This window comes from Peromyscus californicus, unplaced genomic scaffold (assembly GCF_007827085.1).
Source record: "Peromyscus californicus insignis strain IS unplaced genomic scaffold, ASM782708v3 Scaffold_8__1_contigs__length_139910024, whole genome shotgun sequence".
Taxonomy (NCBI): domain Eukaryota; kingdom Metazoa; phylum Chordata; class Mammalia; order Rodentia; family Cricetidae; genus Peromyscus; species Peromyscus californicus.
This window is the reverse complement of record NW_026294606.1, coordinates 80,249,572-80,321,660: the sequence shown is the minus strand read 5'-3', so window position 1 is coordinate 80,321,660 and position 72,089 is coordinate 80,249,572. Positions and strand designations below refer to the sequence as shown.

General features: G+C 43.2%; 1 pseudogene; it reads left to right on the top strand.

Annotated features, from left to right (window-relative positions):
• The first annotated feature begins 58,444 nt into the window (after positions 1-58,444).
• On the top strand, positions 58,445-64,749 carry LOC128104546 (vesicle-trafficking protein SEC22b-like; annotated as a pseudogene).
• Positions 64,750-72,089: the final 7,340 nt, after the last annotated feature.

Below are 72,089 nucleotides of genomic sequence, written 5' to 3'. Positions count from 1 at the left end.
ATGAAAAGATCTCCCATGCTCATGGATAGGCAGGATTAACGCAGTAAAAATGGCAATCTTACCAAAAGCAATCTACAGATTCAATGCAATCCCCATCAAAATACCAACACAATTCTTCACAGACCTGGAAAGAACAATACTTAACTTTACATGAAAAAAACAAAAACAAAAACAAAAACAGGATATCCAAAAGAATCCTGTACAATAAAACAACCTCTGGAGGCATCATGATTCCTGACTTCAAGCTCTACTATAGAGCTACAGTAATAAAAACAGCTTGGTACTGGCATAAAAACTGACATGTGGACCAATGGAATTGAATTGAAGACCCTGACATTAATCCGCACACCTATGAACATATAATTTTTGACAAAAAAGCCAAAACTGTACAATGGAAAAAAGAAAGCATCTTCAACAAATGCTGCTGGCATAACTGGATGTCAACATGTAGAAGACTACAAATAGATCCATATCTGTCACTGTGCACAAAACTTAAGTCCAAGTGGATCAAAGACCTCAACATAAATCCAGCTACTCTGAACCTGACAGAAGAGAAAGTAGGAAGTAGTCTTGAACACATTGGCACCGGAGATCACTTCCTAAATATAACACCAGTAGCACAGACACTGAGAGAAACAATTAACCAATGAGACCTCTTGAAACTGAGAAGCTTTTGTAGAGCAAAGGACATGGTCAACAAGACAAAGTGATAGCCTACAGAATGGGAAAAGATCTTCACCAACCCCACATCTGACAAAGGGCTGATATCCAGAATATATAAAGAACTCAAAAAATTAGACATCAAAATGCCCAACAGTCCAGTTAAGAAATGGGCTATAGAGCTAAATAGAGAATTCTCAATAGAGGAAGCTCAAATGGCTGAAAGACATTTAAGGAATTGCTCAACATCCCCAATCATCAGGGAAATGCAAATCAAAATGACTCTGAGATACCACCTTACACCCGTCAGAATGGCTAAAATAAAAAACACTGAAGACAGCTTATGCTGGAGAGGATGTGGAGCAAGGGGAACTCTCCTCCACTGTTGGTGGAAATGCAAGCTTGTACAGCCACTTTGAAAATCAATATGGCACTTTCTCAGAAAATTGGGAATCAATCTCCCCCAAGACCCAGCTATACCACTCTTGGGCATATTCCCAAGGAATGCTCAATCATACCACAAGGGCACATGCTCAGCTATATTCATATCAGCATTATTTGTAATAGCCAGAACCTGGAAACAACCTAGATGCCCTTCAACTGAAGAATGGATAAATAAAATGTGGTACATATACACAATGGAGTACTACTCAGCAGAGAAAAACAATGACATCATGAGGTTTGCAGGCAAATGGATGGATCTGGAAAAAAAAATCATCCTGAGTGAGGTAACCCAGACTCAGAAAGACAAACATGGTATGTACTCATTCATAGGTGGATACTAGATGTAAAACAAAGGATGACTAGACTGCTACTCACAACTCTAGAGAGGCTACCTAGTAAAGAGGACCCTAAGAAAGACACAGGGGTTGCCCAACGACAGAGAAATGATGAGATCTACATGAGCAAACTGGACGTGAGGGGGGGGTAATGAAGGGCAAGGGTCGGGGGAAAGAGAGTTTAGGGGAGCGGGAGATCCCAGCTGGATCAAGAACAGAGAGGGAGAACAAGGAAAGAGAGACCATGATAAATGAAGACCCCATGGGAATAGGAAGAAGCCAAGTGCTAGAGAGGCCCCCAGAAATCCACAAAGATACCTCCACAATAGACTACTGGCAATGGTCGAGAGAAAGCCCAAACTGACTTACTCTGGTGATTGGATGGCCAAACACCCTAGCTTTTGTGGTAGAACTCTCATCCAATGACTGATGGAAGCAGATGCAGAGATCCACGGCCAGTCCCCAGGTGGAGCTCCGGAAATCCAATCGGCGAGAAAGAGGAGGAATTGTATGAGCAAGAGATGTTGAGACCATGATTGGAAAAAGCACAGGGACAAATAGCCAAACTAGTGGAAACCCATGAACTATGAACCAATAGCTGAGGAGCCCCCAACTGGATCAGGCCCTCTGGATAAGTGAGACAGACGATTAGCTTGAACTGTTTAGGAGGCCGCCAGGCAGTGGGACCAGGACCTGTCCTTAGTGCATGAGCTGGCTTTTTGGAGCCTGGGGCCTATGCTGGGACACTTTGCTCAGTCTAGGTGAAGGGAGGAGGGGACTGGACCTGCCTTGACTGAATCTACCAGGCTGAGCTAAATCCCCAGGGGAGTCCTTGCCCTGGAGGAGATGGGAATGGGAGGTGGATTGGGAGGAGGGAGGGGTGGGGCGGGAGGAGGGAGAACAGAGGAATCCGTGGCTAATATGTAAGATTAAATTAAATTATAAAATTAAATAATAATAATAATAAAAGATTTCCCCCATAAGCAAAAGCTAAAATAATCCATTACCATTATCCAATGTACAGGAGTGTGAAATAGAGCATGTCCCCACTTCAAATTGTAGGGAGTGAGGCAGAGCCACTGGAAAGGTAAGGCTCTCCATCAACACACACCATGATATTGACAGGTGACTGCTGACTTGACTTGCTCAGTACAGAAGGCCATCCTCTGTGTCCTACACTGACACACAGATTTGTGTTAGGAGACACTAAGAACTATGGGAACTCACAAGGAACCCTCATTAGATCTCACATTTACAAAGACTGATGGGAAGCTGTGACCCAGGAACAACACTCTGCCAAAGCCTCATGACAGTCATGATTGTGACTTCATTCAGTGGATGAAACAAGGAAGTCCAGGGTATTTAGAAAACGTTGTTCAACTCTGCAAGTCATTTCAGACACTGTAAGGACTCTGCTGTAAGGTCAGCAGAGTTCTGAATTCTCTTTTTAAAGGTTATTTTATTACATCATTCATTTATGCACTCTGTGTGTGTGTGTGTGCGTTGTGTGTGTGTGTGTTGTGTGTATGTGTGTGTGTAATATGTGGGGAGGGTTGCAAGCTAAAGCATGTGTGTCAAGGTCAGAGACAATGTGAAAGCGGTTCTCTCCTTGCACCTTTACATACCTGGATTCAGGGGGTGGGGTTGAGTTCATGTTGCCAGCCTTCTGTGACAAGCGCTTTCACCCGATGATCCACCTGATCAACCCCTCTAAATCCTTCCCAACTCACTGTGCTGTCCTCATGGAAATCTTTGTATTATAATAAGTTAATCCAGAGAGTATAATCTATGGAATCCTTCCAGGGCTCCCATGTGGTTAAAACCATCCTCAAAAAGACATGAACATTTCATTTGTTCTTCACGGTTTTGACACTTAAAAAAAAATAATGCAAAACAATACAAATGGACGTGAGACCCTTCTGGCACCTAAGTATAAATTAGGGCATCAGGGCCAACTAGTGCTAGTTCTCACTGTACTGTCATGTCTACATATCCATAGGGTTCAGGGTAGGGGATAAGGAGTGACGTTTCACTTGAGAATGTCCTTCATGACTTCATGACCCAGGAAAAAATTATATTTTATAAAATCTCTACTATTCCCTGTGTGATTTATAATACCCAAGTAGAACTTGGTCATAGAGCTCATGAGATACACACAGCAAAATGGCCTGCAAAGAGCATTTGAATCACTGAATTGTTAGCTCATCTATGGATTTCTTTTAAGAAATGTGTGTAGGGCAGAGATTGAGATGTAGCTCACTTGTTACAGTGCTTATCTAGCAGCCCTGGATTCTGTGCCCAGCACTGTATCAATCTGGTGGTGGTGCAAGCCTGCAATTCCTAGCACTTAGGAGCTGTAGGTAGGGAGATCAGAAGTCCAAGTTCATTCTCAGCTAGATAGAGTTTGAAGTTACCTTGGGCTTAGAGACCCTGTCAAAAGGTTTGGAGCAATACCATTTTACTTTAAAGACTAGTAGGGAGACTGGTCTTTATTTCTGTCCGAGTATTTGGTGGACTTTGAGAGGACAGTATAAAAGGATTGAGCCTTTACTGGAAGAAAAACAACCAAGGATGTTTGAAAAAGCCATATGGAATCATGTTGTATTTTATTTACCTAAATTTATATATGAGTGTATTTATAATTTACAAATATTTACAGATGTGGTTTAAAAGAAGTTGTTGGGCTGAAAGAAACCTCAGTACCAGGCATGAGAATCCCCTTTTCAAGTTGTTGGCTAGTGGAGTCCAAGAAACTCCCCAAGCCATGCTGTTGTTCTTGGTTGCCTCCTAGAGGTTGCTGATGACACTGTGTACTTGGGACATAGGACCTGGAGGACCCCAGCTGGATGTGACTTGGAAATCTCTTTCCTGGGGACTAGTTTTTGTAGTTCCGACAGGTGCTATACAAACTGCCAAGGGAAGAGAAGCAACCAATAGTCCTACCCAGCTGTGCTGCTTAGGAACCACAAGTGACCAGAAAGTGAAAACATCCCTAAGTATGCAGCAGTGGCACTCGTATCTTGGTGATAACCAACAGTTGTCTAACTCGACTTGAAGCCCCCTCAATAGGAGAGAAATCATGCCTGGCACTGGAAACCTAGCCTATGACCCAGGGCTAGTAAAATCACAGATATTAGAGGATTAAATTACTAGCACGACCACAATTTTAGTAGACCGGCATAATTCCTAACTGTGCTCTAAACACTTACCCTTATACCCACAGGTAAAGGTAGTTCTTACTCCTCATCAGAGAAGCTTCTCTTTACAATAGACAGACCATTACAGAAAAGCCATAGCTGGCCAAAATGTAACTCAAAGTGTACATATACAGTACAACCCTGGCATCTAAGGCTCAGTGGACACCATGGAAGAAAGCAGCAGAAAGATGATTAGAGCCAGAGGACCAGGAAATCTGCTGTGAGACCATCTCCTAGAAATGACAGCGAAGCTGCACCCACAAAACCCCAACAGGATGGCTGCCTACGCAGACCTGACTAATCAAGTACACCAACAACAGACACACTGACAAAGGGGGAAAGCCTCAGCAAAGCTGGACAAAGAGCTGCAGGCGCCTGAAAGCAGGGGAATTAGTCTGCCCCAAGGATGAGCTCCCTAACTGGTTCATCTAATACCAAGTGGTCACCCTGAGATCTTATGCACACAGGCAACACTAAACAGGCCCAGCAGGCTGTATTTATATATTTATGTGCTTATAAATATGTAGCAATAACAGATAAAATGAGGCTATGAATTTGAGAGGGAGCTGGGGGATAGGAAGAGGCTGGAGGGAAGAAAGGGAAGAGGGTAAATAATGTAATTATATGTTAATAAAAGAGTATTTTTCACAGCTTTTAAAAAGAAAAGAAAAACAACATCATTTATACCAATAATAAACAGTGCTTCCAACTGAAGTTAGAACTTTGGAAAATTTGTATTCGTGACTATGAACAAGAACTTCCCAATACTTCAAATTATTCAGTGAAGTCAGCTGCAGTACTAGCAGCTACAATTTTAAATATTAGATGATGAAATATGTCAACATTTGGAAGAGCTATACAACTTAGCAACCCAGTATTTTTCCAAATTACAAAAGCATGATGTTTCAAAGTAATTACTATGAATTAAAAGACACCTTCAAAGTATAAAACACACTACTGACTTTGAACATAAGGGGGGGGGGGGACTAACTTCCACACCTACCTTGAAGACAGCAGTTTAAAAGCTACCATTTGTTAAGCTTTGGAGCTGTCTCGAAGGATTCCCCATAGATATTTCTGATAGGTATTGAAGTGACTCATGCTTTATCAGTCATATATGTTTAAAGACGGGTCTTCTTCATAGCTTTACAAAGAAACAACATGATAGAGCATTGAATTCAGAAGCAAATAAATTATTATGTGTATTCTGTTACACCAGGCATTAAGAAATTTGAAAGATAACAAACAATATCATTCCTCTTACTGGCTTTGTTTTGAAAAAGGTTTCTTAACAGAGTATGTTACCAACATTTGTAGAATATGCGCAATTACTATTTTAAATGCATCACTATAAATTTTCCTCTTTTTGATTTATAAAATATAAATATTGCTTAATACAATCCACAAAAACACAAGATTGTTTAGTTCTTAATTATCTTTAGAAATGTTACAGGAGACTGGGATCAAAATCTGAACCTTGCTGTTGTAACTCTATTATAAATGTGGATACCTCTCAGAGCAAACCCTTACCTAACTGGAGGCCCTAACTGAGGGGTACCCATGAACTGGACCATGTTTCCTTGATCAAGTCATGACATAAATGTCAGTGCAGGTTGCTGGCATAAATGTACATCTTTATCTTTGATATAAAACAAGATAATAAAACTCACTCTTCCAACTTACAAGTTTATAAGAATAATGATACAGAGAAAAGGAGAGATTGGATATATTTTCTATTTAAAATCTGATGAAAATTTGAGTTGCTTTTATGCATTGAGAGGCAGTCCACAAACATGAATCATCAGGAAGATTCAATTCCTTGACATGACATACACCCACCATAAACTAGACCATGCACATGTGTGCTAACCTCTGTTAGTGTAAAAATGGTCAAGACTTTGCTTCTGCATCATATCTTCATTAAAGTATTATATTTTTCCAACCATAGTTGAAACAACAAGCAAAGTGTTTTCTGTTTAGATCCTGGGTTAGTAGGACACTCTACTTTCCAAGTCATGCTTTTCACTGGCACAAATGAATGAGTCAGGATTCAATAGTTGATCCTACATACCCTTAACACCTCAAATTTTGCAACATAGAATATCTAGTAACACAAATTATCACCTTTAAAGTCTTAGGGTTTTTAAATAGTTTTAAATTTTATTTATTTATCGTTATTGTGTGTTGTCCTAATTAGCTTCAGCTGTCCACTTGGCATGGGCTGGAATCATCCGAGGGACTAAACAGATCAGGTTGGCCTGTAGCCTTGTCTGTAAGGCATTGTCTTGTTTGATGTTTGATGCAAATGGGTTCAGCCGATTAGGAACAGGACCATCCATAGGCAGGCAGTCCTAGGCTATTTAAGAAAGCTAGCTGACCACGAACCTGTGAGTGAGACAGGAGCTAATGAGGAAGCAACATTCCTATATGGTTCTTGCCTCAAGTTCCCGTCCTAACTTCCCTCAATGATGGATTTGGACCTGGAATTGTAAGTCAAATAACCCTTTCCTACCCACTAAATTGCTTTTACTTTTGGTCAATATTTTATCATTACTATAGAATGAAATTAAAGTGTGTGTGTACGTGTGTGTGTGTCTGTGTGCACGCACGCACGCGCATGCCATGACATACCATTCATGTACATGTCAGAAGGCACTCCTGGGAGTCAATTGTCTCTTTTCACCATCTAGGAATGAAACTCATGTCATCAGGCTTGTACGGTAAGGTCTTTTATTCACTGAGTGGTCTTGCCTGCTCTGTAGTATTGGATTTTTGTTTTTAGTTTTGAATTTTTGTTTAGAGAGAAGTAACTCCTAAAAAGCCACTAACACATGAATTAACAGAGATAAAATGTCCAGTACCAACCATGCTATGCGATACTCCTAGTCAAGCTTTAAGTCTGGCGAGATGGGGTGCTCATTCCTGAACTCACCCTCGGTGGCTCATGGCCAGCACAGCCATTGCCCTGTTCCCTAAGATGAGGTGCCTCTCAGTCTCCCACTTCTGTGCTGACAGCTCCTAGAACCTGGTGTTCCCACAGAGCTGCAGGGTTTCCTACCCAGAGCTGGCCCTCTTCTCCTCTCCTTCCCTCTCACTCCACTGCTGGAGCCCATGCCTCTTAGTGGACACATTCCCTCCCGGACTGAGGAAGGAGACTCCCAAGACTCAGGAAACTTACCAGCCTCAGGAAGCTGCAAGAGTCACAAGGACCTTCCTTAAGGTTACTAAAAACCTCCATCAATTGCTCAGGAGGAAAGAGGAGGCTGGCTAGTGGGGTTCCTATAAATTGGCCAGGAGCTCCAGGGATGCGGCTGCTGTGAGGTGTCACCATGCTTCTCGGCAATGCAGCTGCCTCTGAGTCATCCCTGCTCCGTAAGTAGCCCCAGTAAACCCGCTCATTCACTGACCTACACCAGGGTAGAACAGACTCTGGGCTGGGTCCTCACCACCCTGTCGGTGGTGAACAGATGCTTCTTCGCATCGCCCTGGGAAAAGTCACCCTGTGTGCCAGCAAACCCTCCGGTCATGTTCTGGATGGTGGTACTGCTTCCTTCTTTTGTAGGGCCAAGGGTCTTTTTCCTCCATCCATCAGCAGAGAGTGAATAAAGGCCCTGGTAGATACAGCTGCTCTAGAGATGGGCCCAGAGAGAAAGAATTAGGGAATAGCTCTCAACTGGGGAAGGCGGTTTTAACACCTGAAATTTCAGATTGTTCACAGGCTTATTTGAATACTTGCCTAATTATTCAATCAGCCAGTGACCCCAAAATGCATTATTATGAGCCTAGATTTACAACTTCATTCCTATAAGAAATCTGTCAGCGGACACTCAGATCATTCCTGTTAGGCATTCTTCAATACTGTTAACATCTTCAGGAGCACCAGACATGATCCTTCTTTATTTGCTCATTCGTTAAATGACCCTGCTTGACTGTAAATGAACAGTTTGACTAATGGACAGTGTAGAACCTGAGGGCACATGTTAGCAATGAAAAGCCACAGACCACCTGATCATTGTTTTACTCTTGACCGGTTTATTTCCTTTCTGTGCATCAAGGTACTTAGGTGGATGAGTTTTCCCCATGATAGCAACACTCACAAATGAACCAAACCAGAGAGAGAGAGAGAGAGAGAGAGAGAGAGACCATTACTAGGTTTCAAATTAACCTGAAACCCTCAAGGCCTCCGTGGGTGCCCAGGGCACCTTCTGCACCCATGCTATTTTTAGTCAATGCTATTCTGTTACTGGCAGCTAGATTGAAAACCGTCTGGACTCTCAACAAACCTAGCTATTTCAGAACGCAGGCCTTCACAGCATCTCTCTCTAATGGCCCAGATTAGAAAAGAAAGGTTGTTTATAAATTTAAAGGGCAAGTTCCCAGCCATCAAAGCAGCGGCTGGGGGCTTTAGAGCAGGCCAGCTTCCCACCGTGGGCGATGGGTGAACGTCTGCACACAGCGCTAGCGTCTAGGCCAGTGGGCACCGATGCTAATTGGCATTTTGTGAGGGTCTCTCAGGCGGGATGAGCCTCACAATTCCTTTCATTTTAGAGCAAAATGTGTACTCTAAGTAACAAAGATCACATACCGATGTACATTTTCTCTTTTCTCTCCCTCTTTCTGTGTGTGTCTACGTGCGTGTGTGTGCATAGGCATGCTCATATGTATACGTGTAGGCCAGAGGCTGATGTCGGGTGTTGTCCTCAGTTGCTTTTCTGACATGGGGAATCAACATGGAAATTACCAATTTTCTAGATTGACATGCCAGCCAGCTCCAGACAGCATCCTATCTCGGCCTCACCAGTGGTAGATTACAAGTAGGCCTTTGGCATCTCGACTTCTTGCTGGGGAGCTGGCGATTGAACTCCAATCCTCAGGATTAGCCAGCAAGCACCGTGTTGATGGGAGGCATCTATCCATCCTTATCTTTTGTTTTTGGTTTGTTTGTTTTAGACAAGGCCTCGCTTATTCTCGACTGGCTTTGGAATTGCTGTAGAGCTGAGAATGACCTTGAACTTCCGTTTCCCCTGCTCCTGAGTGCTAGAATTGCAGGCATGCACCACATGTGACTTATGCAGGGCTGGGAATGCAGTCCAGGGTTCCATGCATACTATGCAAGCACTCTACCAACTAAGCTGCAGTCCGGCCCCAAGGGTATGTCTTTCTTTACAGGGGCTGGACTCCTAGATCAAAGACCATCTTGTTACCTCCTGGTTTCATACTGAGTTCCCTTTAGAATACTTAAAGAAAAAATAAAGTGGTTCCATTTAATTGGAATTTCATTCTGTTGAAGGGTTTATAGTGGAGAAATATGTTGAGTTTGTTATTAGTAGAACTTCTGTTTGTAGAGGCTGCAAACAGGAGAATTCTCCTGGATGCAAATGCATCCTCTAAAGGAGTTGACATTTGCAGTGGGCTCTTGGACCCACATGCTGCTTCCGTGTGTCAGGTGGGTTCCATGAGTGCTTGGTGGTTCCATAATTCATGTGAACACTTTCCTTATCGGGTCCCTGTCAAATATGATCTCACAAACACTGTGTCTGATGAACAACATTCTCAATGAAGCAGAGCCTGTGTCTTGTGATGTCTGTGGGAGACTGCCCCTGAAGAGAAAAGGGAACATCAGAGAACAAAGGAAGACACCATTAATGTGGATCTCAATTCCTCATAAGGGAGACCAAACAAGAACAGAAAACGTTGAGGCTCGAAGTAATGAAGGGCTGTGAAGTAAGTACTGCCAAAATAGGGAAGAAAGTGCATTGGAAATTTCACCGTGTTGCTAGTAGATTTCTTTCTCGGAGATGTGACCATGGTTCATTTGCTCTTTCTGACCTCAGCAGCCGTGTGCGCAAAGGGTTGGACAACCTTTCAGGACCCCACTCCTTGAGAGTCACTCATTGCCCACCTCTGTGTCTGACCTACCCGGGACTATCAAAACTGGTGAAATACTTTTTTAACAATCCAAACACCAAGGATGTCACCAAAATAACCCATACCCTAAAATGGAGAGTTCCCAACTTCGCTGTCACCCACCTGTCCCTGTGACTCCCATCAGTGTGTTTAGTAAATGGCTTGATTTGTGACATCTTTTTTTTCTGTAACTAATAAAATCTCATGTGACCACCTTCACAGCAGAGCATGCCACGTGAGGTAACCCCAGACTGTTCCTAGGCCACAGTCACTCATGTTTGGGTCCTAATTAACCATCTTTTCCCTTTTGGGTTGAGAACCGGGCTTTCAGCATTGAAAATTTTAACTAGAAGCCATGTTGTAATATTTATGCTTGTCTCTAAAATTGCTGCACCAGTGCCTGTTGTGTGCAGAAGTTCTGAGAATTAACTCTGTGAGAAGTGTGGGGACAGTGTCAGCCTTCCACTGTTCTTCATGTGCTTCCATCCTCCAAACCTCCAGGATCAGAACGTTGGCCACGCACCCAGAGAGATGTGTGTAGAAATTGTTTCTTTATACAGATGAACTTATCATCCCAAGACAATAGTAGTCTCGGTGAAATCGTTGATCCTTTTTTACCTCGGAGTTTTAGCCTTTGAAGGACTTTAAACACAAGTAGTCCACTCTTCATTTAAACAGACCCAAACGAGGTCAACGAAAGCACAGAGACTGGCAGGGTCCCTTGCCAGCAGCTGGGTGGTCTGCTCCCTGTACTCAGCTTTCCTAATTCTCTTCTGTATTTTGGGGAGAGCTATTGCCAGTCTCCATAGGAGCCATGAAAGTTCAAAGGCAAAGATTCAGACTGCTGTCACCCAGCCATGGCTAGAACTTGACACGTCTCACTGTAAGTGCTACCTCCAAGAGGACCTTGGAATGCAGGGTTTTGTGCCGCGAGCAAAAGCCAAGATCTTGTGGCAGGATCTATTGGTCCTGATTTGGAAAATTGCACATAGCTTTCTGGTACCCCACAAATTAAAATAGAGTTACTATAATTTACTTCTTAAGTATACTGTGTAAAATTAAATTATATTGCATTACAAAAGCTGTATCTATCCTTAAAAATATTCCCATTTTTCAAAACCAATATCAATATATGGAAAAACTCAGAAACCGTCTTATCCAGCCAAAATTTCTGTTGGTTATAAACAGAAAAGAATGTCTTGAAGTAACCAAGTTGTTTGGACAACTCTGTATGCAGCAACTGGCTCTCCATTAAACCCATGTCTGTCATGAGCAGCATATAATTTAAGAGCAGTGGTTCAGGAAGAATCAGGCCATGCTCAAGGGTGGGAGGGATGCCCAAGTCATTCTGTTAACCAAATATATCTTAAAATACTTTTAATTTTTCAAGGACCTTCTAATCTTCACATACTTGGCTTTACAACATTACAAAATCAAATCATTTATTCTACTTAAAATGTACCATGCTTGGGGGAGGGGATGAAATAGTTGATTTAGAAGTTTTGCGGTGACTAGTCTTCAGAGAAATGTGCTGGGGACGCAGACCAAGAATTCAGATGCAGTGAGAGACAGAATTCAAGGCTGAGATGGAAACTGAAAATCTAGAAGGAAAAGACGTTGAGTTGCTGTTCTCTCCTTCTTTCTCGCAGCAGTAAGAACGGAAACTATTGAGCTTTTTCCCCCCTATGTGAGTTTTACTTCTCAGATCCAAGAAAATGTTCAGCTTCTCATAGTCTCAACATTTGTAGGGTGCCCTGGAGATTCTTCTCGTCTTCCTGGGTAAGCTTAGGAGTAGTGTGGGAGTGCGAGGAGAGTGAGTGTGCTTCACGGGGAGGGGTTCCGGAGGGTGTTAAGGGCAGATACTTGCAGCCATCCCAGCCGTCAAATCCCTGCACTTCTGCGCTTCCACACAGGGGTACAGTTCCTCGGGGACCGCCTGCCTCCCTGAAGTATAATCCTAATGTTTCTGGCTCTCAGATTCTGCAGAAATCCCAGGACCTGCTGCCAGACAGCATCAGCAGAAGTGCTGGTCCTTGCAGGCTGTCACAGAGTGACCTGGATAGGGAAAGGCCCTTTTAACTTTCTGCTGCTCTTTGCACAACCAGGTTGTATACATCAATCTGTCAGTCCGAGACCGTAGAGGCAGGGAGCCACCCTCAAAGCGACTGTGATTGAAAGTTCCCACGCCTGGTGGGTTTGGAATGAAATTCCCTGCTGTTTAAAGAGCAGGCATAGAAGAGGAAAGAGGATTCTAAGCAAGGCCCCTGAAAGTACTTGCTGGGTGCCTGGTGCTTCGTTCTGTGTAAATTATCTTATGGATGAGATGAGTTAGGGAGGCTAATTAGTAACTAGTCCCCAAAAAAACTAAGAAAAGAGTTAAAATATGCTAAAAGTTAATTCAATTTTTTTAAACTATTGATATTACTAGCTTTATTTTATTATGCCTTTATTAACTTATTAAATATAACTTAAAAACTAAAATTTACTTATTTTTTTGAGGTAGAGTCTCACTGTGTAGCCCTGGCTGGCCTGAAACTTGCTATGTTGACCAGTGGAAGCCAGAAGACCTCAAATTTGGAGCAAACCGTTTTGAGCTGAGCCCAGACTCTCCGTAAAAGCTGTAAGGATTCTTAACTCATAACTCTCCATCCCCTAAAATGGACTATTTCAATTCATGGTTCAGTAATTTCTTATAAAAAAGATAGCCACCGCAGTCAAGATAGACATCATTTACCTCACGCCCAAATTTTCAAGTTGCTTTGTTGCAGCCCTTGGCTCCTATATATCCAGGCTTACGTGGCCTCCAGGGAGCTCTCCAGAGTCTGGCTTTCCTCTTCTGTGGTTTCATATGAAGATAAGTAAACAGTAGACTGCTGTCTGTGTGCTTCTATCTGTTCCCGATGCATCTGAGACTTGCACATGTCAGTGCATTCATCCATAGTTCTCTGAAGAGCTGTGAAGCCTCCAAACCTTACCCTGCTCTCAGGCCAACGAACGAGCTGCAGATTCACCAATTCCAGTAGGAGGCTCATGAGTGCTCAGGGATGAAGGACTTCATTTGTGTGACACAGGAACTATGGCTGCAGCCTATTCTTGGGTTTTCTCTCTAAGTCCACTGGGGGCCTTGTGAATGTGACACTTGAGTTAGATTTTTGACCCAGATGAGGGAGCGGAACTAACTCAGGATTTAACCATAGTTACAAGGCATTGCTGGTATACCAACTAAGCTTTATCTATGGAAGGCGCTGCTTGTCAGAAAATAGTCAAAAGAAGAGTAAATCCAAGTCCACTCCCTTTTCATCATCACCTACTATATTTATGGATTTACCAGACAGTGGATGTTTTGGTTACTCCCAGGTTTAGATTAGTACATTTCCTTGTATGATCTGCTAATACTGATTTTCAGTTTCATAATTGGTCAGGAGCTAGAATCACAGAAGAGGCAAGCTTCTGGCTATGTCTGTGAGGGAGTTTCTAGAATGGATTAATTGAGGAGGGGAAGGCCCCTACTAAACATAGGTGGCATCATGCCATGGGCTACATAAAATGAAGAAAGCAAGCTGAACACTGGCATTCCTCTCTCTCCGCTGCCTGACAGCAGATGGAATGTGACCACCTGCCTCATACTCCTGCCTCCATAGCTTCTCCACAAGCAGTTGGCGGGAGCTTAACCAAATATCTAAATAAAAAAACGTGTCAAATAATGTGAAAAGATACTCAACATTATTTCCTAAGAAAAAGCTAATTAAAGCCACTATAAACAAATAACACCCTGTGTTTGGGGTGGCTTTGAATGTTGCCATAGGCCCGGAGAAAGAAGGACACATATACTTTGTGGTTAAAAGTACAAAATGGTGCCACTCTACTTTCAATGTGGTTATTTGTCTTCTTGCTGCACAACTGGCTTGCGTGTGATTATATGTGTGCACATATTCATGTGTGTGTACACATGGATGTGTGTGTGCATGTGGAAGTCATTGTGGCGTATCTTCCTCAATCTGAGTTTGGATCCTCATAACCCACAAGAAAGCCAGGTATAGCAATGTGGGCCAGTTTTCCCAGTGTTGGAGAGGCTGAGTGTGGAAGACGCCAGGGGTTTGTTCCTCAGCTAGCCTGGCCAAAGTCAGTGAGAGAGTAACTGAGGAAGTCTCCTGATGTCAACTTCAGACTTTCAGATTCATGCACTTGTGTCCATATGCATCCTCACACCTTCACACAGATATGCGCGCACACACACACACACACACACACAGTTCTTTATACAGTCTGGGTACAAGTCCTTTACTCATTAATACAAATATAGTCTCTCTTATGTCACATTTTCACTTTCTTACCATTGCCCTCTAAAGTGCTGAAGATTTTCATTTCGTTAAAGCCAAACACTTGTTTATAGAGTTGATGCATCCTGTCTTTACCTACCTGAAGCCTGCAATTCCCATTTTAGAAATTTTGTAGCTTTAGCTTTTGCTGAGGCTTATGATCAAAGCAGAGATATGATCTGTTTATATTTACTTCTGATCTAATTTTTATGTCTATCACAAAGTAATACTGGACTTTCCTTTTCTCTGTTTTCTTTTTTTACATGTAGATTTCAGTTATGTCAATAGTGTATATTATAAGTTTATTCCTTTCCCTTCAAGTGGTCTGACCTGTGTGGATTAGCAATTACCCATGAGTTGCATCTGCTGCTAGATGTTGTTATTTGGGGACCGTTTCTTATGGAGATCATCAGCATCCCACTGTCTTGATGACTGGCTTGTCCTAGTGAGTCCCGGAAGCGGGCACGGCTTTGCTCTTCCCCAGAACTTTTTTTTTCCCCCAGTGTTTTTCAGTTGTTTCAGGCCCAAGGAATCTCCATAAAGATGAAAGCAAGCATGTGTTTCCTCATGACACCATGACTGGGAGTATGCAGAATCTGTGGGTCACTAGACAAGGCTTGGCATCCCGGCAGCAGCAGGTCTGCGGTGCATCTCCGTGGTGAAGTTCGGTATCTGTGCAGCATTGCACCTGCTGTGAGTCACTCATGAGGCTCAGCATCCAGACAACATGGGAGCTCTGCTCAGTTAACATGCTGCTGCATCGCTGCTCACTGACAGCCTCCTTGGGTTCTCTCAAGGACGCTTGGTGGTCTACCAATATTATATACAGTATAGAAACTGCGTTACGTTTATGTCCAAATAGTTCATTTTTATATTATCATAATAGCATCATTTATTTAATTTCACTTTCTCTCCTAATTTTTGGAAAGTAATGTCTACATTTGATGAATTCTATTAATAATAAGATCTCCTATTAGTCTTTTTTAAAGGTGTGGTCTGATGTAGCCTCGGCTGGCTTGAAACCCATATTCTTCTGTCTTCACTTTCCAAGTGATGGGATTAAGTATTGGGGACCAAGCTCGAGATTTTTAACTATGCTAGATAAGCAATCTACCAAATGGACATTCTCAGTCCAGCTTTTTCTTTCTGAGTTAAGGTCTCAATCAGCCTAGTCTGGCCTCCAGCTCTCTAGAATGACCTTGTGACACTCCTGCATACAACTACCAAGTGCTGGGTTATAGCTATGTCACGTCATGCCTGATTTATGAGGTGCTGGGAATTGAACTCATGGCCTCATGTGTGCTAGGCAAGTACTCTACCAACTGAGCTACATGCCTAGCCTGTCTGGTAGTTATAATAGTTGATCACGTTGTCAGAAGAAATAAATTTCACTTCCCACTTTTGACTCCCTTGCCTTGCCTGACTCTCAAAAACAACTGTGAGCAGAGAAGATAAAAGTCAGCTCCAGTGCCTTGTTAGAGTGAGAATTGGCGTAAGCCATGCTTGCCACATAGTTCCTTTATCTCCTTGGGTGCCTTTTCCTTTCATACTTAGCTAAAAATTTTTACCATGAACAGGTGTTGAAATTTTTTCAAACACTTTAGTATACCTAATGACTCAGTTTCACTGTATCTATTTTTATTAAAATTGTGAGTTTTCAATTTGCTAAATTAACCGTATTTTCCCCATACCCCACTAATCATGTTATATTTTGTTTCTATTGGTATATTAAATTTTTAATACTTCATTAGCATTTCTGTATCTATAGTGATAACAGTCACAGGCTTTTCCCTGTTAGATTTCTCTCAGCAGGGTGACACTGGCCACATCGAACAATCAAGGACCTGGTTCCCCAGGATCTGTTATTGAGAGCATGCCTGGAGACCAAGTGTGTCTTTTTTTTTAATCTCTAAACCTTTTTTGGTTCTTTATTACATTTTCTAATTCTTTCCTCGTGTTCACATTTTTTCTTTCTGTTCTCGACAGTACTTACACAGTTCCTAGCAATTGTATTTGGTTTTCATCCTGTGATTCCATTCTCTGCCCTATTGTCGATTTCTCCTGACCGATTTTTCTCTTAAGGATCCATCTCCTACTTTAGTGATTTAACCTCTGGACGTTTGTAAAGACAATCACTCTGTGAGCGACATATTCAGTTCTCTTTGCTAAGCTGCCATGGGATATTTTGCACTTCCCCAATAATTTGCATTTCTTATCCAAATGATAGATTTCATTTTCCTTTCAGACTTTGTATTTCTTGAAATTGAGTTACAAGGAAGTATATTATTATCTGGTGCAAACCCCAGTAAATATCATGCCTCATGAAACTACAGAATCACTTAAAATAGAAGCATGCGACATTATCATTTGACATTGTTATCAGTTGGGTATATGGTTTATCGTATTTATGCACATTAATTTACCTATAATTTGAATGATTTCATTGAAAATGTATTTTGGAGAAACCTCAATAATATTAGAATTGGTGAAGCACTTTCTACAAAGGCACGAGGACCCGAGTTCAGATCCCCAGCACGCACATATAAAGCCAAGCAGGGCCGTGCATATCTGTCCCCTCCAACAGGGGATCCCTGCTGTTTGCTGGCCCACCAGGCTAGCCAAGTCGGGAGCTCCATGCACAGTGACGCACTGACTCAAAAAATGAGGTCAGGAGTGATAAAAGCAGACACCTGGCCTGGACCCCTGTCTGTCACACACACACACACACACACACACACACACACACACACACACACACACACACACACGGAGGAGGAGGAGGAGGAGGAGGAGGAGGAGGAGGAGGAGGAGGAGGAGGAAGAAGAGAGAGACTGTAGCAAGAGCCTCTGGTGTCCTTCCTTTGTCATTATAGCTTTCACAGCTATTTTTTGATGCCTAAAAGGATATGCGCCAGCACACATTTCTGGAGAATAAATGTGTATTTAAAATTCCCAGGCAATTCTCTCCACCCCAGCCTCCAACCCCACATGGGTTAGCACTAAAAAGCCTGTTTAATATATTCAAACTCTGTTTCTTGGTTTCCTAATGCACACCAGACACCTTATATTTCTAATTCGTGGCTATCAGTAATTAAGACCCAGACCAGACACTTCTCATATATTTCATCAAGCACAATGACATATTCACGGACTCCAGACATGCTTAAGTGTGCCTGCATTGGCAAACAGATGTTTATCTGCCTTGTCTTCTGGGGAACTGGGTCTGGTCTTTATTAAGCTGTGGTCTTCCCTAGCCTACCTCTCTGATGCATATCACCTCTGCGTTCCAAATACAACTGTGCACATACACAGTGAGCTACTTTCCTACCGCACTCATAAAACTGGCATGGGTGTTGACATTACAGAAGGCCCCATTAGCATGGAGAAGGGAGCACTCTCGGGACCTCGGGAAGATTCTCTTCTCACACAGCCTGGTAGCTGATTTTTGTGGAGTTTCTTTGGCTGTTTGTTTGACAAGGTCTCATGTAGCTCAGGCTGGCCTTCAACTCTTTGGGATGACCTTGAATTTCTGATCTTGCTGCTTCTGCCTTTCATTTGCTGTGACTGCAGGCATGTACCATCACAGTCTATGAGGTGCTGGGAATTGAATCCAGGGACTTGTGTGTGCTCAGGTTAACACTGAGCTATAACTACACCCTAGATCTTTAGTATTTCTTAATTTCTTGAATAAGTAAGTCTGCTATTGGAAGGAAACATGGGGCTGCTTACTGAACTTACACTTCTTGACTTAGCAGTACTCTAGGCACAGAACCATGGGAATGCCAGAGCTGGTTTTCCAGCAGAGTTGAGTGTCTCAGTCACTGGCTTTCTGGAGGTCTCCAGCCAGGTGGCTTGTCCAGTGCTTGCCTCAGAAAACAAAACGAAACCTTTGCCTGGAGAAGACACCCTAAGAGAGACAATATGTATTTCCTTTCTTTGTACAAACTGCTGTTGAACATGCTAAGGAAGCTGGTTTGAATGCTAAGTCATAAGGAGAGTGGTTGTGGAAGAAAGAGGAGGTCACCACAAGAGCAAGGACTCAGAAAGAAGGTGGGCATGGCAGAAGAGGCAAAGCAAGAGGAAAAATAACAGTTCCACACTGCACTGAGAAAAGTCGTATTTCTATTCTTTCCACAAATCCATCAGGTTTACAATTGTCAAGATATGCTGACATATTTTTGCCATTTCCCCGTTGGAGAATGGAACAAACTCTGTCATAGCCACATGCTTCTAATTCTGTGGTCCCCAGCTCCCTGGCACCTGCTGTTGGAAACTCACTCAGTCTGTAGTTGGTCTTGTGCCACACGGTGACCAGGTGTGTGATCGACAAAACTCACACTAGCTTTGCCAGAAGCACACAGACTCAGAAAATCCTCCTGTGATGTTTTGTCTTGCCGCAGTCTGTGAGGATGCCGTGAAAGAGAGCTAACACACACTCTATAGTTTGTTTTCCCACACAACAGTCCAGAGATGCCTCAAGAGTGGTGCAGCATGTTTTGAATGCCCTGAAGTTAGTCTCAGATTCTTAGTATGGCATAGTTCTTGTCTGTTTTCATGGTTCCCAATTCCCTGAGCAATCAGCACTGTAACTGGTGGTGGGAAAAACAGCTGTCAATGCAGCAAACTCACTTGGTGACTCTCCCAGGGTGGCATGCAAGTGACCTCAGAGTATTCAAAAGACTACCAGACTGTGATTTAGGAAACTAGCATTTGTATTCAATCTTGCCACTCACTTAATTTATGTGTTGGGAGAAGGTAAGGACTGTTGGTTGGTTTCTGGTTTTGTTTTCAGTGTTATGGATGTGTGAGAGCATACTCTGTGTGCATCAGGTGCACTCTCTCTCTCTCTCTCTCTCTCTCTCTCTCTCTCTCTCTCTCTCTCTCTCTCTCTCTGTGTGTGTGTGTGTGTGTGTGTGTGTGTGTGTGTGTGTGTGTGTGTGTGTAGGGGGGGATGTGCAGTTGAGAACCTAGAGTGTCATTCTTCAGGTCCTACACATTCTCACTTTTGAGACAGTGTCTCTTGCTGACCTGGAGCTTCATGGGTAGGCTAGCATTGCTGGTCAGAGAGCCCTGGAATCCATCTGAATCTATGTCTCCAGCAGTGGGATTACAGCTGTCTACTGCTGATGTTTTTATGTGAGATGTGGGCATTGTACTCAGGTCCTTGTCTCTGTGTGGCAAGCACTCTACCTACTGAACCATCTCCCCAGACTTACTTGGGACTGTTCTTTGTAAATCTTAGTCTGCCTTCTGCATCAGTCACCTCTGCATTCTTTGTTAGTGATAACAATAGTTCTCCTGTATGAACTCGCTTAATAGGTGAATGAATGATACAGATAGAAAGAGGATTTGAGGGGGCTGGTTGGATGGCTCAGTGGTTTGTAGATGAATTTCTAAATAGTCTTATTAAATAAAAAACATGGAGCCAGATATAGGAGTGAAAGCCTGGAAGAGATCAGGGAAATAGAAAAAGCTACAGCTAACCTCACCTCACTAACTCCACAGCTTCCAAATGCAAGATACTTCCTGTCTACCCATGTCTATATTCCTTGCTGTTCTGCCTTCTGATTTGCTCTCTCTGTCCAGCTACATCACTTCTTCTTCCTGCCCAGCTTTGTCACTTCCTGTCTGTCTGTAAGACCTCCAGACCTCCATGGTTAACTAGTGTTGGAATTTTAAGGCATGTGCCACCACACCTGGCTCTGTTTCCAGTGTGGCCTTGAACACACAGAGATCCTGCCTGCTAAGTGATAGGATTAAAGGCGTGTGCTAACATTGCATGACTTCTGTGTTGTGGCTAGCTTTTTCCTCTGATCTCCAGGCAAGCTTTATTTATTAAAGCACAAATAAAATATCACCACATTTACCCTTTTTTGTATAATAAAAAATTAAAAAAACAAAAAATATATAACAAATATAAGAAAAACTATAATAAGTACAATAGCTATATATAATATATACAAACAATAAATACATCATCAATGTCTAGTCCATTTGTGTTTGACAAATTCAGTGAAAATATTCCATTATCTATCCTATTTTTATGAGTCCAAAATGTACCTAATTCACTTTCTATCCTATCCTGTATTACCAACAGAAGACTATCTTATAATGCCTTTCAAACTTATTCACTTAACACCCCTTAGTGAGTTTCTTTTCTGAATCTCATAACAGGGAAAACTGTAACTACAACTATCTAATCTTCAAATCCCTCAGAGACCTGAGAAGGAAATAATATTACCTAGTAAAACAGGAAGTGCAAACAAGTGACTTCCAAAAAATGTGAGTTATGACAGAAACAACCAGCTTCCTGTACAGTCACCTGAGGTTTCTTTGCAATGTTGGGGCATTATCTTCAGCCTACAGGCTTAGCATATCTGACAGACTCATTTATGAAGCAGAATGTCTACAAGGCCTACAACTCTATCCCTCATTTGTTGTGAGTATTCCATGTACCAGATAAACTTGAATTACACCACTGTCCTATCATGATTCAGGATTTTAAATTCTGGAAATTGCTGGTGTTTTTAGAATTCAGTTTCCCATTCTTCTTGACTTGTAGGTATCTTCATCTCCTTTATTAAATGCTAGTCTACAATTGAGAGGCCAGACTCTGTCAGCCTAGTTATTCCTCCAAGAATAACTGTTCCAGCTACTGTTCTACTACACACCAGAAGCCATTGGTCCACTGCCTGCTCAGCTGCCTTTGAAGGAAGGAGCACTGTACCTTTTCCAGAATGCAAAGCCACTTCAGCGATGGTGCCATATTGTTCTGGCCTCAGAAGATGCCTGTTGCCAAAGCTGCAACCACATTTGTCTTGGCAAGGATCATCAGTCCCCCCTTTTGTGTGTGTGTGTGTGTGTGTGTGTGTGTGTGTGTGTGTGTGTGTGTGTGTGTATGTGTGTGTTCTGCTTGTCCATTTTGGACAGCATACTATCATCAATTGATGTGAGGGCACTTTTTTGCCCAGTGGCTAACTTTTGCCACAATGAAAGTTAACTCCATATGCAGTTTCTTCAATGCCCATATCTTTTCTGAAGTAGATTGGTGCTGCCAGGAGCAGACACGTCTTATGGTCATAGATAGATAGATAGATAGATAGATAGATAGATAGATAGATAGATAGACATAGATATATAGATATAGATATAGATATGAAATATCTTAAATGCCATATTCTGTAGATCTCTGAAGGGTTTGAAGATGACCTGTATATGTAAAATATATCTTTGCTTGACCTTGAAAACATAACTAGTATGACTACAAGTTCAATTGTAATGTCTAACTACTAACTTTCATTTCTTTATATCTTCATAGTTGGTAATAATAACATTCAAGGATTAGCAAATTGCATTACATTGTTAAATGAACTGTTGAGCTAAGTCAATATACATACAAAGTTTATGTCTGAGGATATGTTACTTCGGAAAAGAGGTTCTGCTTTTGTTTCCACAGAAGATAAGAACCTGTGGATTGCTTCCAGGCTAATATGGTTTCATCAAGGAAGACCCCCTGAGAGGCCCAGATGATCCAACATCAAAAACAGCTTCAAGACAACTGGCTCAGAGAATATAGCATCACAGACTACTCCAGTCAGGACTTGACCCATAATTCTTAATTTTCTCAGAATCCCCATTAGATTGCCAGCACCCTCATCCAGCAGGAAGTAGTATGAGAAGCTATGCTTAAATTCCCAAAATATTGTTTATGAATGTCTATTTTTATTTAAAGCAGGATGATTATAAATGCAATCACTTTCTAAAGAAGAAAAGGGGGTGGTGTAGATATGATAGGATGAAAGGGTAGATTAATGAACCTACTTTTGAACAGCAACAACTTGTTTAAAAATGTTCTACATTGCTATGGATTTTAGTTTATTGATACAAATTGACAGTTGATTTTGTTATAATATATATATATAAATTTCTACTCTCATTTAAGGTATTATGTTTATGTAACTCATTTAAATTGTAATGGGTAATTAAGAAATACAGATTAATAATTAGTCTTCTATGATAGTCAAACTTATAGTCATGTTAAGTTTTCTAGGTATATATAGATATAATTCAGTTAGGTAGGTAATCTTCAAATACTTTAAAGACCTACAGAATATGGCATTTAAATGTTCTAAAAACTTACACTTTCTGGACAGTAAGACATGTCTGCTCCTGGCAGCACTGATTTACTTCAAAAAGAATAATGGGCATCGAAGACACTCCATATGGAGTTTATCTTCTTGGCAAAAATAGTCATTTGCGAAAGAAACTATTCTTGCCTGGACTGCTTGACAAAATGTTGTATCGACTGGACATGCAAGACCCATAGGAAGGTGACCACTGAACTTTGCAAGGCGAGATGGTCCTTCAGGTTCCTGCTTCACAGAAGAAACTGCCAGACATTTTACAGGACACAGAGAGAAGCGATTGAGAGGCTCTAGGCCTATAGGCTGAAGATGGATGCCCCAAAGTTGCAGAGGAACTTTGGATGACTGTCCAAGCAGCCAGATATCTCTGTCATTTCCAGAATTTTGGAAGTTGCTTACAATGCATTTCCTGTTTACTTAGGTAATATTGTATCCTTCTGAGGTCTTTGATGCAGTTGAAGACTAGATAGTTATAATTATAATTTTCCTTAGTTATGATAAAAGATAAATTAGATATGAAACTTTAGACTCACAAATATAGGATAGATAATAAAATATTTTCTTTAATTTTGCCAAATACAAATAGACTAGATAATGTAACTGTAATTCTTGCTTGATAACTGTTTTGTTATATGCAATTTTACTATACTAAAGTTAAAACCTTCCTTTTTGACTAGAAAGAAAAGGGGAAGTGCTGTGGGATATCGTTCTGTATGCTGTGAATATGTGATGCTCTGATTGGTTGATAAATAAAGCTGTTTGGCCAATGGTGAGGCAGAAAAAAGTTAGGTGGGACATTCCAACTAGAGAGAGAGGAAGGAGACGTTGCTAGCTACCACCCAGAAGCAGCAAAATGTAAAGTACCGGTAAGCCACAAGCCATGTGGCAAAGCATAGATTTTTAGAAATGGGTTAATTTGAGATGTAAGAGCTAGCTAGTGAGAAGCCTGAGCCATTAGGCCATGTAGTTTGATATAGTAGTTATTATATTGTAGTTAATATATGCCTCTGTGTGTTTATTTGGGTCTGAGGAGCTGCATGAATGGGCAGGACACAAGAAAACTTCCAGCTACAGTGGTTAAGAGTGCTTGCTGCTCTTGCAGAAGACCTACATCTGGTTCCCAACACCCACATCAGGCAGTTCATAGCCACCTATAGCTCTATCTCCAGGGAGGGGAGTCATATCCTCTTCTGGTCTCTGTGGGCATGTGCACTCACACACCCCCAAACCCAAAACCTACATATAGACACCCACATATACATGAGATTAAAAATAAAAATATGTCAATTTAAGTCTTAAAAAAAAAAAGAAAGATGATGACTCTCATGGCAAAATACAGTCTGGGCCTATGTAGCTTAGGACACCTATTGAGGTTTAGGAACATGTATGAAGCCAGTATTTATTACTGGAGCTCCAGATTTTAGTAAATGAGTTAGACCTGGAATTCTCATTGTATTTATTTACTTTTATTATTTTATATGCATACATGTGCAGGTACACACATGGGGAGAAGGAGTCAACTGCAGGTGTTCTTCCTTGGTTACTATGCACTTCATTTTTGGAAACAGGATATCTCACTAAATCTAGAGATCACAAATTGTCTTCACACTGGTTTCCATCTCCATCTGCATCCAAGCAGAGATGGTGCAGCCCTGGGGTACATTCCTCTTGGTACTATACATTCAGCCCAGGGTTTGTTGAAAGGTTCCCTGAACCCACAAGGGAAGCACTATGGGGCACTTACTTTTCCCTCATACACTTCCATCTTTTTTAAATTTAATTTATTTGTTTAATTGTGTGTATATGTGGGTGGGTGGGTAGGTGTCTGTCTGTCTGTGCATGCATAAATGTAAATGTGCCATGGCATATGTATACAGGTCAGAAGATAATCTATAGGAGTCAGTTTTGTCCTTCCACCTTGTGGGTCCAGGGATTTAAACTCAGGTCCTCAGGTTTGTTGGCAAGAGCCTTTCCCCACTGAGCCATATCACTGGGTGAGGACTAGACAGGCTGTTTCTGTTCCAACCCAGACTTGTTTTTACCAGAGTCAGCAGTTCAGCAGTGTTTTGACTGTTAACAAATTAGAACTGTTCTAATCAAGAATTACAAGATTTATCCTTTCCTAAAACATGTAAGAATCTTTCCTTTATCTGTATAGTATAAAAAGACCCCATGATCAAAACCAGCCCAAGTATCAAATCGAAAGCATTGCTGTAAAGAAATATCTACAAAGCAGTGTTGACTAAGATCTTTGCAAAGCATTCTCCTGGCATGATGATGGTGTTTAAAACCTGAGCCCCACACAGGCAGGGCTCCTGTTGCATCGTTGAGTGACATCCCCAGCACACCTCGGACATCTGTGTTTATTTATAAAGATATTTGGACAATTAGTCTTGAAGCTCTGGTGGTTATTATCTCCTTACATAATTTTCATTTATAGCCATTTAGCATGTTCTTCCACTTTATAAGTTCTTATGAGTACACTGTTTTTCCAGAGCCTTTAAAGCTACTAAAATATAGATTGTATCGCTTTAATTAGTAATGTGTTTGCCAAACTCCTGCAAGATCATCTCTCCCTTGCCAGTTATTCTTTGTGATGCAAACGAGGTAGAGTTGATGGCTGTGCAATGTTGTAATCTGGGTCTTTCATCAGGAGTGTGAATGGATTACAGCTTAACAGTCAGCAGAGTAAAGGGAGAAGTTGGAAATTGAGTGTTACCTGCGAGTGGCAGGGAAGATAGGTGTGTCTACTTGTGTCCGACGAGCGCATTTTCGATTCATAAAGGAGTGAGAATGAAGGGAAGGAAAGGTGTTGACAAGTGTTTCTCATTCTCTGAAATCCCAGTGATGCTCACACTCTTGTCTGAGCAAGCCACGTTTGTGTTAATGACAACTTCAGAAAAGAACAGACTAAATTTGTTTGGTGAAAAGAAATTAGCTTAGGGTGGAAGTCTACCAATCTCATGGAACTGGTTCTTCTCTTCACTACATCTTGATGAAGTTGGCTCTTTGGAAAAGATATAGAATATTGTTCAGTGGGAAATAATAACCACTAGTGCTTCAAGATCAAGTGCAAAGTTGCATGCATGGAGAGTTTTGAATCTGAATATAGACTATTGTTTCACAGAAGAAAATTTGTTCAAGAAAAAGCCATATTCAGAATTAAGGATATGGTTCAGTATGTGAAGTGCTTGCCTTGGTTGTTACGCATTTAATTTTTGGAGACAGGCTATCTCACTACACCTGGAGCTCACAAATTGTCTTTGCACTGTTTTCCACCTCTGTTTGCTCCAGAACTCATGAGAGAGAGAGAGAGAGAGAGAGAGAGAGAGAGAGAGAGAGAGAGAGAGAGAGGGAGGGAGGGGGAGGGAGGGAGGGAGGGAGGGAGGGAGAGAGAGCATACTTTTAATATCAACACTATGGAGATGGACAAGGGGGATCCAGGGGCTCACTGGTCTGTCAGTCGAGTTCCCTTGAGGAGTTCTAGGCCAGCTATATATAGTCTGTCTCACAAAACAAGGTGGGCCTCTGAAGAAAGACACTCAAGCTTGTCCTAAGTACATGTGTTCAAGCATACACACACACACACACACACACACACACACACACACACACACACACACACACACACACACATCATATTCAAAATGTTATAACCAATACTTAAAAAGCATAGGTAAAGCACCTTGAGACTTTCTGACAGTAACAGGAGATAAAAGTAGAGACTCATAGGTAAAAATATGCATCAATGAAGAATAAACTAGAAGTCATCAAGTGAGCTAGGAGAGCAGGTTGGGAAAACGGTGGTATACACAGGAATACTGACTTCTGCTGGCTCACTGCTCTGTTCCCTCCCAAGGAAGACACAATCTCATGCCCCACCATTGCTATGTTCTATCTTGAATCTCTTTTAAAAATGGATGTCCTGTGCTTTCTTGTGAGAACATTCTCCCTTAGTTTGTTGAGTTACATAATCACAAATTAAACCTGACATTCATATACTCCAACTCTCAACACATAGTGTTTGCTGAGCTTGGTGGAGACCGGGGAGCAGCAGAGGGGGTTCCACAGCCTCTAATATGATTCTCACCCCCTTTCCCACTTCTCTTTTCTCCTCTCTCCCTCCCCTTCTTTCCTTTCTTCTTTTTTCCTTCCTTCTCTCTTCAGGTTCTCATACATTTCAGGCTAACTTCTAACTTGATGTGCAACTCAAGATGACCTTGAACTTGTGATCCTCCTGCCTTTACCTCCTGAGTGCTGAAGTTACAGACAAGTGCCATCAAGCCTGGCTTTATACAGCACTAGGAATGAAGCCCACGACTCTGAATATGTGAGGCAAACACTCTATCAAAGCAAGTATGTACCCAGTCTCTCCTATTGCATTATCTTTCTGAGAATCTGAAGCAAGAAATTCCTGTCTTCAACATCAATAGCACTTACACATCTCTCTTAGACATTAGGTGTAAAGGACACTGTGAACCACAAATCATGTAAGAGCAACCCTTTCTTGTTTTATTTGGTGCTGTGAGACTCACAGCCACATTTGAGACCACCACGATGCTGGTGGATGAGTCACAGCTAGTCCATTCTGATTTATGCTTTCCAGTTTCTGAGATGTGACATATTGCACCACATCTAAATTCCCACTTCCAAATACAATCACTAGATATGAGATTGGGGAGCAAGTGTGAGCTTCAGAAGCAGCCCATTCACTCACCAGGCCCTTCACTGTGCTAACACCCTGACTGTAGACCTCTCATGCACTTCACCCCCAAATGACCTTTACTACTGAGTGGAAGGATTCACTTCAAACCTGCTTTCTGAAAGTTTTTGTCTCATACATGACATTTATGTTTGGTTTTAACCACTCAAAGATGTCTGCTTCCCTGAAAGAGCCCCTTGGCACTTGCTCAGAGAGCACTAATGTAGTGGTAAGTGCTATACCACGCTACAGTTTATAAGCTTACCATGTGTGCTCCCTTATTCATTCCCCAGAGTTAGGGAAAGATGTCACCAGTCCCACTTCTAATTAAGATGCCCCAAGGACTGAGAACCTAAACTCATAGAACATACAGGCTACAGACTCCCTCACCCTGACTTGGGTGCAGCTTAAGCCCCAAAGAACAAATGTCTGCTCCTTCTCCTCCCTGCAGAAGATTAGGCCATGGCTGGTACTGTTTTGGGATATGGTTGTCAAAGCAGGTAAAAGCATTCAATGTTGCTAATTTTTTAAAATCCTTATTGTTGATGTGGAGGGCACGGTGTGTGGATATGAGTCTACATGTCATGGAGGGAATGGGGGGATCAGAGGGCAACTCTGCAGTCACTTCTCTTAGTAGAACTCAGGTCACCAGGATGGTGCAGCAAGTTCCTTTACCTGCTGAGCCATTCCATCAACCCTGCTGCAATGATGCTTTACTACTGCACCTGCAGCGTCAGTTCCAATGCAGGAATGAAGCCATGAAATAACGGAGCTGGGGGAGATGGTAGGCCTATAGTCCCACTGTAGGATGAATTGTCTATTTGTTTAACTATATAAAGTCTTAGGTTTCCTTGTGACATTTCCTCTTCCCTGCCAACCCCTGCCATCCTGTACCTTTCATTCCCATAGCCTCTTTCCAGCTGTCCTGCCACAGGGCCCTATTGCCTCTGTTTGGTGAACATCTCTTTTTTTCTCTCCTTTTTACTCTCATAGTCAATACACCCCACTCACACAAATACACGTAAACATGAAAAACCAGGACAGAATGACTTTTTAAGTCAGTGTCACCATGCTTGGCAATTGAGCAGTGGAAAAGCGTCTTGCAGGTTATACCAGGGGCTGGAAGGTTCTTGGAATTTATCTAAGCTGTGAAATATGTAGAGGTGATGTAGAAGATGGCAGGAGAGTGTTCAGAACAGCAGTCCAGGTTACTTCCACCTCGGGGACCTTGTGTTGCCCTGGTCATCAGGTGCTCACTGGCTTCCAAACCACAGTGGCCATGCGGTCAGAGACCCCCAGAGCTTCACTGGCCAGGGTGATTACAACTCCAGATCGATCAGGTTCTAGCCAACCACGCCCTGCACTAAGCAGCCCTGTGAGCCCCTGTCCTGCTGGGAGGAGTGATGCATTATTTAACAGCAGTTGATCAATAGAAAACAGGTCTCCCCTTTGTTACAGTGCTATCGATGGGCTGCTTCTCCTGTTTAATTTTTTATTATTTTGCATTGATTTATGAAACTCAATTCTGTGTCTCACTTTTCTTCCATCAGTAACTGTGAGTTAAGCTCTACCTGACCAGAAATCTAACATCCTTCTTGAATCACAAATTACTGACTTAATTAAGGAACAATTAGTTGAAAGTTTTGTTTAAAAAAAAAACATTGGACTCTGCTCTAATCAAACTTAATGAGTGAAACATGTTAAACACAAGTTTTGGGGGAGCTTGTGTATAGAAAAATCTGAAAAGGGAAGATGCTGCGGCTGAATGTGTTTCTGGGGTAGGTTGCCAAAATTTCCCATTTAGCCCGGTAGACATGGGGAATTCGGACACCTTGGCTAGCACTAATAAGGGTCTGTCCTGTAAGCCAGCCATGTGAAGGGGGGGACCGGCTGCTTAGTCTTTTATTGCTCTTCTTCTTCCTTCCGTTTTTGGTTTTTGTTTGTTTTTTTTTAATCCTCACTGAGTTGTCTAGGATAAAACGTTAATGGCTGCTACATTAGTCACTGCTACACTTGAGTGCTAACCTCTGATTCTGACAAGGTTGAAATAAACACTTCTTATATGTGCAGTATGAGGGTAGCCAGTGTGGGTCTGTATCCAGATACATGTGTGCTCTGTAACAAGAGCTGGGTGTGGGCCTGAATCTGGGTACACGTCGAGTGTGATAGGAAACAGGCATAGGCTTGCATCCGGGTGTGGTATGTGTGTGCAGTGTGATGAGAGCCATGTGTGAGCCTGTATGTGCTGCTCCCGGGTGTGCAAGCAAAGCTGAAGAGAACAAAGTGCTGTTCACCTCAGAGAGAGAGCTGGGGGTCTACTGTAAAGCGATAACAACAAGATTGGATTTCCAGGTAATTCATAAAAGCCAAAGAGCTTAATTTTTGGTTAGTTCTGCTCAATTTATTTGTTAAAAAATAAATGCCGGCTTATTGCAAGATTGCTAAAGTTTACAAATAGAAAGAAAATATGAGTTTTCCCTAGTCATACTCGTCAGGTAATAGCTATTCTACTGTTCACATTTTGGTGTGCACAGCCAACAATTCATTCTCTCTTTTCTCCCCACAGTTAATCAACCCAGACTGTTCACAGTAAGAATTATACAGTGTCCAACACTACATCATCCTGCACAGAGTAACAAAAGCCAGGTCATAATTTATTTCAGCATCTTTGTTTTTATGACCCTTCTCTATGACACTTCCTTCTTCAGCATGGGCTTCCAATAGGAACACCAAATTATTTTTCTTATAAATGTTAATAGAAAAAAAAAGTATAGCTCATTTCAAGGGAAACACTATTGTTGCTACTAATTCATTAATGAATTAGTAAATTCTTCATTTGGAAGCCAATTTTTTAAATGCAAATAATTAAAAACAAACCAGAAATAGAAGTACATGGTATGGATAGATGGAGAACAGGAAGCTGGGAGGCCTAGACTGAAAAACTCAAAATAAGCAGTCCCAAGAGAGGAAAGGCCTTCTAAAGGAAGAACTTTCAGCTAAAGGTGTGCAGCTCCACCTGAGAGTGTCTTTCTCTTCACTTCCACTCTGCAGTACTCAACATATATGAAGTCCAATAACATGTCAGCACCAGAGCTGGATGTTGATTTCATGAGGAGCCCCTAAGCGTACACAGTGTTTTAACATTTTCCTCTCAGACCTCAGGTTGATTCCAGCTCAAGTAACTTATCTTTGTAATGTCTCTGCTTTTGAAACTCAGCAAAAGCCCTTCTTCCTGCTTAAAGGTGTCAGTATAAGTCATGCTAAGTCCCATCTGGGGTGACAATAAGTGACTAGAAGATCGTCTAGGAGAGGAACGTGGTCTCGGATACCACGTGGGATGGTTTCTGTTCTCACAGGATTTCAGTCTCCTGGGACGGAGGCCATGTAACCTCACCAGTCTCTGTCCTGCATGCCTAGCCTAGCCAGGTAACCCCAAGGCTTCTACTCATAGTCATTACTAATAAACTATGGTGAACTCACCAATCATCATCCACACAGTTCCCTTATCTTCAGGGCCTTGTGCAAGTTCCATACCCTAGTGTGATGGAACCTGAGCTCCATGCTTCACCATACATTCTGTCCACAGTCACCATGGCAGCATCTGCTATTTCTGGTTTTCCTCCTTGCTGTCAATGCTCTTCTTTCTTCTTATCTTTCCTTCTTGCTGTCATCTGACGTGACTTTCTGTGTCACTTGACTTTATGGGCACTTGATGTACAATACCTTCCAGTATTCCAGTATTCCAAGGTACTCCAAGATGAGACTTGGAGCTCTTTCCCATTGTTCATTTTGGGTTCCCTGTCAAGAATATGCTGTGTGACTTCCCTGGTCATGTGTGACCAGATATGTCTATTCCCACAAGATAAGGCATTCCACCTAAGAATCGCTTAGTGAACCAGTGAGGTTTCTGGGGTTACTTGTAAAAGCACTGCAGATAAGGGGAGGGGTTGCTTGCAAGAGCATGAATGACTCAAAGGCAGCTACATCACTGACAAGCCCATCCCAGAAGATGTGAAGACTCAAGAAAGCTCCAGTCCCGGCTCTCCTTCATAGCTTCTAGACAATTCTAACAGTTTCTCCTTTCTTTAGCTATTCTTACCACTAATATAACCTTGGGAAAGGGGCTTGTGAATCTTGTAAGTTTCAGGAACATCTAGAACCTTGTGAGTTTTGTTTACTTCCTAAGTCTCTGGAGCTTCCCTCCTGCATCCAGGAAGGAATGTTTCAATGCACAGGAAACAGATTATCCAAGAACCTCAGTGAGTAAATCCTGGGCATTTGTATTTTCATTTGTTGATGTTATTTGTTGTACTGGGTTAAATTACCTTGAGTTTTCTCTGTCCTGGAATAATTTCCCTCATAATTTTCCTAAATTCTGGGTCTGGATGTTGTGAGCATCTATGCTCTGTGGGTAGGATCATTCCTGGTCATGACAAATTGCCTCTCTAAGAGTCCAGTGGGAAAGGTAGCCACAGGTGGACAGCAGAGCTATTTCTGGAATTTCCTTTCTGCTCCCTCACTCCGTGTACCCTCTTCTGGAAGGATCATTCATAGGCTTCACAGGACACAGAGGGACTTCTTGCTAACAGAGAGACTGGTATCAGGACTTCAGCTTTCCTACTGTTGTCCACGCTATGACCGTTCTAGACAGGATGTAAGTGACAACAAATGCTTCCCATTGAGGAAGAATCCCAGCTGTGACACTAGACTTAGATCAAAACAAGACACTACAAATACAAATAAAGAGAAGGTGACATGGAATGGTCAGTCCAACACACATGTTCATCCTGGGTGTCAGAAGTCTACCATGGTCTGGACACCAAGAATGTCCCATGGAAGCTAATGACACATCAGAATCATCTTCACTTCTGGCTGAAAATCATCTTAGCTATTAAAATATGCCTACTATGTACCAAATAAAATAGCTATCTTGAAAACACACACACACACACACACACACACACACACACACACACACACACACACACACATCATATCTTAATTGGCAGAGAAGTGGAGACTTCAGTAAGATCAAATGCCCAAAGTCAGTTAGCTTTACTAGGAGGGGCTGAGGAGATGGTTCAGTCAGTAAAGTGATTGGTGAGCAAGCATGAGAATTGGAGTTCAACCTCCAGCTCCCACATAACACAACCAGGATGGCAGCATGTACCTGTAATCCCAGTTTAAAAGAGGCAGATCCAGGAGAACTGCTGGAGCTCACTGGCCAGCCACTGTAGCTAAATTGCTGAGCCCTGGGTACCAGTGAGAAACCTTTTCTTAAAAACTAAGATGATGGTACTAGAGGAATAACACTTGAGGCTGACCTCTGGCCTGAACATACATGTGCCCACACATGCACATAAAATTTGAAAAATGAAATGAATAAAAGGGAACTGACTGGGGGCCACAGAACATGATTCAAGTATGGCCATCTTCAGAAATGCCATCTGTACTACCACCAGAAATGATTTCTTGAGGTAAAGCCCAGAGGTTAGAACACTTTGTTAGCATGCCTGAGACCACTGAGTTCTGCTCCCAGGAAGAAGAGTAGGGGTGAAGACTTCTCCACTACTCCTGATTCAGATTCTTAGATTTCCCATAACATTTCAAATATGCTTGGATCTGTAGTGATATTTTGTTCCCCAAAATATTGTGCGCCCTAATAAACTTATCTGGGGTCAGAGAACAGAACAGCCACTAGATACAGAGACCAGAGAATGGTGGCACACACACCTTTAATCCTAGCATTCCGAAGGCAGAGATTCATCTGGATCTCTGTGAGTTTAAAGCCACACTGGAAACAGCCAGGCATGGTGACTCATGCCTTTAATCCCAGTAAGTGATGGCAGAAAGCAGAAAGTTATATAAGGCATGAGGACCAGGAACTAGAGCTGGTTAAGCTTTCAGGCTTTCGAGAAGCAGTTCAGCTGAGATCCATTCGGATGAGGACTCCGAGGCTTCCAGTCTGAGGAAATAGGATTAACTGAGGAACTGGCAAGTTGAGGTGGCTGTGGCCTGTTCTGTTTCTCTGATTTTCCAGCATTCACCCCAATACCTGGTTCTGGGTTTGTTTTTATTAATAAGAACTTTTAAGATTCATGCTACACAGATCAGCTTTCATGACTTCCCTCTTCACCATCAGATGATAAGCACACAGCATGCATAGGCCTCATGCTTTCCTTCTTTACACAGTCCAGCCCTAAGGGAGTGCAGTGGAGAAAGAACGTCCTGGTACGTGGAGCAATCAGGTGCTGCAGTGTGAGCATCTTCTCCAGGCATCCCATCACCATCTTGGAAGAGAGAGAACCTCGGTCTGGTAGCCATGACAACAAAGTAGACAGAATAATGCAGAGGTCGTTAGGTCTAAGATGAAGGCAAAGAGCTGGTAACACTCTCTAGTAGAAGAAGGAGAAGGAAAGACACAGAACCCTCACCTCAGATTCCAGCCTTTTCTCCTTCCCACCCCATTCTCCTAGCTTCAAGGGATCTTGCAAGAGGCTGCTGTATAGGAAGGAAAAGGTGAACTAAGGGAGGACTCCATGATGCAGAGTCCCTGAGCTCATCATCCATCATAGGGTGGGACTTTGAGAGGATGCAGCTATTTGGTTGGGGTCTTGTAGCTAACCCTTCACCCACACTCTTGTAAGTAACCTCCCTCACCTGCACGTCTCCTGTATGTAACCTCTCCTCCATGGTCTTACAACTAGTCCCTCACCTATGTTCTTCTCAATAACCCTTCACCCACACTCTTATGACCCCTCACCCCATGTCACTGTAATTAATCTCTCACCCATACTCCTGGGACAAACCCTTTAATCTTGATCCTGAAAGTATCTCCCCACCCATGCTTCTGTAAGTAACCTCAATAAACTCATGGGTTCACCAAATTAGACTTGCACAGACAATTCAGCCTGTCTCTAGTACTCAACCTGGGATAAATGTGTTTATTTACATTTCCCCAGAAAAGTTAAAACAGCATCTGGTGTATCCAAAATATGGTTTACTTTAAAATAAAGAGCAGAGGTGGGTGTGAGTGTGGAATTAAATAGGATGCTTAGAGAAGTGAGAACACCCAAGTTAGAGTGCACACTTGTAGTCTGACTGCTTGAGGTTGCTGTTGGCTCTGGCCCCACATGACTCTTATTATATACCTACCAAATCCTGTACCCAGGACTCTTCAGGGACCTAACCACCTTGTGCCCCATCTGCCTGTCAACCTGAGGATGTTTATGAGAATGGGTCTGTGTGACACTTTGAAAGTACATGGCACAGAGTTTGTGTTCAGGCTTGACCATTAATATTAAAGATAGCACTTCTACTTATTAGATTTTAGTCTGTTTATCAAAAAATCTTTGGTTTTATAGTTGTTCTTCATTGGCTTTGATTTGCTCTATGATTTAAGTTGAATACATCCAAGATTGTAAAACCTCTTGTAATCACTCACTTTGAACTTCTTATTTTAGTAAGAGAAAATAAGGCTCCAATGGGTGAATGCCTTGGTGACCTCCACATAACCCTGTCTGTTCTCAGCGCTCAGTGGCTGACAGGGAGGAGAGGAACCCACCTGTAGACAGCTAACTGAGGACTCAATCCATTTCAAATCATCTGGGTTTTCTTGAAAATGTCAACTGTCTATCTGTTCAGTCAACATCCTAGCTGTCACAATCTATGACTATCAAGGACTATTGCCAGCGATGTTAAAAGGAGAAGTTGTCGGGGCTGGGAAGATAACTAAGTCAGGAGAGTCATTGTCTTTCAAGCATGAAGACATGGGTTCAGTCCCAAGAGCCATGGCAGCAGCTGGTGTGGTGTATTTGTAATCTCAGTGCTGGGATGAGGGTAGTTAACTGGATCCCTAGAGTGCACTGGCCACCAAGGATAGCTTAACTGAAAAGTTCCCAACAAATGAGAACCCCATCTCAAAAAAAATAATTGAACAGATCCTAAGACATGACATCTTGAGAACTTGTCTGGAAATCTAGCAGAGGAGCACAAGCTACTCATATAACCTTGACACAAGACCAGGCCCCTTCTATTCAGTGAAAGTTGTCCTCTTCCACCTAATATGAAGCTTCAGGAGGGATGCACATGAGACAGTGTGGGCAGAAGGAGGCACAGATCAGCCAAATCACCTGGTGATCAGTGCAGTAATAAATAGAATAGCAAGATTGTCCTCACACCCATGGGGAAAAATGGGGGAGAGGCTCTAGTTAGGGAGAAGGAGGGAGGTAAATATAGAATAAGTCAGGAGGATGGTAAATAATAGTAAGGATGTTTAAAGAAGTCATAAAGATTCATACTGCTAACTGTCTATTTAAAAAATACCTACAGTACATGTAAGTCAACTTATACATAAATAGTCTAAATAAAAGTATCCCATCTGGGCTGACGAAGATCCCCTCAAGAGCCACAGACTATCTAACAATAACCCCAACAACGATCATGAGACCCCCTCTTTTGAGTTGTTGGTCAGGTTATCTGAAGTCTCCCTAAAGATTATAGGCTGTTATTGTTGCCCTTTGTTGTACTCAGAGGTAGAAAGTAAGTCCTTATTGTTGGACACTCTATGTATTCCAGACAGTGTGCCCAGAGGACCTGAGCTGGATCTGATCTGAAAGCCTCCTCCATGAGGACTAGCTCTCAGGGTTACCAGGAGACACCATGCAACTTTCCAGAGAGGGAAGTTACCTCAATAGTCCTACCCTATTATACACCTATGAACCACAGCAATGACAGCATGGCACAGCGTGACAACCCCAACGACGCAGTAGTAGTGGCGTACATACCTTGGTGGCAACCAACAGCTCTCTGATTGTATTTAAGGTCCAGTTAACATGAGGGAAATTATGCCTGATACTGGAAACCTAGCCAACTTGGAAGAGAACATACAACCATTACAGCCTAAATAGTTGTCCTTATATCCACAAGTAAGTGTAGTCCTTAACCCTCATCCAAAAAAAAAAAAAGAAAAAAGAAAAGAAAAGAAAAAGAAAAAAGAAAAAGAAAAAGAAAAGAAAAAAAGAAAGCAAGCAAACAAAAACACTTTCCTTTTCAAGAAATGGGGGACCATTACAGAAAACCACAACCAATCAAAATTGCGGAGTTGTGGAGCCCAGTCCCAACTGACACATTTGCAACACAACTCCTGCCCCTAAGACTCAGGGCTCATTGTGGAAGAGGGAGGGTAAGATTGCAAAAGCCAGAGGAACAGGAAGGGTGCTGCGAGGGTCGTGTTTCTCAGAAACGTCCGAGAGGCTTATACCAATAAAGTCTCAACAACATAGCTAAACATGACCTAAAAAAGGAGAGCACTGACAGACATGCTAACGTGGAATGAGGAAAGCTCACAAGGCCTCAGCCTTAACGAAGAACTACAGGCAATTGAGGAATGCTGTGAGTGGGAGAAACAGTCCTTCCCAGAGAGCACACCAACGGGTCATCTAAGTAGCAAATGATCAGTCCGAAAAACACGGCGTATATATGAAGAGTGATATAGGTTGCATTTTTATAATTAAGAACATGTGTGTGTGTTCCTGCCCACATATATATAATGTGTGCATGTATATATGTGTATATATATATTACACAATACATATATACAATAATACACACACACACACACACCACATTTATATCTAACAATAATTGAAGAAAAGCCATGAATTTGAAAGAGAATGGGAATGGGGACACATGGGACAACTTGGAAGGTGGAAAGGAAAGAGGAAAAAAATGATGTAATTATATTATAATCCCCCAAATTTAAAAAAAAAAAATTTATAAAGTAATGACACCTGAGTCTGTCCTTGGCACATGTACTCATGGGTGTTCGAGCACACATGCCAGTGCGCGTGCATACACACACACACACACACACACACACACACACACACACACACACACACGAAATTGCAATTATATCACACAAAAGGCCGGTGTGGTGGTGGTGCACGCCTTTCATCCCAGCACTCAGGAGATAGAGCCAGTGCAGCTCTCTGTGAGTTCGAGGCCAGCCTGGTCTATAGAGCGAGATCTAGGACAAGCACCAAAACTACACAGAGAAACCCTGTCTCAAAACAAAAACAAAATAAACAAAAAAATAAATCTGAAAAAAAAAAAACCAGTCACTCTTCATGCTCCTGGACAGTTGATCTGATGCATGGACTTGCTGCTGTGGCTGTAACTTTCTGAATGGGTTTGAGTTTATGGAGCTCAGGACTGACAGCCAGGAATTTGCTTTCTGTTACCTCTCTTCATTGGGAAATTTGTCCTCAATCTTTTGAACTTAGCCACCTAAAATTTCTTATTCAGAGCTTTGTTGATGACAGTGTCAACTGTTTACAACTAATGCGCTATTTCCCAGTTTTTATACTGTAATGGTCTCCCTCTATTCTTCCGTACATGTGGTGTATATTTTCACATACACACAGGTATGTCATAGACACGCATACACTCGCACATTCTTTTTCTTCTTCAGAGGTAAAAAACAGCTTTATTGCTCTACCATGTTATACCACTAGTTATGAGAACGTCCTGAAGCCTTTTTCCTCTTACAGGTTATATGTTTTGTTGTCTGTTATACCATACGTTTGCATGCAATAACATTTTACATGACAAAGTTTAGCAGCATGCAAATTTGACTAACATTTAAATTATCTAGGGCTTGTGTCATGCATGTCAAATTTCATGTTCGTGTTGTAGGCAGAAGGAACTTTGAAAAAGGCTGTTTTTATGGTATAGTACTAAGCAACTCTGTGTGTGTGTGTACGTGTGTAATACAAGACTCAGATATCTCTTTAAAAGCTGCTCAGTTTTTTTGTTTTGCTTTGCTTTTGGTGTCTCATTGGCCTGGAGCCTGCCAATTAGTCTATTTCATTGCTTCACCTAAATTTCTAATCCTTAAATAAAACAAAAAAGAGAAAAGGACAACAGAGAATATGTGCAAGCATTTCCAGGAGACATTCTGACCTGAAACGGGTTGCATTGCTCTACACTTCCTTATGTAATGGCCGGCATGTGAGTGCTTTGGTATCTACTTTGCCATCTCATAACACTGTCCCTGTTAATACATGCCAGACAATCTCCACTTCTGATCCTTGGAGAAGAAACATGGGAGTTTATTCAGTTTGTGACTTGTGCTTCAAATGTAACCCTGGTCAGGTTCTTGGATTCTTGATAGGAGTGTGAGATTGTAGTGGGAAAGTCTCTTTCACTGGCCTTTCAATTTGGAATCACAGTGTGTCCGGGAGGGTGCCTGGAAATGTCTGTTCTCTCCACATCAGCATCTTCCTGGCCTCAGAGTTTGATACAATTTTATAGCATTCCAAAAGTTAATACTTTTTTTTCGAAAATGTTATGCACTTTTGAGTTTTACAGTTAGGAATTTTTTTTCTTTTTTTTTTTTTTGTGACTAAATGCTTGGTCTAACTGGACGGAGCCATGTCTCCTCTAAAATGCTGATAGAAATTTCTTCCAGGAAGTAAGAGGTGGCCGCTAGACACACACACACCACGGAAGTTAGTCTTTCAGGCATGCAAACTGCTTCACAGATACCTGGTCCTTCAGAATAAAGGGCCAAGGCTTAAAAAGACCAAAGCAAATAAACAACAAAAACATGCTGAAGCCAGGCGGGGTAGTGGCGCATGCCTTTAATCCCAGCACTCGGGAGGCAGAGGCAGGTGGATCTCTGTGAGTTCGAGGCCAGCCTGGGCTACCCAGTGAGTTCCAGGAAAGGCGCAAAGCTACACAGAGAAACCCTGTCTCGGGGGGGGGGGGGGGGGGGGACATGCTGAGCAGGCAAATCTCTATTAGTGCGATGCCAGCCTGGTTTCCATATTGAATTTCAGACCTGCCAGGGCTATGTAGAGCAGGGCGACTTTGTCTCCAAAAACCAAAAACATAAATAAAGCACAAGCAAAACCAAAGATCAAGATGTCAGGTTTTCTTTAATGTGTTTTTAGTGTCTCTTTTTCTGGGGACAGTACAACTTGAAGTTCATTGCAGGAAAACAGGAGAGCCAAAGGAAACAATGACAATATCTTTGACCCCTTTTAGACACATATCCCCCCCCCCCCCCCCCCGTTTCTTAACTAGACAAAAAAAAAGAGGTTAGTACTCTTCCCACCTTGGCTTAAAGTAAAGTGTAAGTGAAAATATGTACTTATTTCATCAGAAAAAAAGCTTCTCTTAGCTAATGGAGGTCAGGTGTCCTCTTAGGAATGTGACTGGAAACTCCACATGCTAAATGTTATCATTGGCAAGTGTCACTTGTAATTACGGCAGAAATATCCAAAATACAGAATATGCTATAATAAGAAAATGTTTTAAAATTCTAAGGGCATTTTAATCTAAAGCATGCACAATCATATTTTGAACATAATTATTATAGATTGTAACATGATTTTATACATTGGAAAGAGTCTTGCTTGGAAAGTGGCCTGCTGCGGGCTATGGAGTGAGCTGAGATTCATGTATGTGGTTGGGTAGCTGGTGGCCATGCAAGGGACTAGAGCTGGGAACTCCTTACCAGGAACGGTTCTCTGTGCATAGGGCTGAATACATGTTCAAACTTCCTATGGGAAAACTCGTGCATTGCACGTGAATTTTATTTCTTCAGTTAATTGATTTTGCACATAAATGTGTACACGTGCCAATGTGGGAGCACATGTATATGTAGTTGCGTGTGTACTTGTTTAAATATGCATTTAGAGGACAGAGGAAAGCCTTGTGTGGTGTTTCTCAAGTGCTGCCCACCTTGCTTCTTTGAGACAGGGTCTCTCACTGAACTTGAAGGTAACTGGGTAAGCTCACCATCGAGCTTTCCATCCATCCATCCATCCATCCATCCATATAGCCTTCTGTCCATCCATCTGTCTGTCCATCTACCAATAGCTAGGATTAAGTACCACCATGTCTGGCATTTTTTTACATGGGTTCTGGAGATCAAATCCAGATTCTCATGCTTGGGCACCTAGCATTTTATCAGCTAAGCCATCTCCCCAGCCTGGATTTTAAGTTCTCTTCCACAGCTCTTCTATGAAAGAAAGCCTCCTTTAAAAATCGGTAGTTGTTGGAGTCTTATGGACACAACCATGTTGGTGAGACTTTGTTGGTGTAGCCTCGCTCACATTTCCAGTAGACACAACCTCACAGCAAACTTTCTGTTTCCCTATAATCTTCACTTCCCCTCTTCAGCCCTGGCCCCTGAGCCTTAGCGGCAGGCACTGTGTTGCAGATCACATGTATTAGCTGGGATTGTGCACCCCACAATCTCTTTTCCTCTGCATTTTGGTGTGTCCTGGTTTCTTTTAATAACCTCTGTTGCAATTGTAACAACTGAAGAAAAAGAGGCCACAAATTGAGAGAGAGCAAGGTGGGGGTGCACAGGAGGGTTTGTGGAGGAGAGGGAAAGGGGAAATGGTGTGTGATTACATTATAGTCTCAAAATTATTATTTTAGAAAAGGTCAGAAGAGCAACTCTCTCCCCCTGCACAAGGGACAGGGAGACCATGAGTCACCCAGGGTCACCCAGAGACCCTTCACAGGAGAAAGTGAAGGAAGAACTCAGTGAGGGCGTGAGATGTTTCTGCTTGTCCCAAAGCAAAGAAGAAAGTGTTTCAACAGGTTTCACCATAAAACTGGCCCTGAAAGCGTTAGTAATCATCTATGGGCAAGACTGGAAAGCTTAACATAAAACGGGCCTGTAACCGGCATTTCAGCTTTCCTTAATGCCTCTTTCTTTGCTTGTAGAGTGACAGTCAACAATGACATCACAGCAGAAGGCATGGGGAAGGCAGGCCCAGGAATTTCTATGCAAACAGCATCTCCAAGTGATCAGAAGGCAGCTGTGAGAGGAAGCAAGGCAGCCTAACTCACTCTCACCCTGGAATCTTTCCTGGACCGAATCTAAACACCCCGTGTGTTTCAAAGCTCTTCCCTCACTAGGAGAGGCAGAATTTAAGTGAGATTGTCTCTCCTAACATACGTCCTTTGACAATCCAGCTGGTGCCAGCTCCTGGAATCCTGTAAACCTGAACAGCAAGGCTGCACAGCAGATTCTAGGCTGGTGGCGACAAACAAGATTTCAGTCTCTGCCTTGCTCTGAAAACTTCCTTTTTCTACCAGCAGCACGGCCCTTGCCAAGAGTGACATAACCTTGAAATTATTTGTTACATTTTCCAGTGAACAAACCGGGCTTGTTAAGGAAATGGGCAGCCTGTATCATTAGCAAGAAGGACAATGGAGGACTCAGAGCTCGGCCTTGACGGGTGGGCTCAGAGCAGGCTTGCCTCTGGGAAATTTCTCTTGTTTCAGAAACAAGCCGGTATTTTCCCGGGGCTGCAGGCTGAGCCTACTTCTCGATGCTCTTAGGACAGGGGTGCCACCTTCTGTACCACCTGAGCGCTGAAACCCACCCCAGGCCACGGGATCTGCACACATGCACACCACCGGTTTGCTCATCTTTCTTTAAAGCAAACTGGTGGACAATTAATTAAAATCACGATAATAACTGGCACTGATGGCGTGTGTGTGTGTGTGTGTGTGTGTGTGTGTGTGTGTGTGTGTGTGTGATTATAATTTTAAAATTCTCTGAAGACTGAAATAGAAAACCAGGCCACAATCTTGTCAACTTAAGAATCACTTGAAGGTATGTCCAACTAAAGAGCAGTAGCCGTACATGGTGTGGTTCATGACAACAGGTAACATGTGTAAAGTGTTGTGATACTTGTTGGCCTCATAATGTACAGACAAGATGGTGACACCTGGCAGATGAATGCATACAGAAAAACTCTTCGTTTGGAGACAGCCTGTCACATGCACAGCAGGCACTTTCTGCTCTGCCTATCTACAATGCTGCTTCTCAGGTTAATTTTAATTCTGAATGAGTAATATTTGAGCAAATACATAGACCTCTGGTCTCCACATGCATGTATACGAACACATGAACATGTACACCTGCAGTAATATACACAAAATATTTTATTATCCCTCTTTTTCATAGATATTTTATTTTTAATAGGCATATAGCAGTTGAACATATTTACAGGTACACTGTGACCATCACCAGTGTATCAGGTAGGGACGATGGGTACATCCTTCACCTCAGACACTTGTACTTGTCATTTCTGTGTGTTGAAAACATTCAAAATCCTCTCTTGAACCAAGCATGTGTTCCCAGCATTTGGAAGGGGAAGCTGGAGCCAGGGAATTGCTGCGAGTTGGAGGTTACCCTGAGCCACATAGTATCTAGGACAGATTTGGCTGCAGCGTTTGTGTGTGTGTGTGTGTGTGTGTGTGTGTGTGTGTGTGTGTGTGTGTGTGTGAGAGAGAGAGAGAGAGAGAGAGAGAGAGAGAGAGAGAGAGTGTGTGTGTGTGTGTGTGGTGTGTGTGTGTGTGTGTGTGTGAACAAGTGTGTGTGTGAGTGAGAGGGTGAGTGACTTCCCCTAGTTGTTTTGAACTATTGGAATGCTGAGTTTTCCGTCGGCCACAGCTCTCTCACTGTGCTGTGAACATTAGAGGCTATCCCTCCCCTCTGACTGCTCCCAGTTTTCTTCCTTTGTTTTGTTCTTATTCTTCTTCATTTTATGTTTTGCATTTTGATTTTGTTGTTGGGCCTGCCCCTTATTTTAGTCGTTCTAGGGTGACCAAATATATCACTCTACTCCCTTCATCCCTGACAAAATTTTAATTTTTCTTAACTAAAACTTTGTAAAGAACTTGAAATATTTTCTCTTCATGAATGTCCACTTAGAATACAACCCTTTTGGTGAGCCATCATGCTATCTTGTACTGATAAGAAACACAGAAAGCCTCTAATTTACTCAACATTTAATATTGTGTTTCCTTTCCAGTGGGAGCAGAATGCCTCATGCCCTCACATCTGACTTTCCGTGTGCAAGCCCCACCACACACATAGGAGACTTTCTTCGACCCTGAGTGTTCGGTGCATTGACAATCTCTTCGCATTGTGGATCCAGATCCCCAAGTTCCAAACGGTTCTATTGGAAGATTATTAGAAATCAGAGCTTCTTGTCCTGAGTTCACAGAATAAAGTTGTCAATGGCCGTGTGTGGGCAGTCGCTGGTTTTACAAATGCACTACCTAGGCATGGCTTCCACACTGGCTGGGTTAGTCCTTATACCACTCTGCTTTCAGCACACTGTGGTAATAGCTTGAGAACACTAACAATATGGAGCATGGCTCTCTGCTCTGGAAGCCAATAGTGGATGCATCATGCTGATGCTTCCAGTAACAGCCCACTAATTTGCCTGCTGCACACTAGCTCAGTGGAGTTGGCCACCAAGTGTGTCTTCAGCTCTGCCTGTCAGGAGTGTCTGGAATGCCTCCATCTTGATTTAGCCTTTACTGATACTGTGCTCCGGCTTTTGAATGCGGAGGCAAGCTTCAAGGCTCTGGCTCTAATGGAAGAATCATTGATGAGTTCCCACCCACACTCCCTTTGCTTGAAAGTTCTTGTGGCTCGACCACAGCCCAAGGCCCTGCTCCTGTTCAAAAGGCCTGTCCGAGGAGAACTGCAACTCCGAACATGTCTCTGGCTTTGATGGAGTCCGATTTTTCCTTGTCGATCTCAGAGGAGTTGTCCTCCCATCTCAGTTTCCTGTTTTAGAGGAATAGTGGTTCAGACCAGGAGCTGATGGATGCTGATTGGAAGACACAGTCTTTTATTTTATTTTATGTATGTATGTATGTATGTATGTATTTATCTATTTATTTGTGTATTTGTTTGTTTGTTTTATCTTACACAAAAAGAGAATGCTTCTCTGTAAAGCACCCCTGTTCTTTATCTAAAGTTACTCAGAGAAAGCAAACCACCCTAGGCACACAATTCCCTCAAAGCAACGGACTCACTCTGTAGCTACAAAAAATTCTCATCCTAACTCCCTGAGACCCATGTGGACCCCCACAAACAAAATATTCTGCCATGATTTCCTAGTTAATACGTGTAGTTTCAACCTGTGTTAACCCTATTGCTCTGATGGCCATAATCAACCTTCCCCTTCATTCAGTAGTTTTCCAAGTTCATTGATGGCCGTGAGCTGTTTATCCTGCACTGGCCAGGTCCCACTTAGGACAGAGTACTAAGAGCTGTTATAATCCACAGCCCTCTGAAATGCCCACACCCAGTGAGACAGAGACGATAGTGTCATCATCATGAGGTTCTGAGGATGGATATGAGGTTTGAGAGGCCTTATCCAATCACTGTGTTCTAGGACAATGTCCTGGCCCCCTGTCACCCTGAGCCTCCTCCCTAATATGGACACTCGCACTTACTTGCCAGGCATATTTTTAAAGACACTATCTCACTTTTATGTCTGCTATTGCATGCCTAACATTTCTTTTCCTGAGATGCCAAGACTGCTTGATCGTGGTCACACTTGATTTGTATTTAGCAACTAACAGTTGCTGGCCTCGTGTACAGAGCTGTAGACCTTTCTTGTCCCTTGGGGGAAGGAATGTGGTATACTCAGGATGGGCAGCTCAGGATGGATCAGAAAAAATCTCACAAAATTAATCATTTCTTAGATTTAATTCTCTTCCTGTGACTTTGGGTAACTTACAACTGAGTAATTTCTTCCACTCTTGCTGCTATTTACTTTAAATATAATAACATTAATTATTGCAACTTCTTTCTTTACTAATCAAGGCATTGTGACATTGAGACTAGTACTTTGGGGACACTCTTTCACACTTGTGATTTCACTGTCTGTGACAAAACAACTATCAGCTTTACTGGGGCACAGCATCATACTATGTGCCCTGCCAAGCATTCTGTTTAGCATTCTATGTTTATTCTTTCTTTAATATACTCACAACAATCTGATGAAATCAGTCTCATGATTGACTCACTTTAGGGTTGCAAAATTAGAAGCATGGATAATCTAATATTTCCTCTTAAGTTACAGCAAGAAATTCCAATTTTAACTCAGAAGCATGCAATACCAAAGCAAGCCCTTTTCTTCTCTAAGTTGCTTTCTGTCTGGTGTTCTAGTCCTGCAAAAGAAAAGCATCCACTCCACAGACTGCTATGCCTGCTGAACTGCTGTTGTTAACTCAACCAAGAACACTGCTGTTTTAAGACCCGCCTTTCTCATTTCAGGAAATTCACCTGTAAGGCAGTGGGACAGGCTGAGTTGGGGGAGGGCGACTGAGTAGGCACCGGGATGTAACTGAAGTCCAGCTCAGGGTACACCAGGGTCTGTGCTGCATGGCTCACATGAGTTAGGGAGTCATTCTGTGGCCTTTGGGCCCCAGTGCCCTCTGGGCAGGTGGCATGTGAAGAAAGTACCTGGGGGAAGAAGGCCCAGAGCCACCAAGGCAGGAAAAGGCAAATTCAAGTGACCACCTGGTATGTCATGATCCAAGAAGACCTGTTATCTGCATGTGCATGCACGCTGATGTTTCAAGAACAGGAAGTCATCCTTCAGGATCTGCAGTCACAGAATTAGATGTTTTTCTTACTTTCCATCAAAGAACTGTATTAGATCTGGGAAGGTATAACTCTAGCTTAATTGTGCTTTCTATCCTCGCTCCAAGCCCAGCTCTATCCTCTGGCCATTTAGGGGTTTAACCCCTAATATGTTAACTCTGTACTGAGCTAGAACTTTAGATAGAAGGATAGAGTAAATATCCTTCTCATTTTCTTTATGGTAAGCAGCTGCACCTTAGCCTTAGCTTAGCACACTCAGTTCTAAGCATGTACAGGGAAGACATCATAGTGTGTTCCTGACAGGAGAAGTAGCACAAAGTATCTTTGTCTTTTGAAAATAAAACACAGATTCAATTTGCTATTTAACTGGAGTTCACAGAAAAACCGCATCATTAAGGCTGATGACGTACTATACAGTTTAGTTGGTTAGAGTGCCTGCCTAGTGCATAGGAGGCCTTGGGTTCCATCTTCAATAGCCACAGAGAGAGGCAGGGGTGAGGCTAGGAGAAAGGGAGAAGGGGAGGAAGGGAGGTACAGAGCTGGAGAGAAGGCTTAGTGGTTGAAGTACTTGCTATACAAACTGGAGTACTGGAATTCTGGTTTCCAGAACCCACCAAATGCTGAATTAGTGTGACAACATCCTGCCATTCCAACCTTGGATGACAGAGACAGGGGGTCCCCAGTGCAAAATGGCTAGTGAGTCTAGTTGTGATGATATTGTGTGTGGGAGGCCTTGGTGGGTTGGGCCAAGGTGCCCCCGATGAGTGAGGGAGACACACCATGTAGATACTGCAGATACGGCGGTGGAAAGTAACTCACACCATGCAGACACGGCACCTACATGGAAAGTTTATTTTGGGGAGAGGGGAGAGGGAATAGAGAAAAGAAAGGGAGGAAAGAGGGAAAGCAGAGGTGTGCACACCTCATGTCGAGAAAGGGAGGAAGGGAGGGTGGAAGAAGAAGAGAAGGGTTTTTTCTTAAAGGAGGCTTTTACGTAAAATGATGTGAAGACGCTGGCCAACCCAAGGGGCGGTTCAGAATGCTAACACTCATCATTGGATTTGATCAGGAGACCCTGCCCAATGAAGGTAGACGATTGGTGGAGAATGACGCCAGCATCAACCTCTGGCCTCCACACACACATGTACAGTGCATGTACGCACACACACACACACACACACACACACACACCACACCACACACACGTACTGTGAACAAGAACTCCTGTAAAGAAGCTGTGTCTACAGAGGTTGATTGACCAATTAAAAGTCAATGACTGGAGATTTGGAAATGTGGTAGGACCACAACCTAAGCACAATATATCTTGGGGTATCTTTAGCCCACTAAATAGCCATTTCTGGCCCCACTCTGTGTTGGCCTGAACATCCTGCTACTAGACATTCAAACTACGTAGACACACCCAAAGGCCAATCTGATGGAGGCAATTCCTCAATTGTTTCCTTCTTCCCTGGTGATTCCAGTTTGTGTCGAGTTTACAAAACTAACCCGCTCACTAGACTCAACTTTATGTATAATTTCTTCCTCTCCTTTTCCTTCTGTTTTGCAGCTAAGCAATATACACTTGAGAGGAACCAGGGGGACAAGCAGCCACTCCCCCAGCTACATGATTGAGCAAGATGCTTACTCATCCCAGGGCCTTTTCACCCTGCGTATTGCATGCTCCACATGATCGCGTACTTTGCGCACAGAATAAACTCTTACAGTGGGTTTCGTTGTACCTTGTGTTTCTCTCACACGGTAAACAGCCCCATATAATAAATAACACAAGCCCCTGTGGTTAGTTAGCAGTGTCACATCAGCAACCCTGACTGCTCCCTTGGGCAGTTCCTTGAGTCTCTGGGGTGGAACAGAGAGACCAGGATGCCTGATTCCCCCAGAGGAGGACCTGTTCCTTGCCTCTGCCCTCCTCTGCCTTCATTTTGGAAATACTTGCCACCACTTTGAAGAAAAAAAAAAAAATCAAGGTATATTCTGTATGGTATACTGCTTTTTTTTTTTTTTTTTAAAGAAATGCTGTAACCATTCAGTCAGGAATAAAGACAGTCTAAGGAGGACTCCGGGCCTGCCTCCCAGCCAGCCAGATTTCAGCTGTCAGACTGTTGAAACAGCCAGACCTGGATACTGGATTTTCCCCAGGAGCCTCATGCTGTGAGGAGGAAAAGGCTGAAGCCTGGTGCCAGCCAGGAGGGAAGCTGTCTCCCACAAAGATATTTTCACACTGTTCTGACAACTTGTCAGGCCACCTAGCAGGAGAGACAAGAGCGGAGGACAGGGATGATTGACAGGCCCACACCTTGACCGGGGGACTGCTTAGCGATGTACACCCCCTGTCCTCTATTTAAGCCCTAATCTCCTGTCAGGACCCTGAAGATGGACTTAGGGGTAGGGTCACTGGACCTTTTTATTTGTTCTTTCAAATGGGGCCACACTGAATAAATTTCCTTGCTTTACTTTTCTCTATTGACTTTATTTGGCCTTTTGAGGACAGGTGGCCAAGGCCAGGGCCCAGGCCCTGACAAACCACTCAGGTAACTGCTGTATCCCTGAGCTCTGCCTCGGCACACAGGAAGCAGTTTTAAGTGGTGATTTGTGGACACAATTCTAATTTGTTGGAGCCTTTCATTTAGAGGAACCTGGATGTTTTTATGCCATTAGGGTGCTTTGTTAGGCATGAATTCTAGCAAGTATTGGAATTCTTACATTGGCTTTCCTAGTTTCTTAAAAAAAAAAATAAAAATAAAAAAAGTACTAAGAGTCAGTTTTGAGGTTTTGGGAGTTTGTGTTTTTGTTCTGGTTAAAAGTATCTTGGAGGCTTGAGAGATGTCTCAGTGACTAGGAGTCCATATTGCACTTTCAGGAGACTGGTATTCTATTCCCAGCTCCCATGGCAGGCAGCTCACAACCATCTGCAAGTCCTATTCCAGGTGACACTGTCTTCTGCCCCTCTTTGGCACTTGCACACACATGAGAACACACACACACACACACACACACACACACACACACACACACACACACACACTAAATCTTTTTTAAAGAAATCTTACTAGTTTAACTTTTCCTTATTTTTTCTGTGCCCTGACTTAATATATTGCTTTTCCTGACAAGCTATATCAACAACAACAAAAAGACAAAAAACAAAAAACCTGGGGGTGGATTAAGGAAAAAGAAAAATGAAGAGGAAATTTAAGAACTGCCTTCACTGCTGAGGGGGAATCTATATTGGATCTCTTGAGCCCACTGCACGAATGGGAACTTGGAGCCCCCTTTCCTGGCGCCTGGTTTGGTTAGACACCTGCTTGTTAGCCACCGTCTACCTTTGCTACAGCACTACTCTAGTAAACGGTGAGTAAACATAGGCAACCAGGAAACTGGGTGGAAACGTCTCATGAACAGTTGTATCTCTGCTTGTCGATGTTGGGTTGGTGCTTGGCAAGCCTTATCCTCCAGATGCATCATTAGCCAACCCTCTGGCCTTCTGGGTGGAGAGCTGTGGATGCCAGCTCTCAAAAGTAATGGGAGCCCAAGGAGTCTCACCGAAGCACCACTATGGAGAGGGGAATTGTCTGATACTCTTCCCCTGCCTTAGTTTGAAAAAACACCTTTCTTTACACGATTTGTGGCCGAGAACAAAATACTTATACCCAAGTGATACAAATTAAAAACTGCATTCAATACTCGCCTTTATTTTTTTCAGAGATTTGGTCTGTCCATTGTTACTTAATCTTTGTATTCATAGTTAGTTAGTTTAAAATATTTTCTATCGGCCACTCTACCATTTCTGGCAATCTGTCACACAGCACAAGAAAAGAGACAATATGAGGTGAGTACACTCCTGTGAGCACTCAGTCATTTAATTATCATAATTTGTGACGTCACTATTAAAACAGAGGCCAGAGAGCTGTCTTGCCTTAGGGAATACTGCTGGTAAGCGGTAGAGTCCGAATTAGAACACTGTTCAGTAGAGATGGGAGGTGGCTTCCCTGTGTTTCACCGCTGTTTCTCCTGGTACTGGCCTTGCTGTTGCTGCAGTCAGCTGCATCCTTCCTCTCCACCTTCCTTCCCTCCCATCCCTCATGAGAGGCAAAGTTGGCGGCTTTGGTTTTGAGTCTCTGCACAGGAGAAGTTTCAATTGTAAAAGCACTGGACTTCCCTCCCAGATGCATGCAGCTCCCTGTTTCTTCTGATGCCGTGGTTAAGTTCCTGTTGGCTCTCCCAGTGTAAGTGCAGAAACAGGTCCTAGAGCTAATGTGTACCCAATCTACCAACTTAGGTAGCCTAGTAACAGAACAGGGCAAAGCCAGAGGTCACCATGTAATCCATGTACTGTATACAGCCCATAGCACTGGACACTGTAGTCTCCAACAGCGCTATGCTCTAAATATCACAGGGAGAAGCAGTCAGGTTGGAACAAATGTGGAAAGAGATTTCATTTCTAGAGTTTTTGGTTTTTTTTTTAACAAAAAATCTCAGGTGTCCCCTGGATGGCCTCAAGATCCCTGTGTAGCTTAGGATGACCTTGAACTTCTGATCCTTTTGCCTTTACTTCCTAAGTGCTTGGGTTACAGGTATGCATCACTACACCTGGTTTATTCACGGCCAGGAATGGAATCCAGGGCTTCATGCATACTAGGCAAACATTCTACTAAACCACATCCTCTGCATACTAATAGATACTGCAGCTCACAAATTAGCTAAACTTCATAGAATTTCCCTCACATTTGTAACCACTCTTAGTAAGTGGCTCCTTCCGGCTTGCATCGGTCAACTGATCCACTTGTAATCTGGCCTACATCTACATGTGTCTGTTTACAGCCTTGTCGCACTCCTCTGTACCTGTTCGTAAAACGTGGGACTGAAACACTAGTTCCCCTAACAATTGAGCAAGATGCATTTATCAATCCACCCAGAAGAAAGGGACTTATTTGCTATTATGCTCTGGTCTATAGGGCAGTGTCCACATTAATGTTTTGACTCTTAATCCCTCACTGAGGCCTCTAAAATGGTTAGGACTTTGGAAGGAGATGAGGCCGTGAGGGCTTCACCATCATGAATGGGATCAATGTTCTTCTGAGAAATATCTGACAGAGCTTGTTCATCCCTTCCCTCTGTGTGGATAAAGAGAAGACACGGTCCCTAAGGAAGGGACTCTCCAGACAATCTGCTAGCTTTCCAGCATACAGAACTCTGAGCACTAAGTTTCTCTTGTTTATAAATTACCCAGCCTAAGGGGTTTGTGACAGCAGCCTGAACGAAGGAAAGAGGAAGCTGGCACCTGGGAATGGGACAAGGCTGTCACAGACACATAAGATGCAGACCAGGTTACAAGTGAAGGCTGGAAGAGTGGACAAATGCAAGCTGGAAAGAGCCTGCCTTGCTGTGCGTGGTCAGAGCCTCAAGGGTGAGTCTGGTAAAAGCCCAGATTATAAAAAAGGAGTCAACAAGAACTCCTTGTCCTAGCGTTTATAGCGACCTGGTGAGAGCCTCTGTACAATTACAGATAGTAAAACCATTCTGATGAGTTTTCAAAAGGGGCTGAAAACACATCTTACAAAATGAGACAGCTGATGCTTGTCACAAGGCTACTAAGAACTGACTGAACTAAATTTACAGCCTAGTGCTTTCTGGGAAGTCTGGCTACCGAGCAAAGGAATTGGGTATTTGGAAAAAGCAGTAACTAGGTGCAGTGTTGAAGGTGGAATACAGTTGCTTCTTGCAAAACCCAAGAACAAAAAAAAATTAAAGATAGAATTTATGAGCAAAAGCATGGGTGGGTGGGACAGTTCATCAGGTAAGGACACTGGCTGCCAAGGCTGACAATCTGAGTTTGACCCCAAGGACCCACAAGGTAGAAGGAGAGAATTGATTCCAACAAATTATCCTCTGACTTCTACATATCTGTTTTTCTGAGAGCAATCCTGGGGAATGTAAATAAACACCTACTAATCCCAGGTAAGGAACTGACGAGAGACCACAGTACGAATACCAACAAGGTCCAAAACTTGGTAGACTGATGGGTTTTCATTAGGGTTACTAACACGAGTGTGGGTGAGGGGTCACTTACAGGAACAGGAATTACTTGAAAGGAACTGCATCACCAAAAACTGACCCCAGCATCAATGAGGGCTCATAAAAGCTGGGAACCTGGAGCTCGTTGCCCAGCTTGCAGGGAGCTCCACAGGTCAGAATCTCTTCCAGGTAACTGAGGGAGCTCAACAGGTCCAAACAACACAGTTGGTTTGAGCCTCTTCCAGTCAGCTTGGCTTGTCTGTTTCTTACAGGTACCTTGGCTGGTCTCTATTTGGCCAACAGTCCTTCCCGCTTATGTAACTTTGGGGCAGGAGGGGTCTTGTGCACCAGGACAGTTTCAGGGACTTCCTGAGACTCCTGAGTTATTTACTTCCTGAGTCTTAATGAGTCTGCTGTTAGGATTTCCTGGGTATTAACAGTATCCTTTAGAATATCTTGCCTCTTAAGAAAATGAGAGCTTCAGCTTGGGGCTTTGGAGGAAGTTGCTAGAAAACAGAGCACACACACAGTCACATACACACTAATTAATTAAATGTATAATATGTTTTTAAGGGAAGCAGAACATAAAGATCTAGAAAGTCCTGGATCTGTCAGGGAGTAAGAAGACATGTTCAGGAGAACACACTAGAGGTGTGAACAAATGAACATTTGATGGGAGTGTCATGAGAAAGAGAAAAGATGATGTTCACCTCAACAAGGGAAGAATGAACCCACCTAGCAGTTTGGTAATGTTTGGTGTGTATCCTGAGGCTACTCATTACAGACCGCAAATGCCAAGGCCTTGGGATCAGGGTGATTGCAAGATCTATCCTGAAATAAAGTGCGGTATACTCCTTGGCCATTGGAGTGGTCTGCATGAAAATGACCCCCATAGACTCATAGGGAATGGCATTATTGGAGATGTGGCTTGTTGGAGGAAGTGTGTCACTGCGGTGTGGTCTTGGAGATTTCAAAAGCTCAAGCCAGGCCTAGCAGCTTACTCTCTCTTCTTGCTGCCTGTGGATCCAGATATAGAACTTGCAGCTAACTCTCCAGCACCATATCTGCCTGCATGTCACCATGCTTCTCAGAGTGACAATAATGAACTAAACCTCTGAACTGTAAGCTAGCCCCAATTAAATGTTTTCCTTTATAAGAGTTGCCATGGTCATGGTGTCTCTTCAGAGCAGCAGAAATCCTAAGACAGTCACCTCAGCCATGGTTAGGCAGGTCAGGTATGACCCAGGCTGCTGCACCAGAGGACTCAGGCAGCCAATCTTGGTTGAGTCCTGCCATGTGGTGTTAGCTAGGAAAATGCATAGCATGAGCTGTGGAAGAAAACCTTCCACAGGGAGGCCCTGGGTCCCAGGCAAAAACTGCTATTGCGGAGTGCTGCAGGACCAAGGCCCATTGGTCTCCAGAGAACTCTATGAGGTCATCAACCAGAATTGTGGCTATAGGACCATATTCATAAGCTCAGATAGCAGGGCCACAGACTGACATTCGTAAAAGTTGTCATGCAGGTTTGGCAAACAAAGCCATGGTGGTCAGAGCAACCTGGAGCTTTGAGAGTGAATCTGCTGCCCCAGTGTTTCTGCATAGTGGGCATGGTGTCAAAGATTTCACATCATGAGCTGACTACATAGCTCAGTTGGTAGAGCACTTGCCTAGCGTACAAACACCCTGGGGTTGATTGAAGCACTGGATAAACCGGGCCTGATTATACATGTCTGTATTTCCAGCACTGAGGAGTATCAGAAGTTCAAGGTCATCTTTGGCTACATAGTATGTCAGATGCCTACTTGCGCTACATGAGATGTCTCAAAAACAAACAACTGAAAAACAAAAAAAAACAAAAAAAAAGGATTTACTCTCACTCCCCTTGTTGAAGATGAGACTTATTTGAGACCAGTCCCTGCTTCCTTCCTGCTTCTTTTCCAGATGAGGATGTCCACCTCCTGCACTTGTCTCATGCAGGTCAGCTGGCCTAGAGCTGATTAAAAGCCAAGGATGATTTGAATCATCTCCACCTTAAGCGCCCTGGGATTACCGGCATGTGCTGGGGTACAGGGATCAACTGGGAATTACAGGCCTGGTGCATTCTAGACGAGCACTGTACCAACTGAGCTATGGCCCTGGCCCCATCTGAATAAATCTAACCCCTAAGTGATGCTATCAGCTGGCAGGACCCTTGGGAAGTGATTAAGTCATAAGGACTAGGTTTGCTGAATAGGATTACCATTCCCATTCTAATAAAGGAAGCCTCACACAGGGCAGCCTTTTGTTCCGAGATTAGAGAGAGAGGCTTTCCTTCAGGACGGAGACCCTCAGCAGACACTAGGCGGCACCTTGATTTTAGAAAGACTTGACTTCAAACTACAGCACCCCATTCATGTTGGTTATAAATTATGCAGAGGGAGTTATTTGTTATTGAAGCCAAGGCAGACGCAGACACACTCAGTGTTATAGAAAACAAGAAGTAGGGATCACATGCCTGCAGAAAAACTGCCCACAGGGTTGAAGAGTGTAGTGAAATGTCTCAGCTAGATGATGAAAAGTCGGCTTGCCTGGATTTTGCAAGTTCCTAACCTTCTATAAATTTACAACTTGTATTTTTTTTCCTCTTACGTTTTAAATATTTACTTTTGTGTTTATTTTAAGACCTCATTCGGCTTTCCTAGTTGGCTTTGTGCGGGTGCGTTAATTTGAGGAGATAGGATGCAGCCTAGGGCGTTGGGCATGCTAAGCAATCTCTCTCCACTGAGCTGGAGCTCCTCAGCAGTTCGCTGGCTTCCATTCCTGCAAGTGTGTAGTAGTTTCAAGTTGAAATTCTTCTGCATAAGAGTACCATAGCAGTATAGAGCAGCAAAGAATTCACCGCAGCCAGTGACTTCTGGATTCAGAGGAAGCAGCCAAGCCTTTGTGAAGACCTAGCATGCTGGAGCTTTGGTCGTGGGATTCTCGACCTCCAAAACTATGAAAAAAAAAATGGATTCTTGTTCATTATCAACTACCCAGTCTTGGGTGTTTGTTATGGCATCAAAAGACTATACAAAGATGAATATAGAATTTATCCTTATTAATATATCCTACCCTAGAGGATCCCAGAGTGAGCTACAAGCCAGCCTTCACCAACTCTCCTCCCTTTTCCCACTCTAAGCTGGGTTCAGTGAGGAATTTTACCTACTTACAGACAACTGATCACTCACACTGACAGACTCTTGGAATTATTTCCACTGTCCTTTTCTGAATACCCTAAATTTTCTTTAGTCAATTCATTGGAAATCAGGAAAGTATTATCAAACAAAACAAAAAATTTTGAAGTTCTAATCTTATGTCAACTTTGTGAGATCCAAAGGAACCTGCATTTCCCCAAATTCCAAAAGACGAACAATTGTCTCTCCATGGTGCCTATTAGCATATCAAAATGCACGCCGGCCTCCAGACTATCTCAGTATCACAAGGACCCTGTACACATTTTAAAGTCCATGCTAGCATCCTGGCCCTTCTCACCTCCTCCACGACTCTAAACTCCCTCTGACTCACAGCATCCACCCCATCCCCAGCTACTCATTCTCCTCATAATCCTGCTATTTCAACTATGCTGGCTTGCTAGCTTGTGCTGCGCTCTCTCTCTCTCTCTCTCTCTCTCTCTCTCTCTCTCTCTCTCTCTCTCCTTCCCTCCCTCCCTCCCTCCCTCTCTGCTCTCTCTTTGTCTACCTCCTTTCACTTTCTCTACTCTCCACTCTCCCAAACTCTCACTCCTTCTCCCCACCTGTTCTTCTCTTGCTTCTTTCACAGCCAGGTCCAATCTGCTGGCTGTGTTCAGTCTACTAATTTCTCTATCTGTTCTGGACTCTTCCAGATGCTTATCTCTGGCTTATCTCTCATATCCACAATAAAAATCTTACCCTTGCTGGGCGGTGGTGAGTGACACACACCTTTAATCCCAGCACTCGGGAGGCAGAGGCAGGTGGATGTCTGTGAATTCGAGGCCAGCCTGGTCTACAAAGCGAGTTCTGGGACAGACTCCAAAGCTACACAGAGAAACCCTGTCTGGAAAACCAAAAAAAAAAAAAAAAAATCTTACCCTTAACCATACCAAGGAGTGGTCATGTCATCAGTTTGTATAAATTTATTATGGCAAAAAGTATTTTGGCCTGTTACCTTTTAATGCTATTAGCAGAGGAAGTCATAGATAATAGATAGATAATTAGATGGATTTATAGATTACAGATGTATAGATAAATAGATGGATGATTAGATGATACGTGGGTAGATAGGTGATAGGCAATAGATGACAGAAAGAGATATATGACAAACAGATGGATTAAAAAAGATAGATCAATAGGTGACAGGGGACTAGATTATAGACTGATAATAGGTAGATTGACAGATGATCATGATACATGGATAGATTTGGTACATGAGTGATAAATAGAAAGATTTGTAATATAAACAAAGATATCTTACAAATTTATGATCTAATCATGTTGTCAACGTGCCATACATACTATATGTCTTATAGTGTTCATACACACATACCTACCTACATATTACACACACATATACACATATACATATATATATATATATATATATATATATATATATATATACACACATTTAAATATATAACTGATCCCTCTGGCAACAGTCTTGACCATTTCAGCTCAAACTTCAGGCCACAGTCAACCTGGAAGAACTTTGGATGTGTAAGTCTGAGCATCCCATCCTTGTTTAAAACCCTTCACCCTGTAGAGGCTGAATCCCTTTGTGGCATTCTCTGGTGGGCTCACCCCACTTACCTCTTCCCTCCTTTCTTTTCCTGGCACCCCACTGCTGAACATCCTCCAACAAGCATGAGGAGCTGCCAGTCTTCACAGAGGACACATGCTTTAAAATTGCTGCTCCATCAGTCCCCACATGGACTTACTCAGTCTAGTCTATAGTTAAAATGACTTTCTTGGGGCTAGAATGCAGCTGAGTTGGTAGAATGCTTGCCACATGCATGAAGCCTTCGGCTCCTGTGCGTGGATGTTTGCAGTCTCTGCACTCGGGAAGGGAAAGCAAGAGGATCATAAGTTCAAGTTTATCCTTGGATACACAGTGAGTTCAAGGCCAGTCTGGCACACATGAGACCATGTCTCAAACAAACAGAACAATGCTTTTCTTTATTGCTAATGTTTACAAATTAGAAACTTTCACATTAAAATATGTGGTATTTTTAATACTCTCTTATATGACATATATATATATATAATAGTATATGGAGAGAGATGATAGATAGATAGATAGATAGATAGATAGATAGATAGATAGATAGATAGATAGATAGATGGATAACTATCTCTTGGTAAAGAAAGAGTTAAAATCAACCATAAGACCCTCTGAGCTTTGTAAATTAAAGCCAATGTTTTCTCTGGCCACGCTCTGCTGTTATAGTTCTGTTTGCCCATAGAGAATTGTATTTTCCTGTTTGCTAATCTTTTCATGATCATCCTAATCCTCTACCAGACTCAACACTTGTCAGCAGAAGTTGCCTGGATGCTTTTATTTAGGAAAGAGCTCAATACATTCCTGGTGAAAGCAGAAGGCAGAGAGAGGCTTAGGTGAGGTAGATACTCTGGGAGGGCAGTGTTCTGGGTAAGGAGGAAGATAGTTTAGGACAACTCAGCCAGCCCTACACAACTGCTCAGCAAAGCCACTGTCTAATCCTGGAAAGAGGGGAGTCTAATCAATCCTGAAGTGTGATCAGAACTTGCCTTCGTGTGTTCATTTTCAACCCAGTAGCTTCTCAGGATAAAAATAGCAGCAGAGACTCTCCTTGTATGGGGAAAAGCCCCAGTAGACAGTCCTGGAAGGCACAAGGCTGCCTCTCTGATGTTGCCGTGATTTGCATGCCAAAGGGAAGCCTGTAGGCAGAGTGGCCCTCTCTGGGGATCTGTGGGGCCCAGAGCTGGAGAGTGACAGGCACCGGTCAGGACAGACCAAAGCTGGCCCTGCAAGGACTCCAGGAAGAGGCAGGCTCCCTAGGGCAGGCAGAAACTCAAGGTCAGAGAGGTTGTGGTTCGCAAAGTCAAAGTAAAGACACCCAGAAGTTTCTGCTTAAGGAAAATTAACCTGTGGATGTGAGGAGAACCAGAATAATTAAATGTCTCTGCTTCGCACCTTGCTTTGTAGCTGGCAAGGGAATCAAGATTCCAGAATCATTTCTTCTCACCAATGAAAATACCCCTGAAGGTCAAGTGACAGCTTTCAAATGGATGCCCTGGTTCCCATAGACAACACCACGGATTCTTTACGGCCACCATTTGTGGAAAAGGTATTTGTCAAAAATTACTGAGACTTAAATTGACTCAGAGGCACCTGACCTCAGAAAGGAACGCAGATGAGTTTCCTGTAATTGTTATTTTTTTTTCTCCCTGGGACAGAGAAATCTGCCTTACCATTTTGGCTGAGATGTATGCTCAGAGAAGCAGCATGTCATACTGGTGAGTGAGCAAAGCCTCCCAGGAGTCAGAGCAAAGAGAGGAAAACAATAACAAGGCTGTAGCTGGACATGTTAGTAACCTCTGTTACAGGGCCGTACAGTCCAAACTTTATGAGGTGAAGAATAATTAGTGAAAAAGACTCCATTCATGTCTGAGTAAATGAATAAACAGATTAAATTTCTTCTTGCAAAATAAAATCTTCAAACAAGAACTTTCAGGGAGGGCCTGATGATTACATGCACACATGTCCTTTGTTTCCAATGTATTCACACACACATACAGGTCCGTGTGGTTGGGTTTGGGGAGAGAAACAGGTATAGTGAGTGGCAGGTGGCAGCCAAGAGGGAAGAAGAGGAGCTGGCCTTAGAGTTTGTCATTGTTGGTGCTGTTGACATTTCTGTTTGCGACCGCTTTTGCTGTGGGAGAAGGTCCTGTGTGGCTTGCATAGCTACATGCTCGATACCAACAGTGCCCCTGACCCCACTGATGAACATATTACTCGGGGGTCTCTAGAATAGAATCAGTGTAGGAAAAGTGTCATTTGCCAGGTTGGCCTACGTGATGTAGGTTGGGGCTCCAACACTTGTCATCTGCACCTTCGAGAGTCTAAGAGCTCAGGAGATGCATTTGCACAAGGCTGGATGTCTCAGCAGTCACAACTGGGCACTTAAGACCTTCTTCTTAAGATGGCTTTGGCTGGTTTTTGTGGCTCCAGACAAATTTTAAGGTTCTTTTCTATTTCTGTGAAAATGTCATCGGGATTTTGATATGGATTACATTGACTCTGTGATGCTTTAGGAAGTTTGGACGTTTTAACAATCTCAGACCTTCCAAAGAGATCCCCTCCAACCCAGGCATATTCTGCTTATCTGTGTCTTCTATCATTTCTGCCATCAGTGTTGGATAATTATAATACTAAGATTTTTAAGCTGACTCTGAGTGGGGTTGAATTTGTAATTTCTTCATTAAATAAAAAAGTATTATAATAAAGGAATACTAGCTAATTTTGTATGCTGATTTTTTTTTTTTTTTTTTACTTTTCAACTTTACTGAGTTCTTTTATGTTTTAACAGAATTGGAGGTTGTGGCCTTTAGGGTTTTCTGTACATAAGACTGTATTATTAGTGAGCAGACACATGTTGCTTCCTCCCCTCCGGTTGGGATGTCCTCTATTTCTTTTCCTTGCCTAATTACTTCGGTTAGACCTTCCAGTACTCTTTTAGGTAGAAGCTGTGAGAATGGGCATCCTGATTCTAGAGGAAAGGCTTCCAGCTTTTCATATTGAGTGAGATGTTGGCTGCAGGCTTTTGATATTTCCACCTCAGTGTGTTGGGGTGCATTGCCTTTATGCCTGACTTAGAGAGAACTTTGAACGTGAAAGGATGTCTTGTCACGTGCCTTTCCTGTATCTATTGGAATGGATGCTTTCCCTCCTTCAGTATGTCCATCCACACGGTGGAGCACAGCTATTGATTTGTATATATTCTAAAATTGCCCCTATTATTACGTTCTAATTATATACCGCTATGGGCAGAAAAGCTTTCTTTATTTAAATTTGTCATTTTTTCATATACTTACGTGGTGTTTCTTTTCTGTGCTGAGTTTCTGTAAACTGACTGTTTAGACTTCTTTTGCAGGTAGTGCATTTATTTCTCCTTCTTTTGGTTGGGTTTATTAGTTTTGTTAGTTTTCTTTGGTGGTGGTGCATCTGCCTAACCCTGTTACTGGTCCAGCTTTGCCTTTAGTGTCTGTCTTCGAATTTTGGTTGTCTCTAGTGTTCTCTTGCTCAGCCTCTGGGTTATCAGGCTTACCCTTGGAATCACAATGGGCGTGAGCTGAGTTCAAGGCAGGTAACAGGTGGTGGGTCCACTGTAGAGACACAGTTAATAGGCCTAATTCAGGGAGTTCTGGTGGAGGTTTCCTGTATAGCTTTGGTGAGTCCGGGCTTTCTCTAGAGTTTGACCTTTTCCGGCTAGCCCTGGTATGAGGTCAGCTTCAGGGCACACAGACAGTGTTCCTGTTACCAGATGTGCTTCAGAATGTGGCTCCGAGTCAGTCCCTGGCTGGATCCCCAAGCTGTTCATGTTCCCCAGACCAAGGCTGAGATAGGCTAGAACTAAGACAAAGGTCATTTCAGGATCCACAACTGAGACCGAAGTCCTCTGCCTATCCCAGGAGCAGAGGTGGTGGGATCCTGTGTGAGCAGGCCTCATTTTAGACAGTAGTAGAGAGAAATTGGAGGTGACTTATCAGCATGTTCCCAAGTCCCTAATGGGACCACGTTCAACTCATCAGACTGCTGAGGACTGTAGAGTGTGTCTCCCCTAGGGAAGCAGCACTACTACATGTTCACAGAAGGAAAAGGGAGAAAAAGTCTGGGACTGAAATCTAAGGCCATTTGAGAATCCTCCGGAGGACAGAGCTTGGGAAAGCCTGTCTTGAAGAGTCAAGCTGACATGTCTCTCAGCAGATCTCCGGCAGAAACTGAGTTGCGGGGCTAATTCCCAAGGCGTCGTAGAGCCGTGCTGGCAAGCTGCGCGGCCTCTGCTGATCAGTGCTTCTCCCAGCAGCTCCCCGTGCAGACAGGCTTGCTCCCAGAGAGCAGCATCAGGGGATGCAGCTAAATGTGGGGCATCTTCTAGCATTGCAGAAGTCTGAGAAACAGCCTGACCCCAAGCCTCTCAGACTTTTCCTACTCTGATGGGGATGTGACAAAGGAGTACCAGTGTCAAACTTCAGGGTCCCTTCCGGGTCTGCTATCTGAAGGAGGCTGGTAGTTCATTATGATGGCACAGATGGATGAGACTACTTTCTGGCTGCTGTGGAGATGGGCTGGACCATGCACAAGGCCCTTTCTCAGTCTTCCACGGGAACGAGTATGACAAACATATCCTGGAACGAGTATGACAAACATATCCTGGTAGCTCTGACAACTAGTCTGGAGGCAGATTTTTCTCCATGCTGGGGCACACAAGGCCCTGTCGTGATCTGCTGGGTGGCATGTCCCTCTCAAGACATGTCTTCTTCTGGGTTTCATGGGTTTAAAGGAGTAAGCTACAAGAATAGTTGAGAGTATGGGCCTGTGTACAAGGATACTGTTCAGGGCATTGATGTCCATGGACCCCTCTGTCTAGACGCTACTGCATTCATGGATACTCTTGGAATACATCATGTCTCTAACAAGGAATCAATTGTGAGCACAAAATGCTCCATCTTTGTCCTTTCGGCTCCATGGAGCCACCAAGGGCTGTATGGGGGTTAATCTCCACCAACAGTGCTCCTCTGCTGGAGTCAGATGCCAGCCTGTCCACACTAGTATTTCCTCATCCCCAAAACAAAGCAAGCTTTTATTTTCCTTTGTAAGTATTTTTTAACCTATTTCTTTTCTTGAGTCTGAGTCTCAAGTATCTCGGGTTGCTCTAGAACTCATTACGTAACTAAGGGTGAACTTGAACTCTTGATACTTCTGCCTCTACCTTTGGAATTCTGGGATTTCTGTGTAAGCACTGTACCTGATTTGTTTGGTTCTGGGAACAGAATCCAGGGTTTTGCGCATATTAGACCAGCCCTCTGTTAACTGAGTACAGCCTCAGCTGAGTCTTTCACTTTGCCCTCCCTAGTTACTGTTGGGAGTGTCTCCATAGGTGGCCTTGTCTCCTTGGCAAGTTAAGACTTTACCCCATAACACTGCTGTGACTTAGCTGTCTGGTCACCGTCCCTTGCTTCCGACTTCAGAGGCTGCATCTGGGAGCCAGTCTTGGGCTCGAGGCTGGCAGGTCTAACTTGATGCCTTTCTGTGTGCTAGTGAGAGCTCTGCTGGATTCTCTGCTCCCTAGAGGTGACTGCAGGTGTGGCTCTGCAGAATAACTGTTCGTGTCAAAGAAGCTGAGGGCCCTTAAATGTTTGTCCTTAGGGTTAGCATCCTCATAAGATATCAAATCTTCTGGGGTACTGAATCTGGATTTCTCCAGAGTCTTGATGTGTGAACAATAATCTTCTGTCCTTTATAAATTATAGATCTTAAGGCAACTTTGTAATAGCCCAGGTAGACTGAGACCAAACTCAACACTGAGCATATGGTACTGATATAGAAATACCTAAAGACACGGGACCCTGGGAGATAGCTCAGTAAAGTGCCTGCCATGTAAGCATGAGGCCTGAGTTCCATCTCCAGAAGCCAAGTAAAATGCTGGGTGTGGTAGTGTGCACTTATAGTCCCAGTTCTGGGCTCACTGGCCAACCAGAGCAACCCACTTTGTGGGTTCTAGTCCAAGTGAGAGACTGTCTCATAAAATTGGAAGGGGGCATGAATGGCACCTGAGAAACAGCATATGGAGGTGTCTCTGGCATACACCTGTATACACACACACACACACACACACACACACACATACACACACACACACACACACACACACACGAGAGCAGCACTTTAGAACTGAATGACGAGTCCAGGCTGGCAGATTGGCAGCTGCATACTAGCAAACCCCACAGGCTGTGAACAGATCCCTGGGTGAGTCTGGTAGAGGTGTAAAAGAAGGACCCCTGGGAGAGAGCCTCAGCCTCCTTAGATATTGCCTGGATAATCCTGGTGAGGGCATGTGCAGAACTATGAATGGTGACAGGCTTTCCAGTGAGATCTCAGACAGAAACGAAGACTCCACCATTGCAAACCAGAAGGAAGCTGGTGCTTGGCGCAGAGTGTAAAAAAAAAAAAAAAAAAAAAAAAAAAAAAAAAAAAAAAAAAAAAAAAAAAAAAAAAACAAACAAAAAAAAACAAAAAAAAAAAAAACACCACTTGGCTGAACTATGTCCATGGCTGGGGGTTGTGGATAGTAGCATTACTGAATGAAGTAGGTGCTTGGGGACAGATGGATTTAAGTGAAATATTGGTGGGGGTGGGGCATGAATTCCATTGTCTGGTCACTACAAACTGTAAGAAAAGAAAAGAGAGCAGGAAGCTGAGACGCCAGTCGCTAGCTGTTGGGGAACTGAGCGGGAGGTGTAACTGGCCACTGCGGGAGAAGGGCGGGCAGTGACTGAGGCGGCCAGGTCTCTATAGCCTGGGAAGTTGGTGCTGCTGACAATGATCGCCCGCGTGGCAGACGGGTTTCTGCTGGCTGCCTCAATGCAGGATGACGAACAGCTACATTATTGAGCAGGGGGTGTGTTACTTGGTCTTGTGTGAAGCTGCCTTCCCTAAGAAGTTGGCCTTTGCCTACCTGGAAGACTTGCACTCAGAATTTGATGAGCAGCATGGGAAGAAGGTGCCCACCGTGTCCAGGCCCTATTCCTTCATCGAGTTTGATACCTTCATTCAGAAAACCAAGAAACTCTACATTGATAGTCGTGCTCGGAGAAATCTAGGCTCCATCAACACTGAACTGCAAGATGTGCAGAGGATCATGGTTGCCAACATTGAAGAAGTCTTACAAAGGGGAGAAGCACTCTCAGCGTTGGACTCAAAGGCTAACAATTTGTCCAGTCTGTCTAAGAAATACCGCCAGGATGCGAAGTACCTGAACATGCGGTCCACTTACGCCAAACTTGCTGTATTCTTCATCATGCTGATAGTGTATGTGCGGTTTTGGTGGCTGTGAGGCGGAGTGAGCCTAGTCACTGGGAAGGGAGAACCTAGAACCCAGCAGGTGTGTGTTTTCAGGAAACTGAGCTCACAGGGCTGTGTATTAGAATCCAGTGGAACTTCTGCCTCTAAAGACCTTGCAAGAAAAGACCTGTCCTGAAAATGAAAGATGGCACCTTGTTTAAGGAAGCTTAACCCATGTGGAAGTCTCTTTGGGGCAGAGACTTTCTCTGGGGGCTAAGCCAAATGTATTAGGGAACAGTAGATTGTTTGTTTTGTTTCTTTCCCTCCAAGTACATTTGTAAGACAGAAGAACTGGGGCATTCTCTCTCTGATGGAGCCATCAGTGAAATTTAAGGTAGCCAACCCATGTTAGCAACACCCTGAAATTCCCTTCAAAGAAGGCTTCACTTTAATCGACATTCCTTTGTTGGGGACATTTGTGATTGACTTTCAAGTGAGATCGAAGTATGGGAAGGTTGATTGCTTTGATGCACAGATCCTGTGTGTTGGCTCCTGTAGCAAGCTGACCTTTGTTGTTTTCCTTTCGTATTTTGCTTATTGCACAGTTGCTTTGGGGTTAAATCAGTTACATTAATATGCCTTGAAATTATATAGCATTGCTTGACAAAAAAAAAAAGAAAAAGAAAAAAAGAAAAGAAAAGAAAAAGTTCAAAGGGGGAATTTGTGCTCCAAACAGAAGCAGAACTAGTGTTTGGACAGTTCTCAGCTGGCTACATTGTGAAGAGTGGAAAAGTGTGTTTTGGAGATAAACCCAAGGGCGAGGCTGTGCATCTGGGCTTAGTAAGATGATTGTGGGTGGGCAGAAGTCACACGCTTCCACAGGACCGTGAAGAAGAACTTGGAAGGCATATTGGAAACCTCTGCATCTGCATTACTTGTCACCAGTCCACAGCTGGATGCCTGGGGGCAAGGTGACCTCAAAGCTCCCTTCCAGCATCCCAGCATTCCCTGTTGTCATTCAAGTGGAGCCACATTTGGAGCCCACAGGAGGTACTCAGTGCTTATATCCTATGCCTGGGGTCTCCACCAGGGTGCAGTGGACACAGGCTACTTCCACTTAGATTTTAAAGGGTACCCCCCAAGACCTCAGGGACTCAGGCGGGACAAGTCCACCACAGAGATCCTTTAGTGCAGCCCCCGAAAGTGCTTTAAGGGCGAAGCTACTGCAGAGAGCCTCCTTAGACTAACGTTGAGTGCAGCAGTGGGTACAGCACCTCTTTATGAACTCCAGCCTGTGAGCATAATCACGAAGGGTACCTCAAAAGAAGCCATAGGCATGAGGCCACCTGGAGCCGGGGGCCCAAACTCTTCCCTACTGTGTCCTATGGACAGCACATGAAGTTCAGTGGAAGTATTCCCAAGCTCCCAAGATATTAACGTTTCATATCATTCATTTATGCCATAGAGTTTATTTGTTTGTTGAGACAGAGTCTCATATAGCCCAGGCTGATCTCAAATGCACTCTGCAGCTGAGGATAACCTTAGGCTACTGAGCTTCTTGCCTTCTCCTCCTCTTCAGTGCTGATGTTATGGGGGTGCTCTACCATGCCCAGTTCGAGGGGTAATGAGGTGCAATCTAGGCAAACATTCCTATTACTGAGCTACATCAACTGCCTGCCACTGGGTTCCAGATGCTCTTGTAACCAGCTGCCCCTTCCTTTCTTCCTGCTTCTCACTCTGAAAATGTCTATCCCATGCACGTCCAACATGGTGTTTCAAAGCAGGCAATTCTTTGGGCTTTACAAGTGTGTGAAGCTCAAGGGAAACTTGCCTCTAGACAATCCAGACCTTAGTATTCTCTCTCTGATTTAGAGGATATTTAGACAAAAGCTTAGATTTCGATTTAGATAGTAAAGGAAGTAGGTACAGCAATGGGATGGATATATTGTGTATGTAGGGAGGGTGTGAATTAGGGAATGGCATGGTAGGATGTTGTAGTTTGAGAACTTCTAGAGTATATATGGAGAAATCTTCAGCCCTGAGACTTGGTGTTAGGTGGATGGGTCTGTATTAGTCATTTTTCTTGTCGCTCTGACAAAATGCCTGAGAAAAGAAACTTAAGGAAGCAAGAGTTTACTTTAGCGCACACTTCACCGATACGGTACTGGCCTGGCTAGTTTTCTGTCAACTTGACACAAACTAGAGTCATCATTGAGGAAGGAGCCTCAATTGAGAAAATGCCTCCTTCCATAAGATCAGGCTGTAGGTAGGTCTGTGGGGCATTGATGGGGCAGGGCTCAGCACATTGTAGGTGGGGACACCCCGGACAGGTGGTCCTAGATTCCATAAGAAAGCAGGCTGAGCAAGCCATGATGAGCAATCCAGTAAGCAGTACCCCTCCACGGCCTCTGCATTGGAGCTGGCCTCCAGGTTCCTCCCCATTTGAGTTCCTCTACTTCCTTTGATGAACAGTAGTATGGAAGTGTAAGCCAGAAAAAGCTTTTCCTCCCCAAGTTGCTTTGGTCGTGGTCTTTTATCAGCAATAGAAACCCTAACTGAGAGAAGTACCAATGTTGAGGACGACATGGTGACAGGAATGTGAGGAGATGGCCACACTGCATCTGCAGTCAGGAAGCAGAGCAAGGTCAAAGGTGCCACACATCTTGTTTTCTCCTCCTTATTCAGTTCAAGAACCCAGGTCCTGGGATGATACTGACCACAGTTAAAATGAGTCTTTCCAGCTCATGCAAACAACCTCAAAGACATGCCTAGAGGTGTGTTCCCATGTTGATTCTTAATCCAGTAGTGTTGACTGTTAAGATGAACCTATTCGCTGGGCGGCGGTGGTGCATGCCTTTAATCCCAGCACTTGTGAGGCAGAGCCAGAAGGATTTCTGTGAGTTCGAGGCCAGCCTGGTCTACAGAGCGAGATCCAGGACAGGCACCAAAACTACATAGAGAAACCTCGTCTTGAAAGAAAAAAAAAAAAAGATGAACCTATTTGTTCATAAGGGTTTGATGTTTGTTGATGGGATTAACAATCTTATAGAGTTCCTGAGGAGTACTTCCGTTTCACGTAGACAAGGAAGACAGCCATCTATAAAGACAACCCTCTTCATACACCAGATCTTCTGGTGCTCTGATATTGAACGACATACTTGTCACCTTCCTGTAGCTTGTAAATTCCCCAGTCTAAGGTATATTGTTATAGCAGTCCTAAATATACTCAGACATTTGAGTGTTTAACTGATAAGAAAACGATGACATGTGAGGAAAAACACTTGGACGCGAATAGAAAGACAGATGCTTGTGTAATTCCTTCTGATCAGCATGTTGGTTTATGAGAGATGATTTTCCAGTGACAAGTGTCCTTTCCTGGTGTCTTAGAAATGTTCTGTACGAAGTTTGCTGTAAGCACTGGGAAGATGGTTACATTCTGCAGCATATTTTCATTTTAATTACCTTTAAATCTTTTTCCTTCATAACTCCCATTTGAAGAAAATGGTTTTGGAAGGTTATAGAGTACACCCAGGAGAGAAATGACAGATTTGGAGGCAGGTTTCCTCCTGGAGACTGCTTCTGCAGCACACATTGCTGTTCTGTCCTGACAGCCTTAGTAAAGGGTTGTTTTTCTTTGCAGCCTTGAACATTTTTATGCATTACTAGCCTAAGTTTTCAGCTAACATCTGATGGTCGAAAGTGAATTGTTGCTTGCTTTATGGAAAAGGTGGCCCCTCGGAAGGAAAAGATTCGATGTGCCGTTCTGGGGTCAGATGGATACTTCCTGAGCTAGTTATTCTTGCAGAACGGAACACCACAGCTGAGCATCATAACCACCAGCAACCCAGAGCAACTCCAGACACCTCCAGAAGCAAAGAAGAGATTCAATGAGTGATGTTTTCCAAGAGGATTTGATTAGAATCAAGATGCCTGGATGTCAAAGGAGGAAGAGGAATTTTCTTTCTAGAATGTGATGTGTGCTCCAGCTTCACCAGTCTGTGTCTTCTGCATAGTAAGTACTCAGTCAATACTGGAGGCTTCCCTGACTGAACCTAATTCCCTGTGTTTGCAGATAGCTGCATTAATGTGGCATGCCACCAGTTTATGGGAATCCAATTGCTAAAGTCAAGAACCTTGCCCCCTATTATACAAAAAGCCATTGTTAGACCTGCCCGTGAACTTCTGACTTCCAGTGCCTTGGCTGTATCCACTAATCCAGAATTGTTTCCTTTCTACTCGTTCACAAAAGAACTCAGATGTAGTAAGCGGCCGATGTGGACGACAGCATGAATGAAGCAGGGCGTCAGCTGGAAGCCTCACTTGGCTCTCTCTGGAGAACAGAGACGCAGATGCGGGATCACTCCAGGTCAGTCCACACTAACACTTGGCCATTCATGCGTGCGTCACTGGTTCCACAACCTGTACATTTTCATGGCAGCTCTGCAAGCATCATGAACAGGCTTCTGTTTCACTGCTAAGTTCCCAGGAGAAAACAGCATATTGTTCATAATACAATGTTTGTTCCAGTGCATTTTCAGAATCCTTCTCTTTCTCTCACCCTGTAGCCTTCTTGCATGCCAGTGACTCAAGGAACGATATCTTATGTACTAGGTCATCCTGTGACTCTTGGAGGAGAACCAAGATTTAAGCACAATGAAAGTAGAATATTTAAGTTCATTTCTGGATTGCATAGCCTAATCTTTTACAGCACAACAAAAACTAAGGTTGTAATTTAATGTTTTGTTAGAGAAACAGGAAACAAGTTTTAACAGCTACAGATCAATATTTCTGGGTTTGCAAAAATTTTCCAAGTCTTATAAATTAATATTGAATTATAATACATTGTTTCAGCATTATTGAAAGATTTGGGATGAAAGGGTTCAAGAGGGAGCCTGAGAGAGATTTTTACTTACATTCATTTTTAACTGCAAAATTCAAATATACTACGATATTTAGCACTTCTAACAACTACAGTTGTGATCTATTGCTTACACCTGCAGTCCCAGTATCCAGGAGGCAGAGGCAGGAGGGTTGCCCTGAGTCCCAAGCTAGCCTGAGCTACATAGTAAGACCCTGTCTCAAATTAATACAACAGACAAACAAACAAACACATTAAAGCATGTTAAACACTGTCAGCTAACAGAGAAATTCACACCAAAGGCACAATGAGTTGCTGCTTCACTTTAGAGAGGCTGGGCTGAGATAACACGGAGAGACAGTCACAGTGCTGGCCAGAATGCAGATGAACTAGAACAGGTGTCTGCTGTTCATCAACCTCTAAAATGGTGCTGCTGCATGGAAAAAAACTGTCCAGACATTTCTCACATAGTTAAAAGTAGAGTTACCTTCTGACCCAGCAATTCTTTCCCAGTGGAAAAGGAGTGTTTCAGCCAGAAGAAGAGCAAATGACAATGTGTCTGTGCACATGTGTGCCGGTGTTACCATGGCATTCTTCATTACAGCCCCTTGGTAGAAGAGGCCCAGCCTTAACCAGACAATGAGTGGACACATACTCATATACTATACTATTCAGAATGAACATGCAGTACAGAAACTGGCTGTAAGAGACGTGTCTATTATTCCATTTACATAAAATGTGCAGAAAAGAAATTACACTACTGAGCCCCAGGGCTAGTGCTGAGGAAGTAGAAGACAGATGGGGGATGCACCCCAGGACTAGTGCTGAGGAAGTAGAAGACAGATGGGGGATGCGTAGGATCAGTATGGTGCTTCTCTGGAGAGTGATGAAAATGAACTAAAATTGATTGCTGTGATGGGCACACAGTTTCGTGAATAAACTAAAAACACTGACCAGGATAGCTTTATTTGTTGATTTGTTTGTTTATTTATTGGAAGCAGGGTTGTAACCAGGCTGACCTTGAACTCACTATGTAGCACAGACTGATCTAGAACAGGTGATCCTCCTGCCTCAACCAGCTAAGTGCTGGGGTTACAGGTGCCCCCCCTCATGCTTGGCCATGAATTGGGTACTTTAAATAGGTGAATGAAAATACTCTTCTATAGGAAAACCAGTTTAAGAGGCAAATTATTAAGTCTTGATTGTAGCATGAATCTTAAAAGTTCTTATTAATAAAAACAAACCTGAAGCCAGGTATTGGGGTGAATGCTGGAAGATCAGAGAAACAGAACAAGCCACAGCTTCCTCATCTCGCCAATTCCTCAGCTGATCCTGTTTCCTCAGACTGGAAGCTTCTGAATCCTCATCCAAATGGATTTCAGCTGAACTGCTTCTCAAAAGCCTAAAAGCTTAACCAGGCAAAAGCTTCTAGTTTCTGGTCCTCACACCTTATATACCTTTCTGCTTTCTGCCATCAATTCCTGGGATAAAAGGCATGAGTCACCATGCCTGGCTGTTTCCAGTATGGCCTTGAATTCACAGAGATCCGGGTGGATCTCTGCCTCCCAAGTGATAGGATTAAAGGTATGAGTACCACTATTTCTGGCCTCTATGTCTGTCTAGTGGCTGTTCTGTTCTCTGACCCCAGATAAGTTTATTAGGGTGCACAATATTTTGGGGAAACAATATCACCACACTTGATGGTTATTTAAGAATAAGAAGCCAGGCAGCGGTGCCACTTGCCTTTAATCCCAGCACTCGGGAGGCAGAGCCAGGGGGATCTCTGTGAGTTCGAGGTCAGCCTGGTCTACAGAGAGAGATCCAGGACAGGCACCAAAACTACACAGAGAAACCCTGTCTCAAAAGACAAAAAAAAAAAAAAAAGAATAAGGATAGAGAGAAAAAGTGGATCTATGGAAGGAACACGGAAAAGAAAACAGCTTCACAGATGACAGGCTTGGTCTGAGATGTGGAAAACTGCAGAAGAGGAAGAGGAATGTGCAGGGCCGGGGAGTGTAGCATGGTTAATTAAAGTCCTAGGACAGAGGTAGCTGGAGGAACTCTTGTTTGGGGGATCAACAGAGGAAGGAGAACCAGCCTAAGGTCAAAAGTTTCTGCAGGCATCACATTGCCTGAGCCAAGGTGACATTTGCCCGCCCCCCCCCCCCCCAAGAAAGCAGATGTGGTGATGAGTCTTGTCAACTGACACAATCTAGAGTCATCTGAGAAGGGAGTCTTGATGACAGTTGTCTAGGTGAAGTTGGCTTGTGGGTGTGTATGTGACCCCTTTATTTTGATTAATGAGAAGATCTGCTCACTTTGGGTAATATCATTCCCTGGGCAGGGGATCCTGGATTATATAAGAGTAGGAAAGTGAGCTGAGTACCAATATGCTTGCATTAAGTCATTGCTATGTACTGTGATCAGCTGCTGCAAATTCCTGCCTCTTTGAATTCCCTGTGAAGATGGACTATTACCTGGACCTGTGAGGGAAAAAAAAAAAAAAAAAGCAAGGGGTTCTGGAGAGATGGGCAGTGGTTAAGAGCACTGGCTGCTCTTCCAGAGGATCTGGGTTCAATTCTGAGCACCAATGTGGCAGCTCACAACTGTTTGTAACTCCACAGACACACATGCAGGTAAAACACCAATGCAAAGGAAGTTAAAGAAAAATCCTTTTTGCCCCTAAGCTGCTTTTGTCTGAGATTCGTTTCCTGTTGTGTCGTTAATACCCTTGAATAACCAAAGGATTACTAATGGATGTAGAGACCTTATAGTGGCAAACAAAGCCTTTACTTTTCTTTCTTCAAAAGTAACTGTTACTTAGGAATAAAAAGTTTAACACAGGGAGAGATGGCTGAGAGGCTGAAAGTGCTTGCTACTCTCTCAGAGGACGTAAGTCTGGTTCCCAGGATCCACATGGAGCTGTGTGTGTGTGTCACAACTGCCTCTAACAGTTCCAGGGAATCTGATGCCCTTTTGGAGCTCCGATGGATACCAGCACATACAT